The sequence below is a fragment of the Nerophis lumbriciformis genome, linkage group LG11 (assembly GCF_033978685.3).
Source record: "Nerophis lumbriciformis linkage group LG11, RoL_Nlum_v2.1, whole genome shotgun sequence".
Taxonomy (NCBI): domain Eukaryota; kingdom Metazoa; phylum Chordata; class Actinopteri; order Syngnathiformes; family Syngnathidae; genus Nerophis; species Nerophis lumbriciformis.
Genome location: NC_084558.2, coordinates 31,763,808 through 31,835,896, shown reverse-complemented (window position 1 = coordinate 31,835,896; position 72,089 = coordinate 31,763,808). Strand labels below are relative to the sequence as shown.

The 72,089-nt window shown below is 37.7% G+C and overlaps 2 protein-coding genes and 1 long non-coding RNA gene across 4 annotated transcripts in view; 1 reads left to right on the top strand and 2 right to left on the bottom strand.

Moving 5' to 3' along the window:
• tspan13b (tetraspanin 13b) overlaps positions 1-10,547 on the bottom strand; it is a 25,325-nt gene extending 14,778 nt beyond the window's left edge. Inside the window, exons 1-3 of the mRNA XM_061966109.1 lie at positions 10,347-10,547; positions 4,007-4,174; positions 410-490 (exon numbers count right to left, since the gene is read on the bottom strand). Of these exons, the coding sequence (XP_061822093.1) occupies positions 410-490; positions 4,007-4,174; positions 10,347-10,409 (312 nt within the window). The 5' untranslated portion in view covers positions 10,410-10,547. The remainder of the gene's footprint in view (positions 1-409; positions 491-4,006; positions 4,175-10,346) is intronic.
• Positions 10,548-18,241: 7,694 nt separating this feature from the next.
• On the top strand, positions 18,242-55,989 carry LOC133610048 (ankyrin repeat and MYND domain-containing protein 2-like). Of its 2 annotated transcripts, none has more exons than XM_061966111.2 (10): positions 18,242-18,335; positions 19,613-19,677; positions 29,971-30,109; positions 32,807-32,905; positions 32,972-33,132; positions 39,540-39,754; positions 44,632-44,740; positions 44,952-45,080; positions 51,597-51,720; positions 55,697-55,989. In XM_061966111.2, the coding sequence occupies exons 1-10, from the start codon at positions 18,269-18,271 to the stop codon at positions 55,849-55,851; spliced, it is 1,263 nt and encodes a 420-aa protein (XP_061822095.1). In that variant the 5' UTR covers positions 18,242-18,268; the 3' UTR covers positions 55,852-55,989. The 2 variants fall into 2 exon arrangements, with proteins under 2 accessions (XP_061822095.1, XP_061822094.1); XM_061966110.2 differs by having other exon boundaries at positions 44,632-44,767.
• Positions 39,315-41,498, bottom strand: LOC133610050 (uncharacterized). The gene is made up of 3 exons (XR_009815824.1): positions 41,434-41,498; positions 40,627-40,722; positions 39,315-39,713 (listed from the first exon to the last, which is right to left on the bottom strand). It is a non-coding gene; the product is annotated as an uncharacterized lncRNA (long non-coding RNA).
• Positions 55,990-72,089: the final 16,100 nt, after the last annotated feature.

Here is a 72,089-nt window from a genome sequence, read left to right as displayed (position 1 = left end):
GAGATACTTTTTGCAGCAGATTCTTGAAAACACTGTAGTGCTGTCATAGAGATGATCTTTGACAAGCGTTTTTGCAGTGAGTCCTTAAAAACAGCAGAGTGCTCCTGTAACTCTGACAAAATAAATACAAATCAAATGTCCACTGCAGAGGATGCTGGTTTTCCAGAATATACAAAATAAGATTTAATAGTAAAGAGAGAAGTCTGGCCACTCGATCCCCAGCTTTCAGGAAATGCGGCCCCCAAACAATTTAGTTGAATATCCCTGCTACACATCAACAGTGCTGCAGATGAACATTAGACATGCATCAGAAAGATCAAAAAACGCCAGAAAGCATCCTCATAAGGCTTATGACATTATTTGGGGTGCACAATACATTTTGGCAAAATATTCAAACTTTTCATCTCACCTGTTGCTCTTTGTTGATGGCGAGACAGGCACTGGAAACGGAGAACTGCACGATAAACACCATGAACAGGATAATCATGTACTGACAGTCAGAGTCAAGGAACAAGCACGGCCTTCATATTATACAGTTCAACAACATTAAGACAATGTACACGTCAGTGTACGTCCAATATCTCACTATATTGATGAACAAAGGCGTTATAATGCACAATCACATCAGCTGTAGTCACCTTTTTCAGGCTTCTGATTGGTTACAATGAACATGACATAAATGTGTTTTTATGTGGACAAAGATTTAAAAAAAAAAAACTCCACTCATGTGGATGGACATTTTTAAAATAGGGAAATTTGTTAGTTTTTTTTAAATATCTGCGTTTGTGTGATAATGTGAGTTTAATAATTTCCGACTGTCTGTGAGGCCGTGAAGTGTAAGTCCTGGCTGGTGATTAGATGAGCAAGAGAGGAAGGAAAATATCAGTCCCCCCAGGAATTTGCAATGTTGGGATATTGTCAATTCACGCAAATTAGCCCAATCTCCAAAATGTATGCACGATACCAAGAATAAATGTGCATGAAAACACTCCGACAGACATCACACAATGGACAGTTTAGTAAGTACGGATTGTGTTAGTTATATTGTAAAACTTACACACGTTGCTTGGAGTGATTAATAAAGAAGCCTTTTGAGCAGAAACACTACAGAAGAATAGTAGACATATACTAGATATACTTTCAGTTCAAGACACAAAAAAGGAAGCACATTTTCAAGCCGCAGCACCTGCAGTGAGCAACTCGTCCAAAAGATGGCACCATAGCACAAACAACAACACACCTTTTCAGTGTCTATGTCGGTATTGAAAACTATTTGTTTCATACAAAACATTATGGCCGTTAGCAAAGAAAAATCCATAAATTGGCCACACCATTTTACCATTGAGGGTTCAAAGCGTAGGAAAAAGTAGCAACTTACAGTCCAAAAAAACGGGGGTACACCCTGGACAAGTCTCCACAATATATATTACATATATATCGCATAGGTCTACTTTGATGGCAAGCCAAGGCCAACAGTAAAATTACCGCCACATTTCGCTCAGTATAACTCCATGTTGCATCCAAACTGACGCACTGCAATTTCTTCTATGTACGCACATCACAACCTTTCAGTGCAGAGTGCAATTCTATGAGCCAACCCACGTTACGCAAAAACCACGTTACGCATAAATGTCAATACACAAAGTAGAAAATCATTACATGTAATGCATTATATTGTGCCAAGCAAATACCACCCCATATGTGCCTGATGCACATACAGTACCAGAAACTGCAATTAGCCATGCTAATGTTGGAACCCATTTCCTCAGCGTATCAGCATATTGAGAATGAAATAGGCACCGACACTACCTATACCCACATAGGGTTTTATTTGTCGAAAATATATTTTGCCCTGTCAGTTGGATGACACATCAACATACAGGCTAACGGGCATATATTTCCCCCGTTAGCCTATATGACGATGTGTCATTGACCGGGCTAGCATGCTAAGCATTCGTTGCACGAACACACTAGCTTTGTTAGACAAAATCATAGACTGTATTGGACAATATAGTTTATATATACGAAATGTCCATTTCCATTTATTACAAGTAATAAGAAAACATAAATGCCTGACGCAAGTTTGGCGTCAGATAAAAAAATCCTCTCCGCCTTCAATCGTCTCCATCTTTCAAAGGGATCCCCGATACAAATCCTTGTTTTGTTCCTGGCTTTGTCATGAATAAGTTTAGATTTACTAAGGTCTGACATGTTTAGTAACTTTACCAGTGGCAAGAGTTAGACAAAGATGGCGGTGCGTAACTGGCAACCTGGATGTGACACACTCACAGACTTTCTAATTAGTCAAACGGTGGAGGGCGGGCCATCAAAATTAAAACAATAACAATATTTCGGGGCTGTAAATCTAATTTTGAAATGAGAATATCCCGGCTGAACCACCGTTATCAGTTATAGAGGTATTCGAAAAGAACATGATTTATTAATGCCTTTTGACATATCAGGGCCATTTAATGATGACTTGACATGAAATTATTAAATATGGCTCCTTTAAGATGGATAAACTCTCGTAAAACATGCACAAAGAATGTCTGCAACTTGTGGAAAGCTGACAACGGACAATAAGGAATCCTTTGGTGGTGTTTCTTTTTGTAATTATAATGAATGACCACTAATACTAGGTATGATAATTTAAAACAGAACAATATTTAGGCAACGAGATTACAGTATGTGCTTTTACAGCCATCGAGTGTCCACTTTTACAGGGGAACTGCACTTGCCAGTCTTTCACGATCATTATGAGCGACAAGAACACACGGCTTTTTTTTAGGATTTTAAAGATGATAAAAAAATGCTTGAAAGATGTGGTTAATGGGAGTCAAAACTCTCCAGCAACGTTTTACGTTTGTATATACACACTGCACGTCTATACATAATGTAGTAAGAGACACGTTGATAACAATATGTAATATGTTTAATATTTACTGTATTTTGATCATTTTAATAATTTTCAGGACTGATTTCTTCCACACATTGATTTCTGTCTCCATAGCAGCGCACGTCTGACTTCTGGCAACAAAAATGTGTTCCTACTTTCGGAATCAAACACGCGTGTGTTCCAATCATGGCAGACTTGCTAACAGACAACAAAGACGACTATTTTTGGACAAATGAGGATTCACAACCTTGTCTTTTTGAGCTAAATATACTGAGAATGAACAAATGTTATAGAAGCGAGCTGGAAGAAGCGGGTGAGACGCTAGAGCACACCCACATTGATTGCTCCCATTAGCTGCATTGCTAACCACCGAGATCGAGCCAATTTTTATATGTCGTTATCTCTCATAATGATTGTGAACAATAGGCAACATTTCCAAAAAAGTGCAGTTCCCCTTGTATGTATGTACAGTATGTGTATTGTGAAATGAGTAAAACATCAAAACAGTATTTTCTTTCCATTTTGTGTTGAAGTCCTGTGCTTTTTGGGGCTAATGTGACAAGGAACAATACAATTGTTTTTGACAAATTCATAAAATCAAAAGTAGATTCAATGTAATTTGAAAAACATTTAAGGCCTTAAACAATCGCAACCTTTGATGGTTCAGGCATGTCCGGCCGCGACAATCATAGAAAAAGCTAGCAAAAACCTGGAGGGACTGAAAGAATGGGAGACATGTTGAGAAGAAGTTTGCTATTTTGAGGGTGTCGCAACTGACAAAAAAGCCTGTTAGTTTCAATAAAGAGATTCTTAATTGAACAGGGATAGTTGTCTGTAGATAAGAGACATTTCTGAATAAAATGCTGAAGCGTTGGCAGCTCTGCTGTTGGTTTATCCAAACTGCATAGTAGTTTGGAAACAAAGTACACAACTGTAGGGAAGAGCCCAGGAGCTCAAACATTGCATTATTCCTACTGAGTGAGAAAGTAATCATCAAATTAAATCATCAGGCAATCATCCAAGGAACTACAACAACATTGGAAAAGTGTGAGTGACTCCAACCTAGGACCAAAAGTACGACTGGCAAACTGTGAGTCATGTGAAGGATACAAAGAAGAGAAGGACCTGGTGGTGCTTCATTGCACCAATGAGGCCAACCAGAGCCACGAAGAAGAGGAAGACACCCACTCCGATGACGCCACCTACCACTTGGAAACTGGAGACCAGACCGAACCACTTGCCCCACGCTGCAATTCCAATCATCAGCAGGCTCACCATCTGCAAGATAGACCATGTGTTAAAAACACATTATCATCAATCATGCTTATCAATATACCGTATTTTTCGGACTATAAGTCGCAGTTTTTTTCATAGTTTGGCCGGGCTCCAGTGCGATTTATATATGTTTTTTTCCTTCTTTATTATGCATTTTCGGCAGGTGCGACTTATACTCCGGTGCGACTTATACTCCGAAAAATACGGTACTACAAACGTATAATGTCTTAAGTCCCTAAAGCACCCTCGGCCTTACGGTCTTCTGTTTATTGCTACGTTTCTGGTTGTGATGTTTCTCGTTACAATGTTTCTCGTTACAATGTTTCTCGTTACGTTGTTTCTCGTTACGATACGATGCTTCTTGATACAATGTTATTCGTTACGATGTTTCTCGTTACGATGTTTCTCGTTACGATGTTTCTCGTTACGATGTTTCTCGTTACAATGTTTCTCGTTACGGTGTTTCTCGTTACGATACGATGCGTTTTGATACAATGTTCTTCGTTACAATGTTTCTAGTTACGATACGATGCGTCTTGATGCGTCTTGGGGCGGTATAACTCGGTTGGTAGAGCGGCCGTGCTAGCAACTTGAGGGTTGCAGGTTCGATCCCCGCTTCCGCCATCCTAGTCACTGCTGTTGTGTCCTTGGGCAAGACACTTTACCCACCTGCTCCCAGTGCCACCCACACTGGTTTAAATGTAACTTAGATATTGGGTTTCACTATGTAAAGCACTTTGAATCACTAGAGAAAAGCGCTATATAAATATAATTCACTTCACTTCACTTGATACAATGTTCTTCGTTACGATGTTTCTCGTTACGATGTTTCTCGTTACAATGTTTCTCGTTACGATGTTTCTCGTTATGATGTTTCTCGTTACATACGATGCTTCTTGATACAATGTTCTTCGTTACAATGTTTATCGTTATGATGTTTCTCATTACAATGTTTCTCGTTAAAATGTTTCTCGTTACAATGTTCTTTGTTACGATGTTTCTCGTTACAATGTTTCTTGTTATGATGTTTTTCGTTATGATGTTTCTCGTTACAATGTTTTTCGTCACAATGTTTTTCGTCACAATGTTGTTCGTAACAACGCTTCTCGTTACGATATTTCTCGTTACCATGTTTCTCGTAACAATGTGTCTCGTAACAATGTGTCTCGATACAATGATACGACTTACTTTTGACTAAAGATCGACTGATATGTTTTTTTCTGGGCCGATACGATTATTAGTAGTCAGTGAGGCCGATAACCGATATTTGGAGCCGATACTCATTTGCATTAAAATTTAGCTAAACATGAATAGAATACCCCAGTACACAGCTGGACAAGCCTATAAGATGATTTTTTAAAGGTTATTTTTTACCATACATCCCACCAGTATCGATATAATAATTTATGTGGGCGCTAATGTTGTGGTTAATTTAGCAGCAAAAACATCAGGAATTAACACAAACACCTTTATTACGTATGTCTAAGAGAAACATCAACATTTGCATTCCAAAATATGGAAAATCTCCTGACAACTGGTAAAAATATGTGATTTTACCACGTCACAATAACTTGCAAGCTAATCAATTATGCACCGCAGCGCAGCACAGATTAGCAAAAAGGGTATTAGTACCAACTTACTCTCTTCTGATCACTATTTTTGTATTTTCTCATACTAAATACTGGTATCATATGTTTATATATTGTATTTACTGAAGTACTTCAAATACATGTAGAATAATAAAACACAGGCCAAAACCGCTAAAAAGAAGGCCAACACGATAGATTTTAATTTATTTAATTAAGTTAAGTGTTATTGACAGTTTAATTAAACCAACAAGATATTTAAACTAGTTTCTTATTCTCTTTTATTACATACAATTGTTTGGGCAAAACAAAGTCAATAGTACACAATAACTAAACAAAAGCAAAAACTACCAACTACTATGCATTGAAACCCTTTGGTTTTTGACCTCCTGTGTCCAGGGACTTATTCCCTGAAATTGTAAACATTTACAAAAACGACATTTCCTGTTAGTAGCGGCTTACTTTCGCAGTAACGTGGTTCCATCTACACTTCTTATAGCTTCTTATTTATTGTGATATGTCAAGCTAGGTAACATGTTTAGCCTCGTCCTCTGCGACTTGATAATGATAGAAAGTAGGTGATGACTATAATATGACTATAATATGGAAATACACAGTTAGCTGCTGGCCGGGATCGGCTTTTGTGATCGGCAGTGAAAGGTATTATTCAGCAATGGTCGATCCCGTACTTTTCATACTGATCGGTTGTCGAGTGATTGGCACATTCCTTGTGAAACAATCTGCTCCAATGAAATACAAATCATTTAATGTTGTATTTCATCTTCTTACTACTGTATTTTATGTCATTTGTGTGTTGTTTGTACAATGTCTGTGGAAAATTGGGTTTAAGTTACACTGAAAATAGACTTATGAAATAAGAACAGAAGTCATTCGTAAACCGAGGATCAATTTGTGAAGAAAAGGTTATTTTTTGGCAATGTCACAAGTGGTGTCCAGATTTAAAATTGATATTGGATATATTTCCAATATAGGACTGGGAGATTATACAATAGTGATTGATGATTCAGCTCAATCACTTTCAATCACGGTGATCAGCTGTGAGCATAATAATTTGATCAGAAATGGCGGAAATGTCCGTGACAACAGCCAATGATGTTAACAGCGTATGTCGCATTATAGTTTAAAAATGGCTTTTTAAAATAGTATTATTTTGGGTCTTATGTCCCTGCTCAAACACTCAGAAGCGTAAAATAGTTCCCCGTCCTATTTCATATTTATCTGAGAGGAACAAGCGGCTGAAAATGGATGGATGGATGAATGGATGGCTCTATTTGTTTTACTGTTGAGTAAACATTTTAAATAAAAATTATGTTCATCTTATTTAATCTGCTTTGTTTTTGTACAGATGCTTTTAAACAGGCTGGTTAAAAAAAAGTGGCGACATTATTCAAGATCAAATGATGACAAAACTGATCGTGATAGATTTTTTTTATGTCATTTTGCCCAGCCGTAGTCAGATATCAGCAAATATAAAACAAGTATGGATTATATGAGCTTGCATGTAAAATCTCAGCTATATAAGCGCCTTGATGCAAGCAGTCCTGCAGCATGGTTACACTGCAAAAAAGAGCTGACAAAATATAAGACAAAAGACTAGATTTTAGGGGGAAAAAATACTAAAAACTAGTGAAATTATTTGTCCATGCAGCTAGTTAATTTTACTTGATAAGACATCTTGAATAAAGATTTGTACATCTTGAAAATAGCAGAACTTTTAAGCCAGAAATAAGTATTTTATTCTGAAAACAAGCATTTTTAAACCTGCAGTTCTTAAATTAAGCATTTTAGGTTAAATTAAGGTTTTATATCTGGAGAAAACCAAAATATCTTATTTGAATAGTTATTTTCTAAATGTTAACATTTTTTAACTAAAATAGACAAATTATAATTATTTATGCTAAAATTAAGGTGTAAAGTCCATGACTAAAAACAAGTAAATAGCTCTGAAAACTAGGGAAATTTCTAGAAATAAAATGTAAAATCTTGGAAAGTGGCAAATAATTTGCGGCGTATTTGTGCAAAGCTGGACAGTCAGTTAAAATCTAAATGTTTTCCAATGAGTATACGAGGTTGGTCTTTTCTTGTATTTTGGTTAAGTCATTTACAAAAGGTAAATATAGAATAGAATAGAACAGAATGGACTTTATTGTCATTATATTTGCATACAACGTGATTAAGGACTCCAACTTAAACGTGATTAAGGACTCCAACTTAAGGTGCGGTACTGGAAACAAATATGGAATAAAAATAAATCACACAAGTAGTAATAAAGATTAAAAAAATAAGAATTGAAAATGTGGTAATATGGTAGGCTATTGGCTACTAGTACTTGTCTGTAGCTAGCAGCTACACAACAGCTCAGCACACAATAGCACACAAGCTCGACATAAGCCTAGTGGAACAATGTTGCAGTGTAAAACACCACATATGTCAATATACAGTAAACATTTTTCAAATAATTAGGGTTATATATTACTTACAGACTCCAAGGCGAATTAAAAAGTATCCAGTAACACATGTATCCGCAACATCCAACATACTGTGTCATGAACTTAACTTTATGAATTATTGTGGCTATTAAGTGTTGCAGAACAACCAATCACCATTCCACTTAAATTTAAATAAAAACTGCATAAATCAATTTCAGAGAGTTGTTGCCAAATAAGTTTGTGATTTACCATTGTGAACTACCATTTTTCTTTGGTTTGAGTAAGTTTACTTGATCAAGCCTTTTTTAACATTCTACACTACAAAATAATACAATTATGTATTATTTGTGCTGATATTGTATCAGATAAATATCGGTATTGGCCAATAATCGAGGCTCTAATATCGGTATCAAATCGGAATGAAAAAGTTGTATCGGGACACCTCGAAATGTGACTGTTAAGTTTTGCCAGATGCTCATTCGTGTAAATCAGGCGTGTCAAACGTATTTTGAGTGAGGGCCACATTGCAGTTAAGGTTGCCCTCAGTGGGCCGCTTGTAATAGTCAATAATATATGAATATATGTATATATATATATATATATATATATATATATATATATATATATATATATATAAATATAAATATATATAAATACATGTAAACTATATAATAGGGGTGCACAGAAAATCAGTTGACATCCGAATTTGCTATTGTTATTCATCCCGATTCTAAATCGATCCTAATTAAAAAAATCTATTAAGATATATATATATATATATATATATATATATATATATATATATATATATATATATATATATATATATATATATATATATTTCCATAAGAATCCATTTCTAAAAATACCTTTTAGGCCACCTCTAAGCAACCAGGAGGAGCTTTTCTAACCTCTAACCTGTTTTGTAAAAAGTTTCACTATATCAAATAATACATTGCCAGAATCGGTTTGAATCAAGAATCATGTTGAATCGAGAATCGATTCTGAATCGAATTGTCACCCCAGGAATCTAAATCGGATTGAGTCATTGGGTGCCCAAAGATTTACACCCCTTGTATATAATTACCTATTATTTTGATTATTCTATCTTTTTTTTACATATGCTGTAAAAAAACAACTTTAGATTTGTACTGTAAAAAACTGGCAGCTCTGTCGCCAGAATTTACCGTAAAATAAGCTGGTTTTTTTTTTTAACTTTATTTACGCGTTTTGTTTCCAGGGTTTCGCGGGCCACATAAAACCATGTGGCATTTCCAGATTTGGCCCCAGGGCCTTGAGTGTGGCACTTGTCATCATTGTTATGTAAATGTTTCTTCCTCTCAGCTAACGACGTTTTGTATTTGTTGTCTTTTAATTGTGTTGTGGCTTCGATTTGAAAGTACAAATCTGCACTAAGCACCAGGCAGCCTAAACTGACACCATGAATACAGTAAAAGAAGAGCCCACACCACAGACCACAGTTGAATAGGTCTGCTATGCTCATCTTGTGTTTCTGTTAGCATTATATTTTCTACTACACGTTCTAGGTTGGCAAAAGTTTGTTTGAATCAATATAATTTACATTATTTCAACCTATAAGGTTCCACTGTATTTATTTTGTGTGAAACTGAAGGTTCCCTGGCCTGCACTTTGCAGGCTCAATGTCCACAACATTAAGTGAAGTCATAATGGAGCTTTGAACCCAGGAGACAAGTGGCACAGCAGATAACACTTATGCAGCTTATTATCACCTTGCTTGTGCTGCTTGCCTACGCTTATCTCACCTGGAAATTCAAATGTGTCATATATATTGGAAATATTTCAATTTAATATATTCCTACAAGATAACTCCTTAATTGTGGCAGAGGATGAGATTAATTATAAAGATTAGGAGGCAGAGGACATCCTCTCAACTTTTGGTTTAAGTGATGCTGGGAAATGGATTTAGAATGTGAATATTATTTGTAGGAGGGAGGGGGAAACCTGCTTGGTTGTGGTCGCATTATCTGACAATGTGGCACGGTGAATAATTAATTAAATGTATGACGTTTCCGTTTCCATACATCCTTCCAGTGGGAGAAAGAACGGAATAATACAAATGCATGCATCCATATGTTCTAGTGTGTCGCATATACTCACAATGTAAAGGATGTTGAGCGCGCACAGGGAGTGTTTGGAGCAGGTGAATCCGACGCAACCCATTTTGGCCGATAAATAAACAGCAACAAATAATATAAATATGATACAATGTCAGCTCTCGATTACATCCAGATGGGCTAAAATAATCCAGCGGCAATGGACGGTCCAAGCCAGTCCAAGCAACCACGGTTTTTACGCTCCAGCGTCAAAACACATACTGAACCAGAGAGAAACACGGAAGTTGAACCCGGTTTTAAAAAATAAAAGCACGTACAAAATCGCGGTGAAACGCATTTTGGACGAATTGTTGTACATTAGCGAACACCCGTTCATTTTCTAGTCATACTATGTGGTTTATGATGTCAAAGATATTGCATTTTGTCCTCCCCAGGATAATCCAATATATGTTAAAACACGACGTGGGATTAATTTTCTTTTTTGAATGATCATAATTTTCAGCTTTTTTGAACACGATTTTTTAATAATATTTACAATACAACATGTCATACATTACCTAAATATGTTTTTAATTTCATTTTGAGGTTAATCTGTGGTCAACCATTACAACTTGACACAAAGAGGGCGGAGCAGCCGGTCTGCTGATTAGCAAAATGTCCTGTTATTTCCTTCCTCGGGGGAATTAAACGTGTTTCCAAAAGTGTGGGTCTGTGCACTTCGTTCCCGAACGCAGTCATTTTGACAGTAAGTACTGTTCCAAATGTAGACAGTTAGGAAAATTATCCCCTGTTTTGACGTTTGTCATCTGCTACAGCAAATCATTCCAATTACATAGTTATTACCATTCTCACCTTAAAACAAACTAGACACAGCTGGCTGTAAAGATGGACGAGAGAGAATGCAAGCTGTGTCATGTTTGTGTTTGCTATTAACATCGAATAAATAAATACATCTTTAAATAGTTACTTAAATGTGTCAATGATTATAATTTGAAGTAAATACATACATGTGTTATAACATGTGTCATTCTTTAAATCAATTATTTCATGATTTAGTTGTATTTTTTACCATTAAAATCAGTTGTTGTCTTTAAAAAAATAATTTAATTATTTAATTATTTAACGTTTTTATTTTTATTTTATTTTATTCCAATTGACCCTCCATATACGTCAATACGTGCTGTTACCAAACACACATAAAACCTTAGAGTAAAATCTCATTTAAAACATTAGTATGCTCGTACAACACTTAAAACATTTAGCATATCAGTTTGTGCAACTCAATTATGGAATGGATTAACCAAAGAAATCAAACAAAGCAGCAGTATGATTCAGTTTAAGAGATTGTTCAAACTACAAATGTTCACAAAGTACACAGAACAAAAATTATGATGAATATCTTGAACCCTTTCTTTCTTTCTTTTTTTAATAGTAACAAATAATATTTATGTATTTAATATTTGTTTACTTACTATGGTATATTATTTATTTATTATTTATTTGTTCCCGGTTCTGTTACAGAGAACAAGGAAATTGGATAAAATTGCTATGGTATGAAAAGGGGTAGGATTAAATAAGCTCTGCTTCTTCCTACTCCTTTTCGGACGTGCTGTAATGAAACAACTGGAATTGTGTGATGCATTACATTGTGTATCGTATGCATGTTAAAAAAAAACTGAAACTGAACTGAACTGAACTGAACGATCGTGCATCTTCAGAGTCAGCTGTGTCCATAGTTTAAAGGTGCATTATGTCATGTGATTATGTAATGGTAATATAAATGTAATGTTTACTGTAGCAGATAGTTAAATGTGTCATTAATTTGAACTAAATACATACAAATGTTATTAAATGTATCATCCATCCATCCATTTTCTACCGCTTGTCCCTTTTTGGGGTCGCGGGGGGTGCTGGAGCCTATTTCAGCTGCATTCGGGCGGCAGGCGGGGTACACCCTGGACAAGTCGCCACCTCATCACAGGGCCAACACAGACAGACAGACAACATTCACACTCACATTCACACACTAGGGCCAATTTAGTGTTGCCAATCAACCTATCTCCAGGTGCATGTTTTTGGAGGTGGGAGGAAGCCGGAGTACCCGGAGGGAACCCACGCAGTCACGGGGAGAACATGCAAACTCCACACAGAAAGATCTCGAGCCCGGGATTGAACTCAGGACTACTCAGGACCTTCGTATTGTGAGGCACATGCACTAACCCCTGTGTCACAGTGCTTCCCTAAATGTATCATTAATTTGTTTAATGTAAATTTACATGAAATTATTTAATTAATCAATTATTTCATGATTTAATCATTTATTTTGTGATTTATTCAATTATTGATTGAAGCATTTCATGATTTAAAGATGTATTAAATCAGGGGTTCTTAATCTTTTTGACCACGGGCCCCAACTTTTCTACTACAGAGGGACCCATGGCCCACTCAAATATTGACACCGAATTAGTCATCTTACTCTTGATTTTATTTGTATTTAATATTTATATCTAACCAACTTACAGTTTAACAAGATAAACCTAAAAAATAAAAACCGTCAACCTAAAAATAAATGCTTATCAAATGTACTGCAAAGAAAAGGGACTCATTAAAACTGATGAAAAATACATGCACGTTAGTGTTGTCCGGATACCAATATTTTAGTACTGGTACCAAAATGTATTTGTATAATTTTCGGTGCTTTTCTAAATAAGGGGGACCACAAAAAAAGGCATTATTAGCTTTATTTTACCAAAAAAATCCTACGGTACATCGACCATACGTTTCTTACTGCAATCGAAGAACAATTTTGTCCTTAATTAAAATAGTGAACACACAAGACAACTTGTCTTTTAGTAGTAAGTAAGCAAACAAAGTCCTAATTTGTCTGCTCATGTATGCAGTAACATATTGTGTCATATCTCATTCTATTTTGTCACAATTATGAGGGACACGCTGTAAAAATTGATTATTAATCCACTTGTTCATTTACTGTTAATATCGGCTTACTTTCTCTTTTAACATGTTCTATCTACACTTCTGTTAAAATGTAATAATCACTTATTCTTCTGTTGTTTGGATGCTTTACATTTGTTTTGGATGATACCACAAATTTAGGTATCAATCCGATACCAAGTAGTTATCATACATTGGTCATATTCAAAGTCCTCATGTGTCTAGGGACATATTTCCTGAGTTTATACACGTAATATGAATTTTTAAAAAAGGAAAAAAAGATTTTGTGACGATAAAAAATATGGATGTAATTATAGTAGTATCGACTAGATACACTATTGTACTTGGTATCATTACAGTGGATGTCAGGTGTAGATCCACCCATGGCATTTGTTTACATTCAGGGTGCTAGCTTGCTGTTAACGGTTAGCTATCGCATCCTCCTACGATGTGTAGTGAACAGTGTTGGGACTAACGCGTTACTAAGTAACGCGTTACTGTAACGCCGTTAGTTTCGGCGGTAACTAGTAATCTAACGCGTTATTTTTTTATATCTAGTAACTCAGTTACCGTTACTACATGATGCGTTACTGCGTTATTTTACGTTATTTTTTAATGTAGTATCGGCTAGAAACAGAAGAAGTGTCGTCCTTCTGTCTCACAAGGAAAAGAAAAGGCGTGCTTTCCTCGACCGAGGAGCGGAGCGCAGGGGAGACGTTCTTTCAGGGCCTATGTACTTCGGGGCTAACACCCTTCACTTTACCCGGCAGTGGGTCTTTACAGCTCCGGACTCGAGGGTGAATGACGAGGCCGGCGGTTTGTTGCAATTTTGTGACTTTATTGGTGTTTTGCACGCAGCCATCCACCAAGCTAGAGCACCTGCACGCATTCACTGTTGCGCTCCCTCACCTCTCTCGCCCACTCACTCACTGACGTCACTCACCTCACATGCTGTCATTTCTTAAAGGGCCACACACACACACACACACACGCTACTCTCATAACTAAAAAGACATCATGGCGAAGCCAGAAGTCGAGTTACATGGAGACATTGTCACTACTTTTCTTTTGTCGAGCACAAAGAAAATAACATTTTAGTTAAATGTAAGTTGTGTCTTGGATCAAAGATCCCATCTACTTAAAGTTAAAGTGACAATGATTGTCACACACACACTAGGTGTGGTGAAATTATTCTCTGCATTTGACCCATCACCCTTGATCACCCCCTGGGAGGTGAGGGGAGCAGTGAGTAGCAACAGTGACCGCACCCGGGAATACTGCCCAAAACAGCAATTCAAATCTGCTGAAACAGCTACATAAATGTAAATGGGTTATACTTGTATAGCTTTTCTACCTTTTTCAGGAACTCAAAGCGCTTTGACACTATTTCCACATTCACCCATTCACACACACATTCACACACTGATGGCGGGAGCTGCCATGCAAGGCACTAACCAGGACCCATCAGGAGCAAGGTTGAAGTGTCTTGCTCAAGGACACAACGGACGTGACTAGGATGGTAGAAGGTGGGGATTGAACCAGTAACCCTCAGATTGCTGGCACGGCCACTCTCCCAACTTCGCCACGCCACATAAGCAACATGCTTTGACGAAGCTAGTAAAGAGAGCAGGCCCGGCCCTAACCAATCTGGCGCCCTAGGCAAGATTTTAGGTGGCGCGCCCCCACATCGGCAGTGAAGTGTATATACTCACAAGAAACCGAATAGCTTTGTCTTTGACCTTTTTTCTACTTAAAGAAAGCAAATTAACAATCAGAATAGTTAACAAGATTAAAAAAAATATGAATAAATAAATGAATGCAAAAAAAAAAAAAAGAATATATGAAATACAATATTTTTTACATACATATTGCTTAATTAACATTAATGATGTGCACTTTAACAACTAGGCTTACAACTATACCTAATATATAAAGGGGTGGAAAAGTGACTATTACCTGCAGGGCAAACATTAGCTAACCAGAAGGCAATAACAATGTAAACAAAAAACACCTGCTTAAAAGATCTAATACAAATGTCCCTGAGGAATGTAAGGTGGGAGTACTGTAATTACCTAACGTTACATTATTATTTTCCATGACAATTTAGCCCCCTCCACAATATTAACCCGACGTTAAAACAGAACTAGCTATTTATTGATTAGCAATTGCCGAATCATGTAACATTAGCTTAATGCTAAAAAGTCAGGTTACTATCACATTCTGTAACAGACAAATAATTTAATGTAGGCTAACGTTACCTACCTGCTACCTCTGTCTTTTTCTCGTTTCTCCTCCTCTTCTTTTCTCTTTTTTCTTCCCTGGGCACCTGACAGTTATGGCCGTTTTGACATCTTGATTTTTTGATGTGGTGACGTCCAAAAAGAGTCATGAAACGGGAAGGGAGGGGGCACCGTGCGGGGGGGCGGCGTAATGTTGTAACAAATAATATTTATATTATATAGGCTTTACTTTGCATTTTAATTAACGTGGGATTATTTTTTGTATTTAGAAATAATAGTACCAACTTTTTTTTTTTTTCTCCAACATTTGTGGCACTGGCGTGGCGCCCCCTGATGGACGGCGCCCTTAGCATTTGCCTATACGGCCTATGCCACGGGCCGGCCCTGAAAGAGAGACACAGACTCCGATGCCACTTCACCTCCACCTAAGGATTTTAACGGAGGGACTGCTAGCCAGGACAACATTGATAGAGCCATTGCAGCATATGTGCTAGAAGACATGCAGGCTATTTCTACAGTGGAGTCACCCGTTTTCTGGCAGCTAAATAGCATGATACCGGCATCAAACAACAAATGGCACAGAAAACATGTTCCAAGTACCTGGACAGTGAGTACATAAACATGGAAAGCGAGCTAAAGAAAACACTCCAAACTCTGCCTCTGCTCATCATTGAAGGTACATACTGTCAATTCTCTTATATACTATTTCATTCTAGACTTCTAGAGTGTTTGATTATCACATCACTCTAAATGTATAGACTATAAAGTTCACAAACATAAAGAGGGATGCTAGTGGGCCAGGCCAATCTTTCATTTTCTCTAAACTAAAACTGGGGAAATGTGTAGAGTCTTCTGGGCTTCACTACAGTGTTGATCTCCTGAATACATGATTTTATTTCACAATTCCTTGAGAGAAAAAAAATGCCTGATTAGGCTTTGTGTATGTCATGTGTGCCTTCCTTGGGTGAAGCCAGCTTTACAGCTATGTTGTTATTATGCGGTTTGTTACTTATGTATGTTATGTTGCAGCTATTTAAAATAGTTTTGTCAATTTGTTGTGGCCTGAAATAAATTGGCCCTTTGAAACATATCTTTATCTTTGTGTGTTGTATGTAGACCACATTGCTTAGCAGAGTTCAGTGATGCAAATGCATGTCAAGTTGATCAACACATTGTATTATTCTCCAGTGCCATAACAGTACTGAAACGAAGGCTAAAAAGGCATTAATGGGAGCCTTAAAAAAAAGGAGAAAAAAATAAGTAACTAAATAGTTACTTTTCACAGTAACGCATTACTTTTTGGTGTAAGTAACTGAGTTAGTAACTGAGTTACTTTTGAAATAAAGTAACTAGTAACTGTAACTAGTTACTGGTTTTCAGTAACTAACCCAACACTGGTAGTGAAGCATGTTTAGCTATTCCTCGTCCTGCAGGGATGATATTTGTAAGAAACGTACTTTATTCGTCGCCATGGAGGCAAGGATTAGTGATTTAGAAGTAGCTAAAACCCTGCCGACTGCGAATGGACGTTCGCCGCTAGCTGGCTAGCCATGTCTTAAAGCACCTCTTACTGAGGGCGTTTCAGTGTTATAGCTTCACCTTTATTGTTAGTTTTTAAGCCAAAATGCGTCTATTCTCCCTTTTCTGTCTGTCTGTTTTTTGTTTTTACATTAGAAATACTGGCAGCTAAGTTGCCAGAATAAAAAAAAACTTGTACTATTTTTCCATTATCTATATAACTAATATAATGTTGTAAAAAACAATTTAATAAATTTAATAGTAAAATTCTGGCAACTAAGCTGCCAGCTTTTTCCGTAAACCCCCCCCCGCTCCCCACACCCCAAAAAACAATGGTACACCACTATATTTTACAGTAAAATGTTGTAAATGTAAAGTTTTTACTGTAAAATCGACAGTCTACTGAAATACATTATACATACATACATACATACATATATATATATATATATATATATATATATATATATATATATATATATATATATATATATATATATATATATATATATATATATATATATATATATACATAGTTAATAATGAAATCCAGAGGCAAATTCATACATTATTCACTGTTACAAACGGCCCTCTGGTGGCAGCCATAACTGCGATGTGGCCCTCAATGAAAACCAGAAATTCATGGTGTAAAATATCTCTGCATACATTATTTTGGTGACATTGTGACAAGCAGACCAGCCAGTAAGCCACGTCAGAAAATGTATGTATAACACTGTTTAATGCACACATTTTAATATTATGTTTTTATCATTAATATTATTATTTTTAATTATGGCAAGTCCATCTTGACAGCACCACCATGTTACATTTTTAAATAGTCAAAAAAATGAGACTAAAATATTTGTGATGTATTTTATTGTGATTGTAATCCTAATCCATAAATTAAAGGCAAACACAAAATCAAAAGAAAATATCAGGTGTGTGTCAGTCCTGTACATGTACAGTATTTATTTGCAGTATCGCCCGCCCCTCCAATGCAGTATACCATGTGTGTTATAAAATACCCCTTGGGTTGTAATTTAAATGATTTGTCTTTCTTTTATAGTATGACATCATTGTGTATATGTATGCGCTATCAGATAAATCCGCCTGCCCTGTTGTTTGCTAGTGGTACGTTCCAAGACCCGCTCATCCGTCTCAAGTGTTTCCTGTAATTCATCACTCCTCTTGAGGACAGTTCTGCTGAGACTTTGTTCACTGACCGGCCAAAGAACCAGATCTGATCCGATTTACAATGGCTGCGCCTCACAAGGGAGAACTTACAGCATCTGAGAGGAAAATTTTACAAGTTATTGAAGCTGGTAAGTAGTCTTTCCTATTTGCTCGTCATATTTGTTGTATCTCGACCATATTTGTTATCACAGTGTTCATACAAACATGGACACCATTAGTCACAACTGTTAATAAAATGCTTCATACAAAGTGTTCTTTCTCATATTATTTCCTATTTCCTCAACCACAGCTCATTCATTTCCCCTTCTTTTGCATTTCATACTTGTTAATGACACCCATGTTTTTATTTATTTATAACTTTTGAGGCAAAAAATGTAAGTCAAGACTTTAGTTATGGGGTAAAATAAATAATGATGTTATTTCTAAATATGAGTACAGTATTTATGTTCATTTGTTCCAGACAATAGGTAAAGTTTGGTATATAAATCATATATTTTCCTAGTTTCAGCATAATTTTTTTTAAACTTTTTGAACAAGTTTTTTTAACATTCTTAGAGCCCTCTAGAAATAAGAATAACACCCTTATTGTCTCCTTTACATTTGTTTTACCCAATATAGAAAACAGAAAACCAGACACGCGTACTCTTATATGGAGAAGACTGAAAATACTACAAATTGTTCTATGACAAGCCACAATATAATACAGAACCTTAGATGTATCCTTTTGAGTTCCTTTTGCCATTTTCATGCTTGAAAATGTTTGATTTAAAGCAAAAATAAGTAATATATGCATATTTTACTCTCAAAACACAAAACAGCAAGGAACAGTTCTATGATTCTTTTTTAAATAAATATTGGGGAAGGGTGACTGTAATGTTTATTTTTTCTGATAATGACAATTTTTATCCTTAAATATTGTGCACCCTTTATACAAATCTAAAATGTTTAAATGGTTAAGTCCTCCCTCGTTCATAATGTGCAAAAAAAACCCTGTTTGGGCCCTCATTGGCTTCAAGAAAAAATATTTGGGGTTAAAGGTCTTCTACATACCCGTGTACTAACTATTATAGAAATATTAAAAAACATGTTATACTATTTACCTTTGGCCTAAACTTTACATGGTTGAATATATTGTAGGCCAACATAAGCATTCTAATATGCTATGCTAACTTGTTGTTGTTGTTGTTGCTCTTTACAGTGTAGCTATAAACTGTCATCAGAATTAAATTTTTTTCAATATGCCACTAGCAAATAAAAATTGGCCTTTAAACAGCCGTGACATATTTTGTATGCCCATTCCCGCTGTTCTGTATTGGATTCTAATATTATATTTCCCATTAGTATGCATTATAATATTAGCAACATGTTATTGTGTTTATATCATAAAGATATTTTTGCTGTGCAGGTGATGTGCAGGAGGCGGCCCAACTGCTTGCGAATGATGATGTACGAGTCAACTGCTTGGATGAGGTACTGAAATACTGCAGATGGTCCTACTTAATGTATTATTTGTTTTTTAAACAGGCTAAAGCCAATGCAACATATATACTATATGATGTTATGTATAGGATGTTGAATATATATAAATACATTTAAAAACTTGTCCAGGATGTACCCCGCCTTCCGCCCGATTGTAGCTGAGATAGGCTCCAGCGCCCCCCGCGACCCCAAAGGGAATAAGCGGTAGAAAATGGATGGATGGATGGATACAGACAAATGTATTATTGTTAGTGTCATTAGTATCAACAGTTAAACTTCTCTTTGTAATAGTACAACTTTTTTTCATTTTAGTTGGTTCTAATAAAAAGTAAAGCATATTGGTTTAACTGTATTTGTAGACAAAAAGTCTACAAATGCCCCCCAGGCCTCATTTTGGACACACTTTAGTTATGCCAAATAAAATGAGGAAAAAAGTAAACTGTTGACTTCATGTTTTCATATTAATTTTGTATTAGAAAATAAACAATGATGAGCGGTATAGCTCGGTTGGTAGAGTGGCCGTGCCAGCAACTTGAGGGTTGCAGGTTCGATCCCCGCTTCCGCCATCCGAGTCACTGCCGTTGTGTCCTTGGGCAAGACACTTTACCCACCTGCTCCCAGTGCCACCCACACTGGTTTAAATGTAACTTAGATATTGGGTTTCACTATGTAAAGCGCTTTGAGTCACTTGAGAAAAAGCGCTATATAAATGTAATTCACTTCACATGATAATAAAAGTAATAATTTTAACAGGAAATGCACTGATGTGGACAATAAGCAAAAATAAATGTGATGATTTGTATATAAAAATACACGACTTTAACATCAGAAAACCATAATATGTGGTAAACAATGTTATTTTTATTTTTAAGTTAAGTTAAAGTACCAATGATTGTCACACACACACTAGGTATGGTGAAATTTGTCCTCTGCATTTGACCCATCCCCTTGATCACCCCCTGGGAGGTGAGGGGAGCAGTGGGGAGCAGTGGGGAGCAGCGGTGCCGCGTCCGGGAATCATTTTTGGTGATTTAACCCCCAATTCCAACCCTTGATGCTGAGTGCCAAGTAGGGAGGTAATGGGTCCCATTTTTTTAATAGTCTTTGGTATGACTCGGCCGGGGTTTGAACCCACAACCTACCGACCTCAGGGCGGGCACTCTAACCACTAGGCCACTGAGTAGGTTGATGTCAAGATTTCAAGAAGATGACTTTAGCCTGTTTACAAGATTGATTTCAATTTCAATTCTTTATTTCAAATAGGGACAACTTACAATAATCAACATATGAATAATATGTAAATATGTCAGGTTTTAGCCAACCTGTAGTCCCCAGGCATGTTGGTGTGTACAAATACAATCAAATGACAATAACATTAACCATAAAAACTCATTAACATTCAGGTAATTAAAGAGTTTAAAAACCAGGTAACTAATTTAAGAATAAAAATAAAACAAAATTAAATGAAACAAAATATGAATCTATATGTATTGCATTGCACACAGCCCAAATGAAATGTCAGTATGTAAAAATATAGGTGTAAAAATAAATATTCTTATGTTATTAAAGTGGTACCTCAAGTTACGAGCTAATTGTTATGCTACGAGCAAAAATTAGGGGTTGGAAGCCTCCCCACCAATAGTTGGCGTAGCGAAGGTCCAGACCCCGTAAGATCCGACCAAAACATCCGGTCTTACTTCAATCAATCAATCAATCAAACAATATCAATATTCTTTATCTAACTAAGTAAAATCTCTTTTTCAAGAGTGACATGGCCAACAAAGTTACAGCAATACATATAATAACAACAATAATAGCAGAAGTCACACACCACAATTAAAAAATAAACCCAAGTATTTACATAAAAACTTGTGATATGTCATAAAATATCAAATGTTTCATTAAAAACATTTAAAAACAAATAGCATGCCTAATAAAACCGTTTTTCGAGCCTTTAAAATGGCCTTGAATTCCCCCAAAGAGATCAGCTCAGGCAACCAGGGTTCCCACATCTGCGATCCCTTCCAAGGTTTCTCGTTGTTCCCATTGGGTTTAGTTTTTTCTTGCCCTGATGTGGTATCTGAGCAGAAGATGTCATTGTGGCTTGTGCAGCCCTTTGAGACACTTGTGATTAAGGGCTATATAAATAACCGTTACTTGATCGATTGATACATTCTATTGTATTGTTTTTCATGCAATATTTCTCACCTAAAAGTGTGTTTTTTAAAAGCATGTTACTTGTTAAAATTGTGCTGTTTCGGGGGAACCAAGCACCGATTAAATAGAGTTCTGCTAACCAATTGGGCTCGTAACCCGAGGTACCACTGTATATTCTAATTTTATTATTAATATTTATTGAACACTTTAAGTTAAATTTGTTTAAAACAATTATTTCATCAAGCTCTGCTGCTGTGTTATTTGTAGCCTATCATATTTATTTATTATATAACTGACAGTCAGTGATGGGCAAACTACTTGGAAAATGTAGAAAGCTAAGCTAAAAGTTACTATCAATTAAACTTAGCTAAGCTACAGGGAAAGCTATCCCCTGAGAATTGTAGCAAGCTACACTACAAGCTACATGGCAAAAGTACAAACGTAGCTTGCTACATCAAAGCTATGTTTAACGGCGTTTATATCTATGTGCCGGCATGTATAATATCAATGTTAATGTAACTAGAGTGTACCCAATAAGGGTCCATTACTATTAACTATCTGTCATTTAGCTGGGGACAACCTACAACTACCTCTAGGGGTCCCCACATGCCACTGTATTTATTTATTTAGTTTGCCTTTTCTTTGGCCCACCCCTATAATGTTATTAATTTGTTCTGCCTACAATAAAAAAAAATAGCATTGATTGATATCTTGACAAAAAAAAAACAATAACTTGTGTGTTGTTTGGAAACAGTTGGTAATGGTTATGTGCAGTAAAACTTTTTATGAACTCAACTCACCTTAATTTGTGTTCCTAAATTTGTGTTGGACGTCTTAGAGAACAGTTGGGATTTTGGTTTACAGAGTAAACTAAGGTTTTGGGCATTGTTTTCTCTGAACGCATACATTTGTCTAAATATGGCCAAGGACACACATTATTGTGGGTTTCCTGGATGTCGTCTCCATCACTAAAAGAAAAATCTAATCTGCTGGAGAGAATCCCTCTGCCATTTTCAAGTATGTTTCCTTTTTTGAGTTGTCAGCTTGTATCGTCCCTCTGTCTCCGACTCCCTTGTCGTCATGTGACATGAGTGCGTGACTGTTATGATTTGGCTTACTAGTTTCGATGACCCACCTTATCTTGCCTCTGATTGACCAGTCCGTAATGTTTCACCATAACCTTAGCCAATTGTGACTCATCATACAAACAACAACCAATCATCATGGATTTTCTCCGCATGTATGGATGTTCTCTTTCATCCAGATCATTGTATTTTCTCCAATTTTTGGGGGGCCTGGATTCGCAGTCCATTTTCTTCTTTGTAGTTTGTAGCTTTGATGTAAGCTACCTAGCTATGGGTCAAAACGTAGCTAAGCTACAGGATAAGCTACACGTTTGAAATGTAGTTAAGCTAAATGTAGCTTGTTACTGCCCATCACTGCTAATAGATATCTAACTTTAACTAAGTAACTGCTAAGACACACAGACAAACTCCCATATCAGCCAATATTGATGATATTGGTGATATTTAATCTGCTTGGTGTGAGTTTAAGCATAAAAGTAAAGACTCCTCGTCTCCATAGGAGTTACGTCAGGCAAGCATGTGTTGTCCATTGTGATAAAGACATATGGAGATGACTCCTGAGAGGCAGATGCCGCCCTCAGAGGTTTTTTGATAATAGACTGGCGCCACTATAAGTAGCTCACAGGCTCCTTCAAACCGTCACAATCAGATGACACAGGTAGCACGAAAAGTTGTGTCGTATAAGCAGTCTTTCATAAAGCAGGGGTGGGCAATACTGCACATTTTAATACAGAGTAAAGACAACATCGGCGATACTGATAAAGACATTTTTCAAGATCGCTGATGTATTTTGTGTGTGTGTTTTTTTTGTTTTTTTTTAATGTTGTTGATAGTGATTATAAGCAGAATATAAAACACACAGCAAAGAGTTTAGGCTTTTTAAAGCAACAATTTAGGAGTAATTTAACAATATAAAAATACAGCAATAAAATACAATGTAACATATCAAAATAACACAACAAGTATTAATTTTCATTTAATTGAATTGTTAAGAAAAATAAAGTCAGTTGTGTAAAAAATGCAAACAAATGCAAAAACTACTATTTTCTCTTTTGGCAAACACGAAACCCTCCTGAGTTTCTCAACAATATCAACAATGTATATATATTAGGGGTGTGGGAAAAAATCTATTAAAATTCGAATCGCGATTCTCACGTTGTGCGATTCAGATTGAAAATTTAAAAAAATAAAAATAAAAAAATAATCGATTTTTTAAAAATCGATTATTTATCTATTTTTTTTTATTTTAATTTTTTGTAATTTTTTTTTTTTAATTAATCAATCCAACAAAACAATACACAGCAATACCATAACAATGCAATCCAATTCCAAAACCAAACCCGACCCAGCAACACTCAGAACTGCAATAAACAGAGCAATTGACAGGAGACACAAACACGACACAGAACAAACCAAAAGTAGTGAAACAAAAATGAATATTATCAACAACAGTATCAATATTAGTTACAATTCCAACATGGCAGTGATTAAAAATCCCTCATTGACATTATCATTAGACATTTATAAAAAAAAAAAGAACAATAGTGTCACAGTGGCTTACACTTGCATCGCATCTCATAAGCTTGACAACACACTGTGTCCAATATTTTCACAAAGATAAAATAAGTCATATTTTTGGTTCATTTAATAGTGAAAACAAATTTACATTATTGAAATCAGTTGATAAAACATTGTCCTTTACAATTATAAAAACTTTTTACAAAAATCTACTACTCTGCTTGCATGTCAGCAGACTGGGGTAGATCCTGCTGAAATCCTATGTATTGAATGAATAGAAAATCCTTTTGAATCGAGAAAATATCGTTTTTGAATAGAGAATCGCGTTGAATCGAAAAAAATCGATTTTGAATCGAATCGTGACCCCAAGAATTTATATTGAATCGAATCGTGGGACACCCAAAGATTCGCAGCCCTAATATATATATATATATATATATATATATATATATATATAACAATATCAACAATTTAATAATATATATATATATAAATACCAACAACATGTAGACATAACAATATCAACAGCACAACAATAAATAAGTACAACAATATCAATAATATAACACTATATGAGTATAACAATATCAAAAATACAACAATGTCAACAATATATAACTTTAGCAATATCAACAATATATAAACATAACAAAATCAAAAACATAACAGTATCAACATTATATAAATATAACAATTCCAAAATATGGTTTATGGTTTGAGTTTATTTCAAATATGCATACAATTACAACATGATACATCACAATTTCCAGTTTCTCTTTAGAATGTATTGTTTTTATTGCAAGCATTTTTTTTATTCCTTTTGTCATTCAATTCAATGTTTGTCGTAAAGCATTAAGAACGTGTTTACAAAATGATCATATGCTTCATCAACATAATTGTCATTGTACACATTGTCCCTCATTTTTGAAAGCAATCATACTCCTCTCTGTGCATAGCCTTTGAAATGTCTTTTGGTCATCCATGTTCCTCTTGTTGTAGTTTCCATCATATATTGTGAAAACTGGCAGATGATCACTAATGTTGGGTATAAGTACACCACTTGAAGTATTATTATCAAAATACTGATGCTGTTATATAAATATATAACAATATCACAATATAACAAAATCAACAATACAACAATTTCGCCCATTCCTCTTTGCCCATTCCTTTTTGCAGAACCGCTCAAGCTCCATCAAATTGGATGGAAGCATTGTTTTTTATCAAGGATGTCTCTGTACATTGCTGCATTCATCTTTCCCTCTATCCTGACTCGTCTCTCAGTTTCTGCCGCTGAAAAACATCCCTACTGTCATGACCTGTTCCCTGGGTCATGGCTTAGTTTATGTTTTTGTATTATTCTTCCTATGTTAAAATCTAGTTTGTTCCCAGTGCCACTTGGTCTCTTTTGTTTACGTTCTGTTGCCAGGGTTGCTTAGAGTACGCACCGGCATTTACTTTGTCATTGGTGTTTTCAGCTGTGGGGTAGTAATCACAGCCCTTACTTAAACCTGCATTGCGATCTACTCAGTCTGGGTCTCTTGTTCGCCACTGGCGACTGTTGAGGTTTATGTTCCAGGCTATGCTCATTTAACTTGTGTACTACACTTTACCTGCCCTCCCACTAGAGATGCGCGGTTTGCGGGCACAACCGCGGAGTCCGCGGATTATCCGCGGATCGGGCGGATGAAATTTAAAAAAATAAGATTTTATCCGCGCGCGGGATGGGTCGGGCGGATTAATTAGATTTTTTTATTTATTTATTTATTTATTTTTTTTTTTTTTTGCGGGTGGCAGTTAAACCAATTCGGAAATATATATACATAGTTAAATGTTGTTACCCACATACGAAAAACGAGCAGGCACCTGCTGCATATGCCACAACAGAAGAAAAAAAAAGAAAAGAGATGGACACTTTTACGGAGCGGAGAAGGGACGCCTCGCCGGGGTCCGGGACCAAGGCCCCTTCCCCCGAGAGGGCCCCACCGGGAGCCGTAGCTGAGGCGATCCGCGAGAAGGGCCCGACGCACGTCCAGGGTCACTACCGCGCCCACCGCACCGACACCCCGCCTCGTCCGCCTTCGCCGCGGCCGGCGTCACGCGCAGCAGGTAAGCAGCTTACCTGCCCGCCACCCCCGTGGCTGGGGGCTCGTAACATGGGTCACTCCGCACGCTCCGCCCGCGCAGCTTACCTGCCCGCCACCCCTGTTGCCGGGGGCGCGTAACAGGGGTCACTCCGCGCGCAGTGCGCTCACGAAAGGGGTGGGCCTCACCCTGGTTGATATAGAGAGCAGGACGGTGGCCATGGAAGTCGGAACCCGCTAAGGAGTGTGTAACAACCCACCTGCCGAATCAACTAGCCCTGAAAATGGATGGCGCTGGAGCGTGGGCCCATACCTGGCCGTCGCCGGCAGCGAGACGCGCTTGGAGGTGCGCTCAGCGCGGCTCCCATATGATTGCGCACTGGTGTGCGTCTGGGTCGTGACAGCGTGGCACACGAAAGTCTGTGCTGCATTGGATCAGTCTCCTTTCTTTAACAGGCAAAAGCTTTATAACCTCACCATACCTGCCAACTTTTGAAATCAGAAAAACCTAGTAGCCAGGGTCCAAGGGCCGCAGGCCCCGGTAGGTCCAGGACAAAGTCCTGGTGGAGGGTTCAGGGCTTCGCCCCCCGACGCAAAATGATTATTAGCATTCAGACAGGTTAAAATGTTGCTAAAACCATCACTTTTCTATCAGTCACAGTGACTTTTCAAAACAAAAATATTACAGCAAAAATCATATGGGTTGATTGGCATGTTTATTCTGTAAGCTAACTTCAATAGTTTGAAATTATTTTGACAGTTAATGCCAGTTATCCTGTCAACCTTTCACAAGACTTCAATTTGTTAATTGAAAGTATAAACAGTATAAACACTTTTTACAGTAAACAAATGGTAAAACAGTACTAAACAATTCCATAAAAAAAAAAATTGGTGTCATTATTAACTTTCTGTCCAAGCTTGTATAATCTACTGCCTTGTTCAATTGTAAAAAATATTCTGTGCCTAAAATTCACATTTCTATCACAATTATCAGACTGTAAACATGGTAAGCTAACTTCATTAAAATTAATAGTCCTGTCAATAGCATGGAATTACAATTCAAATGTAGTTTTTTTGTAAGCCTTTCAAAAGAATTCAAAATATGAAAAATTAATGAAAATTAATTTAAGCCAACAGACACTTGAAAAGTGGCACATCACATCTCTAATGTAATCATTTTAACTTTTCAACAGAAATAGCACTGCAAAAATATTAAGGACATACTTCTGTATTTTGGTAGTTATGCTGTCAACATTTAACAAGATTTCTTCAACTTGGACTTGAAAGCATAAATAGTATAAACACTTTTAACAGTATGTCGTGCTGTGAAATACAGCCGACAGGATTGCGCACCAAACACGAAGCAAGGCCAAAGCGCATGCAGGTGCAGGAGAAGAAAGGACTTCTTTCATTTAAGGTTTGTGATAAACCATCAAACTCATTCGTTAAAAGGACTCTATAGTAATATAAAGCGAATTTTTCTGGACATTATCATGCAAGAAAAGTTTATTTTTGGGACCGCGATCACCGCGTAATGATTTTTAAAGGTTGCATTACAAACATTTAACTGTCCCATGTGATCAGCCAGTGCGATTGGAAATCCATGCTCAATTATTGCCTCCGTAAATAAAACTTCGGGCGGGTGCGGGCGGATGGCGGGCGGATGGCGGGCGGATGGCGGGCGGATGGCGGGCGGGTGCAGTTCTGATCAAACGTTACATCGGGTGGATGGCGGATGGTTGACGACTTTCTGACGCGGTTGCGGATGAAATAAATTGCCTATCCGCGCATCTCTACCTCCCACCAAAAATCGCTGTGTTTTGCCTTGGTTATCATTCTTACCCCCAAGCTGCTTCCTGCCGTTTATCCTGCATCTTGGGCACATGACCTTCGCAGAAATGCGACCCACAGCATGATACTTCCCCCCACCATGATGCTCCCTCCCACCATGCTTCACTGTCGGGAAGGTATTGGACTGGGGATTTTTTAGTTTTCATGCATTTGCAAATTTAAAAAAAACACTTTTCACTTTGTCATTATGGGGTATTGTCTGTAAAATTTTGAGGACAAAAATAAATGTATTTCATTTTGGCTGTAACATAACAACATTTGGAAAAAGTGAAGCCCTGTAAATACTTTCCGAATCACTGTACATACACAAAATTAGCACAGCAACATAGTATGAAATGTAATAAAACAACAGAAGAATCTAAATACAAATTATGGACAAAAGGAGGCAATTATAATTCTCATTAGGTTTGTGGACAAAGCCACTAACAAAATGTTAAAGCAACCCCTATTTACTGTTTCAATGTGGTTATGTTGACCAGTCTGAGGGGCATCAACATAAGCGGGTTCCACTGTAATACAACACTGATATATTACAGGAGGAAGTTACTCACAAAACTCTATTATTATTATTAATAATAATAATGTCAACAATTTTTTTCATTAATTTTTTCATTTATTTATTTATTTCAGGCAATGACATAAAAAAGTACAAAGTTGACAACACATAATAATATAAACTAATATAGTGCAAAAGGTAATGTATAGCAGTGGTCCCCAACCACCGGCTCGGTACCGGTCCATGGACCGATTGGTACCGGGCTGCACAAGAAATAAAATAAAAATATATTTTTTGTATTTTTATTTTTTAATTTTTTTATTAAATCAACATAAAAAACACAATATATACATTATATATCAATATAGATCAATACAGTCTGCAGGGATACAGTCCGTAAGCACACATGATTGTATTTCTTTATGACAAAAAAATTAAATTAAATAAAATAAAATTCCATCATTTACTGTAATATGATCAGAGGATGAATTGTGTTGTGGTAAGTATTCCCCCATACTTCAACACAGTATGTAAGGTATGGCAGTACCAAGGTGCAGTATAGAGTACGGAGTGCATTTTCATTGAGGTATAGTTTTGCTTTGTTTATAATTGAGAAGCTTTTGGAGATTTTTGTTTTAATGTGTCTGACATGAGGTTTCCATGATAGTTTACTATCAATTATTACTCCCAAAAATGGTATTCTCATTTACGATTTCAATTTGGGTACCATCAATACTTATTTTCTGTTCAGACGTTATGTTGCGATTTCCAAACATCACTATCTTAGTTTTATTTATATTCAAAGATAATTTATTTGTGTCCATCCATTTTCTTACTATGTTTAGTTCTGTGTTTACTGTATTTATGAGCTCATTATAGTCATCACTACTGTAGAATATATTTGTGTCGTCTGCAAATAGTATAAATTTCAGTACTTTGGATGCATTAAACATATCATTAATATATACATTAAATAGTTTTGGCCCCAACACGGACCCTTGGGGGACTATGTGCTATACATGTGTAGTACTACAGAATATCTCATTAAAAAAAACAAAAAAAACTTTGTTGTTTCTGCTTTGTGTCCTAAAAGTACGGAATGACTCCACTGATGCATGCAGCCTACAAAGGCAAAGCCGATATGTGTCGTCTACTGCTGCAGCATGGTGCTGATGTCAACTGCAATCAACACGAGTATGGATACACCGCTCTCATGTTTGCTGGATTGTCAGGTAAAAAAAAAAAGAAAAAAGGTGTTTTATTGTGCCAATGCTTAAATGTGCCAGCAACCATACCAGTACACTTTTTAACCTAAAATACCTACTTGTACTGTAGGGGTGTGAATCTTTGGACACCTAACGATTCGAACCGATTCCGATTCCTAGGGTGACGATTCAATTTGGAATCGATTTTTAATTCAGCAAGACTCTTGATTCAAACCGATTCCCAAAAAGTATTATTTGGTGTAATAGTTATAATGAACATTTTTCAAAACAGGTTACAGGTTAGAAAAGCTCCTTCTGGTTGCTTGGAGGCCTAAAAACGGAATTTAAAAAATGGATTCTTATAAAAAATTTAAAAAATCATAAAGAAATGTTATACATTTTTTTTATCGATTTTTGAAAATTATGTATCGATTTAGAATCTGAATGAATAAGAATTGTGATTTGGATGTGAATCCATTTTTTGTGCACCCCTACTGTACTTTACTGTACTGTAGTTTTGATGATCAAATATGGAGGTGAAAAAATTGCTAATGCTAATCAGTGGCATACCCAATTTGAATTAGCATCAAGACTTTTCAGATCTGTGTTTAAAACATTGTATTCTTGTTTTACACGACGTAGAAATGTCATATCTTGAGTTTGGTGTGTTCCAATTTAGGTTTTACATAGTCGAAACTGATTCGTAAGATTTTTTAGTATGCTTGCATGTATGCTACATGGATGCTAGCAAGAGCACAGCTAATGGGGATAATAACAAATAAACAGATCCTATTTCTGACTTTTTCCTCCTCAAAAAGGCTACAATAAACACAAATGTGGAAGACATTTTAAAAGTGAAAGTCGTAAAAAGATTTCCGTAGGTCAGTGGCTCTCAATTATTTTCAGTCATAACCCCCTCAATCCCCCACCTAATATTTTCATTTATTTGTACGAAGTACTGTATGAGTTACTTTATGGCAGGAGCAGTCTGTCACCATTTTAATCACCTGATTATCAAAATATAATGAAATATATCTATTTTATAACAATCATTCAAAACACTATAGCAGTGGTTCTTAAACTTTTTTCTCCAAGTACCGGTATATTTATATATATATTTGAACAGTAACACTGAGTTTAAATCTTTGATCAAGTGATTATTTGTCATACCATTAAATAGAGCCCATGTACCACGCGTACCACAGTTTGAGAATCCTGCACTATAGGACTATATAATTATGAAATATAACATAGATAGGCATAATGGCTAACAAAGAGCACAATAAACGATGCACAGATACAAAAAACAACATAACACGCTAATTAATAGACGTAATACAAGAAAAAGCAAACAAACAAATTAAATCCAAGCTAAATAAACTCAGTCGAAATTTTTTTTAAGATGAGTTAATCCTTGTTTTATTTTAAAATACCTGTTTTACAAGCGCTCTAGAAGCCACTATGGCGCCCTCACAAACGATCCGAAATCACAATAATCTTTAACTTTGACAACCATATTGCTACAACAATAAACATTTAAAAAAGTATTATCCAGCCACATCGACAAGGAGCTCTTCTTCTTCTGTCGTGTGTCTTTAGATTGTCAGCTCTGTTGAGGCGAGCCAGGTCAATGTGTCATCGTCCAGGTCAATCAGACCTTGTTCGTCATTCGGTGGCCGGTGTTTGGGGCAACTAGTTACTATATGCTCTACTGTCTGGACTGGGTCCCCACAATCGCAGGAGGCACCTTCCGCAAGCACTAAAAAAAAATAAAAAAAGACAAGGAGCTGAATGAAAGGAGCAGACAGAGCGTTAGAGAAATTTACTAACTCAATTCTTCATTAAATCACTTGCCACGAACATAATTGAGCTCACTTATTATGTCTTACCTTTACTTTAGTATGTAAAGCTGGGTGGTGGTCCCTAAAATGTTGGACGTATAGATATTGTAGCCACAACTTTCTTTTGGCAGGTTTAGCAAATGGGTGAGCCATCGTCTTAAATGACTCCTTGGTCATGCAAGTACCCAAAAACGACCTCATCTTTTTTCGGATGTTTTTACGTCCTGCTGCCATTTTTCGGCTTATTTAGCGTATTAGCATTTCTCTCGATGGTAAAACGTTGTTTTCATTTTGTGCAGGTTGTGCTGAAAACAACATACCAGCATAATGTCCAATTATAGCGAGTAAGGAGAACTGAAGATTTGCGATTAGATTTCGTTACGTTTTTAATCGTTGAATCCGTAGTTACCGCTGATGTGCATTTCTGGTCTTGTCAGCCTCGTCCGGACAGAAGGGTGACACAGCAGTGTGGCTGGATCAAAAGAGACTTCGGAGATTCTTTACTGAACCAAAAGTTGCTTTATTACAAGCGAGCATCATTATACAGGACTGCAGTTCCTGGAGGAGGTCAGGTCAAGAAAATGAGGCACTCCTAACTTGGAGAAGCCAAACCATAATTTTTTATATTTCTCCTTCCTGTCTCTGTGTGTGTGTGCTAAGTCAGGAGAGCGCATCTGACCATAAAAGGAGAAGTTTGTGTGTAAGTGTCTGAAAAACAACTGCTCTAAGTCACATCTTAAATATTGGTGTTGGGCGAAACATGTAGTCTCTTCTCAAGGATAGGGCTATCACTTTTGCATTTTACAGTAACATGTCTCAGCGTTCATGTTTATCTAAAGGGAATTGCAAATTCCTGTTAATAAATTATAGTTTCACCCCGTAGGCAAGACGGACATCACTTCCATGATGCTGGACGCCGGCGCAGAGGCAGACCTTGTGAACTCAGTGGGTCGCACTGCAGCTCAGATGGCGGCTTTTGTGGGTGAGACGGACGCAGACAAGTCTGCAGTGTTAACGAGATGGCAAATCTGCGTACGCTCTTTTCCAGGCCAGCACGACTGCGTGACGGTGATCAACAACTTCTTTTCACTGGCAAGACTGGAGTACTACACCAGACCTCAGGGGCTGGAGCCAGAGCCAAGGCTGCCTCCGTGGCTAGCAGCACCCCTGCACAAAATCATTATGACGACCAACCTCAACCCAGTCAAGGTGAAGCCTGCTAAGTTACTCTGTAGAAATTAACCTTTGAACCGCTTGTTGACTGACTTCTATTCTAGTGACAAATCTGCCTTTATTTGCATGCCTTAATGCGGCTACTGGACTGTTTCTGGAAACTGTAGTTTGTTGAAATTTGTCACGGAAAACATTAGTTTGTGGAAATTCAACTGATACAGTGGTACCTACACTTTTCATACAATTCAGTCTTTGACAAACACTTTCATCAAAAGTTTCCCCCCGGTTTTAGTCTACCGTCTCACATTGTGCTTAACAAACGACTCAGTTTGCCCGTTTAGGCCCTATCCTTCCGCGGATTCACGTGCCCAACAAATAATCCCAGGTGTGTTATTAATACACTGTGTGAGTTCAACTGTGCTAGTAAAGTGAAATGTGTCTTTATAACACAGCGTTTCTGTTAGTCTGCTCCCAACTCCCAAGTCACCCTCCCGCAATTCTGTTGCCACTCTATTACATCATCACCAGTTGAAGCTGGAGTTCTTTGCTAACCAACACAGATACACAACAAGTCTCCATGCTTTTTGTTGTTGAGTACGACTGCAAAATAATCCACCATGGGGCCAAAGAAAGTTGCGAGTGCCAGCACTATGGTAGATTTTTTTAATTTTCCTGAGGGAACTCTCCTGAAGGAATCAATAAAGTACTATCTATCTATCGATAAGGTGAGAAACACTATTGAATACAAGAAAGAACTCGAAGCAAAGTTCAAAGGGGACGTACGTATGGTTCTCCCTCTCCGCTCATCGCTGTCTTTGTCAGAGTCTTCAACAAAGGTGTTTAATATTCATTTATCCATTTAATTCCTCATTTGTATGTATTTCACATTGTTTTTTGCATGTAAAGCTATCATTATGCCCTATAAAATGTATTTTCTTTTCATATTTGTGGGTGTATAGAATGGATCAATTGGATTTAGATGATTTTCTATGGGGAAATTTGCTTCCGTTGTTGTACGATTCAGTCTTTGTTAGACCTTTAGGAACAGATTACAAAGGAACAACTGATTTACACAACAACACTGTTGGCTGGGACAGACTTTTCCGAAAGTAAGCAATCAAAACGTAATGACAAATAATACATGAATAAAATGTTTGTAATGATGCATTTGACACAGGTTCATCAAAAAGTGCATATCAACATACAAACCCCAAAACCAGTGTTTTGATTGATTGATTGAAACTTTTATTAGTAGATTGCACAGTACAGTACACCTTCTGTACAATTGACCACTAAATGGTAACACCCGAATAAGTTTTTCAACTTGTTTAAGTCGGGGTCCACCTAAATTGATTCATGATACAGATATATACTATTTTCATAATACAGTCATCACACAAGATAATCATCACTGTATAAAAATTTAATTATTTACATTATTGAAGCTGGCATGTTATGAAAATCGTAAATAAAGACAGAATACAATCATTTGCAAATCCTTTTCAACCTATATTCCATTGAATAGACTGCAAAGACAAGCTATTTAATGTTTGAACTGAAAAACGTTGTTATTTTTTGGAATTTGCAACATCTGCAACATGTTTCTAAAAAGCTGGGACAAGTGGCAAAAAAGACTGAGAAAGTTGAGGACTGCTCATCAAACATTTATTTGGAAAATCCCACAGGTGAACAGGCTAATTGGGAACAGGTGGGTGCCATTATTGGGTATAAAAGCAGCTTCCATGAAATGCTCAGTCATTCACAAACAAGAATGGGGCAAGGGTCACCCCTTTGTTAACAAATGCGTGAGCAAGTTGTCGAACAGTTTAAAAACAACATTTCTCAATGAGTTATTGCAAGGAATTTAGGGATTACCCCGTCCAAGGTCTGTAATATATTCAAAAGGTTCAAAGAATCTGGAGAAATCACTACACGTAACATTGAATGCCCGTGACCTTGGATCCCTCAGGCGGTACTGCATCAAAAACCGATATCAGTATGTAAAGGATATCACCACATGGGCTCAGGAACACTTCGGAAAACCACTGTCTATAACTACAGTTTGTCGCTACATATGTAAGTGCAAGTTAAAACTCTACTATGCAAAGCAAAAGCCATTTATCAACAACACCCAGAAACTACGCCGGCTTCGCTGGGCCCGAGGTCATCTAAGATGGACGGATGCAAAGTGCAAAAGTGTTCTTTGGTCTGATGAGTCCGCAGAGCATGAGTTAGTAGCAATACTCTTTTACTTTCGAAAAATAAATGTATAAACATTTTCAATTTGGTCTGAAAATTGGGTGTTTCTTCAATGCCAATGAAATGTTTCTGGACGATGTAATCTTTTTGAACTGCAATGCACTTATTGCATGAAACTCTTTGGTTTGGCGTTTGGATTCTGCAGTGAAATAAAAAAGTAAGTCAGTTAGTCCAAGCCGGATTAAAAAAACATATGTCTATTTTGCTTTCCCGGATCGAAAAAGAGATGGTTTTGAGTTCTTCTCGTGAGCTGGCACCACTCACTTTCACAGTGAAGCAATGCATTGTGGGTTTGCTGTTGCCTGGTTACATAGGGTCTTGCATTCACAGTTTTTGCTCTGTTAGGACTTATCTGAGGGCCCCGCAAATGTTAAATGTTTTTTGCTGGGTGATTTCACTACAAAATACAGCATGACGATACTTTAGATACAACTGTTTTGACCAAATAAATGATGTGCATTCAATTTAAACATTAAACAAATGCTCCTGTATGACATTCTGAAAATGAAATTGCATTTGTGTCAAGTGTGTTAAAGCTGATTTTAATCAAAATGCTAGTGTCATTATTCTGATTACAATTTCTATCGTTTGACAGCACTGTTATACTATAAATAGAAAAACCTAAAAAAAATACTTTTCATGCCTTATTTTTCTGTGTAATCTAAGTCATACGTGTCAGTGTCAGTAGCTATCAGACACTATCTGACTATTGGACACAAAATGTCAGCTTGTTGTGGACTACGTGGCTCAGTTGGTAGAGCGGCCGTGCCAGCAACCTGAGGGTTCCTGGTTCCATCCCTGGCTTCCGTCTTCCCAGTCACGTCCGTTGTGTCAAGCCCTTCACCTTTGCTCCTGATGGGTCGTGGTTAGGGCCTTGCACGCCATCCGTGTGTGAATGGGTGAATGTGGAAATAGTGTCAAAGCACTTTGAGTGCCTTGAAGGTAGAAAAGCACTAATAAAGTATAATCCATTTACCATTTAGCTTTCAAACAAGACCGAGGGGTCTTAAACTCATTGGTGGTAGAGCATACTTGCCAACCCTCCCGGATTTTCCGGGAGACTCCCAAAATTCAGCGCCTCTCCCGAAAACCTCTCGGGACAAATTTTCTCCCGAAAATCTCCCGAAATTCAGGCGGAGCTGGAGGCCACGCCCCCTCCAGCTCCATGCGGACCTGAGTGACGTGTTGACAGCCTGTTGTACATGCATATGTGACCCACCCATAATGTGTCACATTTTTGTGTTGATTTATTTATTTTATTTTGTAGTTTGAATTCGTTTTTGGGGCTGTCATTTCACATTTATCAGTATTCACATTGGTCAGTAGGGGGCAGTAGGGCGTTTCTTCCCAATTGAATGCTATCACCTGCAGACCGGAAGTGTCTTGTCATTCTGATGAGCGCGACCAGTCTGTGAACAACTGAAACGTCCTGTGTGCATTTTCCTCCTGTATAACAGGTTAGTTTTGGTGAATCAACTCACTGAATAATATCCATGTGATCTTTATAAGTTTAAGTACACATTCTGATGGTGGAGCCTAACTCTAAAGTGTTTGTGAGTTGTAGTTTGTATTTGTGAATGAATCCAGTGCACAGCTGCAGTAATCAATACAAAAAGGCGACGTGAGTGCGCAATGTTTATATAGGAACTTCTGATCCTAATTCAGACTCTCAAATTAGAGCTCCCGTTTTCTTATTGATTTTATAATGTATATTTGTATAATGTGTGTGTTCTGAAATATTGACAGGGAATAGAACAAGGATGGACAATTCAACCCTTAACTCAAAAATGAGTAGAGGAGTGTTATGTGTGTGTATATGTGTAAATAAATGAACACTGAAATTCAAGTATTTCTTTTATTTATGTATATATATATATATATATATATATATATATATATATATATATATATATATATATATATATATATATAGCTAGAATTAACTGAAAGTCAAGTATTTCTTATATATATATATATATATATATATATATATCTTAACCACGCCCCCCGCCCCCCACCTCCCGAAATCGGAGGTCTCAAGGTTGGCAAGTATGTGGTAGAGGCAGGAATCGGAATTACGTTTTAACCACATGGCTATATTTGCTAACAACTTCTACTTGCAGTTATAGTGACCCTAAATTACGGTTGGCCTTAAATCATTATAAATGTTGAGTTGCGTTGAGTTGAGTTTGAGTTTATTTCGAACATGCATGCATACTGTGCAATCTACTAATAAAAGTTTCAATCAATCAATTAATACAACATGATACATCACAATTTTCAGTTTCTCTATTCAACATGTTCGAAAAGGAGTAGGAAGAAGCAGAGTTTATTTAATCCTACCCCTTTTCCTTTACATAGCAGTTGCTAAAACTTGTGTTCACTTCCTGTTCTCAATGTATTCACAATATACTCCAAAAGTGATAACAATAAAAATGAATAAATAATAATTGGTGAAGTTAGTTATATTTCATAGGGGGAGATGAGTAATATTATCTTAAAAATGAATGGATGGATGAGATAAATTCAGAATGTTTATCATAGTTCTTCTTCTTTGTACTTTGTAAACATTGAATGTAAAATTCAATGTAAAAAAAATTATATTTTGACACTGTCGAGTTCCTAAGAAGATGCTCAGAGATACTTCAGCTTGCTTACAGGATGTTGCTCTTTGTGTTGCCCAATGTGTTTGTTTTGTTGTACTGTTATATTTGTGGATGTTCATATCTTCTTATCGTAAAGGAAGCATTCATCATAATCTTTAAGCAGGAAAAAAATGAATGAATTAAAGGTGGGAGCAAACAAGCTTTTTTTGTGTGTGTCTTTACCGCCATCTTCGGGTCTAAGTTAAATGTCAAAGTCGACCAACCTCTCAGTTTATGACTCTAGTATCCAGGTGAGAGGCATGATTTCTAATATAGAATTAACTTTTACCAACTTAGAGGCGATGCAGCAGCTCATTGGCTCAGTATGCCAAAGGCTCAGTATGTCAATACTGTAATCATGGCGCCGCCCAAAGCAGTTCCTCGGCATTAGCACTTCTAATAACATCGCTAATACTTGGTTAATATTCAGGTCACAGGATGTAAATGGAGTATTGTTGGCAGTTTCTTTAGAGGGCTTTATGGGCGCAATAGATTACCCCCATTAGCTGCATTGTCAGCTGCCTCGTACTTGCCGTATAATAATAATAATAATAATAATAATAATAATAATAATACATTTTATGTAGTATAACGCTTTACAGGATAAAAAAAATTAAAATATGAAACAGTTTAAAGTAATAATATAAAATACAGGAAATATAAAAGCAGTACATTGTAAAATACATAATAATACAGGACAATTACAAGACAGGACATTACAAGACACAGAACACGAATCACTAATCACTGGTTAAAAGCAGATCTGAATAGGTGTGTTTTGAGAAGGCTTTTGAAGGTGGGAAGGTCTGGGCAGTCACGGATGGGTTTGGGAAGAGTGTTCCAGAGGATGGGAGCAGCGATGGAGAAGGCTCTGTCACCCCAGGTCCGGAGCTTGGTTCTGAGTGGTGGGAAGAGGAGGGTGGCATCAGAGGAGCGGAGGCTGCGTGAAGTGGTATGACGGTGAAGCAGGTTGGTGAGGTAGCAGGGGGCCTGGTTGTGGAGGGCTTTGTGGGTGAGGAGGAGAACTTTAAAGTGGATCCGGTGAGGAACGGGGAGCCAGTGGAGTTTCTGGAGGACTGGGGTGATGTGCTCACGGGAGCGGGTGTGGGTGAGCAGGCGGGCGGCAGAGTTTTGAATGTATTGGAGTTTATTGAGAATTTTGCAAGATGAGCCGTAGAGGATGCTGTTACAGTAGTCAAGTCTGGAGGTGATGAAGGCATGGATTCGGGTTTCAGCAGCAGAGAAGGAGAGGGATGGACGGAGACGGGCAATATTTTTGAGGTGGAAGAAAGCAGTTCTTGTGATGTGGTTGACATGGTGTTGAAAAGAGAGGTTATTGTACATATACAATATATTACACATTAGAATGCATAAAAAAAGAAAAACATGTGTTCTTGTCTTACATTCGGATTGTGAATGATGGACAAAATTCCCCAAAAAGTGCAATTCCCCCTTTAAGTTAAGTAGAGGGACACAAAATAAATGCACACGTATGCAACATGTGTACATGTTTATTTAACCTGCTGTCCAATCTGCCAGTTGGTCATGCTGGTGAGGGAGAATCCCGTTCTGGTGGATGTTGGAGCGCTGGAGAAGTGTTCCCAAGTGATGGACCTGCTGTGTGAGCAGTGTGTGAAGCAGCAGAACATGAACGAAGTCTTGGCCATGAAGATGCATTACATCAGCTGCGTGCTGCAGAAATGTGCGACCTTCCTGCAGAAACAAGATGACAAGTTGGATGCGCTGGTAAAAAGGTGAGTATTAGAAATGTCTTTGATTGATTGATTGAAACTTTTATTAGTAGATTGCACAGTACAGTACATATTCCGTACAATTGACCACTAAATGGTAACACCCTAATAAATTTTTCAACTTGTTTAAGTCGGGGTCCACGTAAATCAATTAATGGTATGATTTAGAGAACCAGTGTGGATACATAACTAATATTTTAACATCCATGGCTTTAATCGAAATAACGGAAGAGATTACCAATACAATATATGGTACACAGTAGGCAGCAGCAGTGTTTATGGATCTAACTAAAGCATTTGACACAATTAATCGCAATATTTTAATAAAAAACGGTATGGCATCAGAAGGTTGGTGTCATGTCTGTGTAATCATGCTTTGTTTTAGTCATGTTTTGTTTTGTTTAGTTATTGGACTCTTTAGTTTCTGGCTTTTCACTCCCTTGTCTTGTTTCCATGGTTACCCATTAGTTTCACCTGCTCCACGTTTGGACTCATTGTGCACTCTTGTCACCATAGCAACCCATTAGTTTTCACCTGTCACGTCACGCACCTGTTTCACGTTTTGAGTCACGCACCTGTTTTTGTTAATCATGTCTGTAGTATTTAAGTTCATTGTTTTCAGTTTGTCTTTCTGGCGACATCCCGGATTCATACCCCTGTCACACTCTTACCTCTGCGCACTTCATAGTCCATGCCAAGTAAGTTTTTATTTTTTGTTTATTAATGCCACAGTTAGTGTTTTTGTTTAATTGTTCACAGTTTCTGCCTATGTGCAAGTTTTGTTTTCAATAGCCTAGTTTTGTACCTCCGCCATTGTGCGCGCTTTTCGTTTGTTCCTTTTTGATATATAGTGTTAAAATAAATCATGTATTCACCTTCACGCCATGTCTGGTCCAAATCACTTGCACCTCGGGAGAACAAACCACGCCACAGTCTCAGTCGTGACAGTTGGTCTTAAACTGGATAAGAAGCTACTTAACCAACAGAAAGCAACACATGAAGTTAGGCGAACACACGTCTACAACGCTAAATGTATCCTGTGGTGTATCTCTATATAAACAACATTTAAACATTTACAAAAGACTTAAATTAGTAATATTTGCATACGTTACAACTGGGGTTTGTTCAGTAGATAACACACAGAAGCTAATACAAATTATAACAGAAGAAATAAACAATTTAAAAAGATGATTTGACAAAAACAGACTATCCTTGAACCTCAGTAAAACTAATATAATGATATTTGATAAGAATAGAAGAGAAAGTCAAACACAAATACAAAAAGACATTGAAACAGCAAATACAACAAAATAATTGGGTGTAATAATTTTGATAAAATGTCCTGGACATCTCATATAAAAATAGCCAACATAAGGTGGCAAGAAACACATCAACAATGAATCAAGCTAAATATGTATTGGACACAAATCACTCCATGTCATGACAAGGGGGTTTTTGCAGCTTACTGCGAGGATTGTTCTCCCAGGACGCAAACTGACTTTTCCGGACAACGGTAGCAGGTAGGAACATATATTTATTCTCCAAAACTCAAAAGGGTACAAAAAAAAACAGAAAACAACCCGAAGGCGAGCGTGCATAACGCATGCGAAAGCTAAGGCAAAAAATACTAAGGACATGAAACATGAAAGTCGCTAACTGTGGCATAAACAAACAAAACTTACTTGAAGGTGCGAGCAGCATGAACAAAGTAACATGCATGACATAAGCATGAAAAGAGCATGAAAACAGCAATGTCGCCAGGCCGACTAACTGGCAACGACAGGCTTAAATAATAGTCTCTCTTGATTAGAGACAGGTGTGACCCGAACGCAAGAGACAGGTGAAAATCATAAGTCGTCATGGAAACTAAAACAAACAAAGGAGCGCAAACAGGAACTAAAAGAGTCCAAAAACTAACAAAAAATAACAAAACATAATCCAGACCACAGATTAATAATTACAAAAGTAGGCTTCAGTCACTAACGATGTTACAAAAGAGATCAGTTAGAATAATACATAATGATGGATGTAAAGAACATTCAAACCCTTTATTCATCAAATCAAAAATACAGAAATTCAACAATAAAGGGAATTTGCAAACAGCCAAAATTATGCACGCTATAACCTGCTACCCAAGAATGTACAACAATTCTTAGACTTAGACTTAGACTTAGTTCCACACAGTAGCTCAGTTACAAAGGATGGAAAGGGTAAGGATGGAAAGGATAATGCAGGTATAAAGTAGACTAAAAATGTACCATAGTAGCAATATAAAATATAACATATAGGTAATATTTACTTATTATATATACAGTATATAATATACACTGATATATTATATTATCATATTATATTATATTTGTATATAATATATACAAAAGATAAAAAAATACCAATTACCATGTACAATATTACAGTATATGTAACAGCTGCAGCAAAAAAAGGGCAGAATAAAATAGAGATCTTCTCAACACGCACCTACGCTGCGCTAAAGGCAGTGCCGGCCCAAGCCTCCATGGGGCCCTAAGCAAAATTTGATTTTGGGGCCCTCTATTTCTGCCAATAATATTGATTGTTGATCATTCACACACCTATACTATAAACTCATTGCGGCTCTGGCAGTGTTGTTTACATTATCCTATTGTTAGCCTGGCATGTCTTTACAAATGACATGTCATTTATAAAGATATGGGGGTGGCCCAGTTAAGAACATAAATAATACCAATGAATGAACGAATGATGTCCAGAGTGCCACATATGGTTCCTAATCTTAAAATGTAGAAAACATTCAGCTACAAGAGTGGCCTGGGGTTGAACAGTCAAAGTGATAAAGCTTTGTATTTACAGTAAAAGTGTCATCTTGTCTCATCAGTCTTGTACATATTAGTCTTTAATTACTAGTTTATATTTTTAGTTAATTGTTCATATTTAATGTTTACTTTGTACAAAGAGAGCGCAGTCTACTGAAGTTAAATTCCATGTGTGTTAAACATAACTGGACAATAAAGCTGATTCTGATTCACTTTATTATTTTTGGTAACAAAAACCTGAAACAGCAATGTGCAAAAATGTTGACCTAAAATTGTGTTTTTGTACAATAATATATCTTTGATCATTTAGAAATCATCAGTCAGACTCTACATGCAAAAAATAAAAAATAAGAATTTTTTGTTAATTGCTTTTGGGGGCCCCCTGGTGGCCGCGGGGCCCTAAGCAAGCGCTTAGTACGCTTATGCCTTGGGCCGGCTCTGGCTAAAGGAAATGTCAAAAAAACAGTCAGATAGGTCAGTCAAACTTTAATAATATATTACAAACCAGCGTTTTAACAACTCTGTTCACCCCCAAAATGTAATGTGCAAATGTGCAATCACAAAAATAGTAACACTCAAAATAGTGCAGAGCAATAGCAACAATAACAACTCAACGTTGCTCTAACGTTAATGTCACACAACACACAAAATAAACATTTAAAGCTCACTTTCTGAAGTTATTCCTGATCCATAAATCCCTCGAATTCTTCTTCGGTGTCTGAATTAAAAAGTTGGGCGAATACGGCATCCAAAATGGCCGGCTCCGTCTCGTCGAAGTCATCAGAGTAAGTGTCGCTGTTGTTGTCCAGCAGTTCCATGAATCCTGCCTTCCGGAAAGCTCGGACCACAGTTGAGACCGATATATCCGCTCAGGCATTTACAATCCACTGGCAGATGTTGGCGTATGTCGTCCGGCGCTGTCTCCCTGTCTTAGTGGCGCAGGTCATCTTGTTGCTTCCTCCACCTACGCACCATTGATTCATTTATGTTCAATTCTCTTGCTGCTGCTCTATTTCCGTGTTCTACTGCGTGACTTATTGCTTTGAGTTTGAATTCTGCGTTGTACGCGTGTCTCTTAATAGGAGCCATTTTGTGGTCTTTACTGATGTAAACACACAAATGAAATGAAACGTAATATCCGCGCGCTTCTTCTTCTACGGGGGCGGGTGGTTGCTTACAGTAGAAGAAGAAGCGCTTCCTCTTCTATGGGGGCGGGTGCTTACCTTGGCGGTTGCTTACCGTAGAAGAAGAAGCGCTTCCTCTTCTACGGGGAAAAAAGATGGCGGCTGTTTACCGTAGTTGCGAGACCTAAACTTTATTAAAATGAATATTAATATTAATCCATATATAAGGCGCACCGGGTTATAAGCCGCACTGTCAGCTTTTGAGAACATTTGTGGTTTTTAGGTGCGGCTTATAGTGCGGAAAATACGGTACTTTTTTTTCTTCTTCTCCCAAAATAGAAAGAAAAAATACATTTAGTAAAAAAAGTTCCAGTACTTCATGGATACATATTATTTCCAGGCTTTCAAGGGCCAAATAAAATGAAGTGGCCCCCGGGCCTCGAGTTTGACACCTGTGATGTAGTTGCAGTACACGACTGCTTTTAAAAAGCCCATAAAAAGTGGTACATGTCTCCTGTTTTTTCAAAACCTAGTAAAATGCCACAGGTAGCAGCATGAACATGAATGTGCAGTAAATGAGAGTGTGTCCGTGGTGATGCCCTGTATCCATCCATCCATCCATTTTCTACCGCTTGTTCCTCTCCGGGTCGCGGGGCGTGCTGGAGCCTATCTCAGCTGCATTCGGGCGGAAGGCGGGGTACACCCTGGACAAGTCGCCACCTCATCACAGGGCCAACACAGATAGACATAATACACACAAAATCCTCATTTAAATAAGGTGGTCTGCATCACTTTTCAATTGCAGAGTAGATCGCACGCAACGCGCCCACCCAATAGTACACGCTATTTAATAAATTGCACGCACTGTTTAGCGCGAGGTATTTGGATCTTGGTAAATCAGGCCCGTGATGTGGTATTTTGATTTTGTCACAATGTTGGGCCGCAGCCTGCTGAGGGGGAGAGATAGCGATGGCTTCCCACAGTACCAGGAGAAGTTCATTCGAGACTGCATCCGCAAGTTCCCGTACTGTGAGACCACACTTCTTCAGCAGCTGGTGAGGAGCATTGCACCGATAGAGATTGTAAGTGAAGAACATGAAAAATAATGTACAGCATGAAATACTGCAAATGACGTATATGTTTTTAAAGAGTTTTAAAGAGAACCGAGGCAAGCTAACCTTAGAAGTAGATTTCGTAAGTGATGTTACAGAACCATTAATATTGAATGTTTCATTGAGTTTAGGTGTGTATTTGCTTTGTTTCCAGGGCAACGACCCAACAGCGTTCTCAGTGTTAACTCAAGCTCTGACCGGGCAGATGGCGTTCATGGACGCTGACTACTGTGCTACATGTGGAGAGCGGGCCGCTGACAAGAGGTGCTCTCTCTGTAAAGCTGTAAGTATTACAACCAGCATCCCCGATATTTACTCATTTCACAGGCTTTTTTGTCTAATCGGTGTGGTCTAAAAGGCCTGATTTTGTGGCAATATTACGCTTGAAAAGTGCTTGTCCAAACTTTTCATCATGTTCCAACACATTGCATTTACACTGTAAAGGCAAATCAGCACGATTTACGGTAAAATACCAGCAGCTGTGGTTGCCAGGAATTCACCCTAAAAAATACAGTCACGATGTATAGGACATTACGGTATGTTGATGTTGAATCTGTTCATTTTACAGTGAATAACTGTTTTTGCTTACGACATATTACGAGGAAAAAAAAATTATATTGTTAACCTGTTTACAAAAATTCCTATAGAATTTACTGTAAAATACTGGCAGATGTTACAAAACAAATTAAAGGCCTACTGAAATGCGATTTTCTATTTTAAACGGGTATAGCAGGTCTATTCTATGTGTCATACTTGATAATTTTGCGATATTGCCATATTTTTGCTGAAAGGATTTAGTAGAGAACATCGACGATAAAGTTTGCAACTTTTGGTCGCTGATAAAAAAGCCTTGCCTGACGAGTAGCGTGACGTCACAGGTTGTGGAGCTCCTCACATCTGCACATTGTTTACAATCATGGCCACCTGCAGCGAGAGCGATTCGGACCGAGAAAGCGACGATTTCCATCATTAATTTGAGCGAGGATGAAAGATTTGTGGATGAGGAAAGTGAGAGTGAAGGACTAGAGGGCAGTGGGAGCGATTCAGATAGGGAAGATGCTGTGAGAGGCGGGTGGGACCTGATATTCAGCTGGGAATGACTAAAACAGTAAATAAACACAAGACATATATATACTCTATTAGCCACAACACAACCAGGCTTATATTTAATATGCCACAAATTAATACCGCATAACAAACACCTCCCCCCTCCCGTCCATATAACCCGCCAATACAACTCAAACACCTGCACAACACACTTAATCCCACAGCTCAAAGTACTGTTCACCTCCCCAAAGTTCATACAGCACATATATTTCCCCAAAGTCCCCAAAATTACGTACGTGACATGCACATAGCGGCACGCACGTACGGGCAAGCGATCAAAGGTTTGGAAGCCGCAGCTGCATGCGTACTCACGGTACCGTGTCTGCGCATCCAACTCAAAGTCCTCCTGGTAAGAGTCTCTGTTGTCCCAGTTCTCCACAGGCCAATGGTGAAGCTTGACTGTCATCTTCCGGGAATGTAAACAATGAAAAAAGCTGTGTTTGTGTTGCTGCAGTCGGCCGCAATACACCGCTTCCCACCTACAGCTTTCTTCTTTGCTGTCTCCATTGTTCATTGAACAAATTGCAAAAGATTCACCAACACAGATGTCCAGAATACTGTGGAATCTTGCGGTGAAAACAGACGACTTAATAGCTGGCCACCATGCTGTCCCAAAATGTCCTCCACAATCCGTGACGTCACGCGCTGACGTCATCATACCGAGACGTTTTCAGCAGGATATTTCGCGCGAAATTTAAAATTGCACTTTAGTAAGCTAACCCCGTCGTATTGGCATGTGTTGCAATGTTAAGATTTCATTATTGATATATAAACTATCAGACTGCGTGGTCGGTAGTAGTGGGTTTCAGTAGGCCTTTAAGGCCAATTTAAGTGTTGCCAATCAGCCTACCCCCAGGTGCATGTTTTTGGTGGTGGGAGGAAGCCGTAGTACCCGGGGAGAACCCACACAGTCACGGGTAGAACATGCACAGAAAGTGCATGTTCTTATGGCCCTTATTACAGAAAGACCCCGAGCCCCGGAATCGAACCGAGGACTTCCTCATTGTGAGGCACGAGCAGCCTTTTCACCAAGACTAGTATCTGCAAAATGCTTGTGTTTCCAGTACATGAGGATTTTAACTTGAAAGTATTTGAACAACCTTCCACTGGACAACTCACAACACGCACTTTAGTAACATGTTCCTTCAAGTGAGCTATTAAACACGAGCCGTAAATGCTTTGTATCTGTTAAATAGCTGCTTGCAACCAGTTCCAACACACTTAAACACACAGCGGGGTTCATTTCGAAGCAGTTTACAATGAAGCAGAGACATAACCCCTCAACGTATGAAACGACTAGCCACAAAAACACAAGAAAACATGTTGTGAGCCAAAAGTTAAGTTAAGGTATGATGTAAATTTAAATGTACAATCTGCAAAAAAATTTATTTAGACAGAATGTGAATTTTTGAGTAATTGTATGCTTGTGACATTACAGTATTTGCTAATTTCATTATTTTCACAGTGAAGTCATGTGTTTTCCTCGTATTACAACTATAGTTGAGGGGGGGGGGGGGGGGGGGGGTTACCCACATATACGGTCCTCTCCAAGGTTTCTCATAGTCATTCACACCGACGTACACACCCCCAATTTCTTGCAATAGCTCATTGAGAAATGTTGTTCTTAAACTGTTCGACAATTTGCTCAAACACAAGTGGTGACCCTCGCCCCATCCTTGTTTGTGAATGACTGAGCATTTCATGGAAGCTGCTTTTATACCCAATCAAGGCACCCACCTGTTCCCAATTAGCCTGTTCACCTGTGGGATATTCCAAATAAGTGTTTGATGAGCATTCCTCAACTTTCTCAGTCTTTTTTGCCACTTGTGCCAGCTTTTTTGAAACATGTTGCAGGCATCAAATTCCAAATGAGCTAATATTTGCAAAAAATAACAAAGTTTTCCAGTTCGAACGTTAAGTATATTGTCTTTGCAGTCTATTCAATTGAATATAGGTTGAAAAGGATTTGCAATGATTTGCATTGTATTCTGTTTGTATTTACGATTTACACAACGTGCCAACTTCACTGGTTTTGGGTTTTGTAAATACATGTAAACTAGGAAGTAAGGAAGTGGGTGTGATGCTAAATGTTTAGTACTACATTACCCAGAAGGCTTTGCGCCAGAGACAGTAGGGGGAAAAGGAACTGAGCTACAGTATGAGTGAGTACAAAAGTTGTGTGGTGGCTAGAGTAACAAAGTGTTGATATATTGTTACATGTAGCTATTCATGCTTTGTCTGCACACAAAAACAAACACAAGTTTTGATTAGACAGTTGATGTGCTGCTACATAGGGACAAATTACATTAGTAAAAATGACAAATATTGACAAAATCTGCAGGGACATTGCAAGGATTTGACAAAGTTGCAAGGTGCACTTCATTCACAGGGATTGGTTGAATTTGCGTGAAGGTTAGTCCATAACCGCGAAATCAAATGTTTTTTAAGAAAACACCTTGCAGCAGCTCACTAACTGGTTGGCACACGCAAACTCAATGATTCCCAGCAACAATGCCTGAAAAAAATACTAAAATTAACGTACCTCAACCGTATTACACACCAGACTGTCCATTCTGAAAGAAAAACTCGAAGACTCAGGTGTCCTTGGTGTTAAATGTTGAATGGGGTTCGCTGAATATGTCCTGCACTTTCCTGCCACTCATCTGTCTGAAATCGTTGTTTAAAAAAAAAACCAAAAAAGTTTGGATGCCAACAAAGATTTACCAAATTTTTTACAATCTGATTTGGAATAGAATGAAACTTTGTCATTGCACTTAAAAGTACATTGAAATGTGTTTTCAGTACAACCTGTCTAAGAACAGACATACAGTATACAGGGGTAGGCAGAACAGGAAGACTGATGGATCACCACCAAGCGGTGCCCTGTAAAGAGGTAGGAAGGAAAAGGTAAACAACCAAAGCTCAAGCGACATAAGGATAAGGAGCACCTATTTAGACATACAGAACTTAAGACTTGCAATGGGGGAGAAGGGAGGTAGGGGGCACCCGACCCGAAGCTGCAGCCACCAGGGGGCTTCTCCTTGTACATCATGCCGTGGGGGGTGTATGTGTGCATATCTGTATTGCAGTAGTCCATGTGTGTGTTCATGAGCCTGTACGTTGCTCTGTTCGGCGTCACAGCCTTTTGCCACATTCCGTAGAGTGACATCACGTCAACACAGCTGGTTGCTATGGAGGCGTTCGAGGTATAAAAAAAAAATCCAGGTGTCCTTGAGGAAAGCGATGTCAGAAGCGTGTCACTGCAGAGTCCACACTGTGAGAGTTATCAGCAGCGACTTTGCCAAGGCCGGTGCGAGGGAGCTGAAATATAGATAGGGAGTGTTTGGTTCTTACGATCAGATGCATTTTAATAAATTATCTACTTTTTACTTTTAATTGTCTGTTCTGGTCCTCAAGATAATTTTGCCTTGCAGAGCGTTAGGCTTCTCCAAGATGTTAGTCAGTTTGAAATTTAGTTCACAATGAGTCTGAGTGCCTAAAGCTCTGCCCATCCAATCAATCATGACAGGCAGCTTCTGGGTACCTTGGACAGTTGCCATCGCCGTTCGAATTTGTCGATACACCAAGGCGACGCACACTCCAAACAGCAGATAACCTGTTGTCATAGTTCCGAATACACTGCAAAAACTGAAATCTAAGATTAAATATCTCAAATAGGGTGACATTTGCTTATTTTCTGTCTGATAAGATAATTCTTCTCACTAAGCAGATTTTATGTTAGAGTGTTTTACTTGTTTTAAAGGTTTTGGTCCTAAATTATCTCAGTAAGATATTACAGCTTGTTGCTGAGATTTTATGACCTGTATTGAGTAAAACATGCTTGAAACTAGAATATCAAGTGTTGCAAAGCTGTGTCATCAACACTCACAAGTATAAAACTACTTTTTTAAAGTAATAATTTCTTATTTCAAGCATGAAAAAAAAATCATGACTTTGACACAATTGTGTCTCATATTAAAACAGATGACAGCCAAATGGACTTTGCTGTTTTATTTTCAATGAAACAATAGAAAATACGTACTCATATAGTAGTACAGTTGTTATTAGTGAGAATATACTTATTTTAAGGTATTTTTGGGTTAATTGAGGTTAGCTAATTTTACTTGTTTTGGAAAGTCTTGACAAGCCAAATTTTCTTGTTCTATTGGCAGATAATTTTGCTTAGTTCAAATAAAACACCCCTAATTTTTGTATTTTTGTTTCTTGTTTTTGAACACTGACTTTTTGCAGTGTAGGTGGCGTTGTTCTCCTGAGTTGTTGGAAAGGAAGCAACTGTATTTTCCTTCCTCTTTTTTTTATCATACTTGTGAACCAATGAAAAGACTATAATAGGCCCTTTTCCACCGCATTTCACAGTCCAGGGTAGTTTATACAATTCAGGCTAACGACGTATGGAGGAGTGGTTTACTATATTTCTATACTGATACCATGTAAATAAACACAGTTCTTTTACTAAGTCATTGAAATACAAAGCGATCTTATACACAACGATATGATTTATAAAATGAAGTGTAATTGTTCATAAAAAGTCAGGCTTTTGACCGCAATGTCCAACAGTCAGAAAGTCGTCTTCTCGGTAAATGATGAATTCATGAGGGTCAGGCGGTTGTTTTTGGTCCATTCCAGCTGTAAATAACAATATATAAAGAAAAAGTGTCAGTGTTTATCTCACCTGGGGCAGAATAGCTCGGTTGGTGGAGTGGCCGTGCCAGCAACTTGAGGGTTCCAGGTTCGATCCCCGCTTCCACCATCCTAGTCACTGCCGTTGTGTCCTTGGGCAAGACACTTTACCCACCTGCTCCCAGTGCCACCCACACTCGTTTAAATGTAACTTAGATATTGGGTTTTCACTATGTAAAGCGCTTTGAGTTACTAGAGAAAAGCGCTATATAAATATAATTCACTTCACCTTGACAACACAAACACATCGGCTTTAACGTTAGCTTGTTAGCATTAGCATTCTGTTCACTTGGGTTGAGGCTAATAACTACACAAATGGAGTGTCACTGACTACTTTTACCACATGAAATAAAGTAAATAGTTAATATTTGATGTTATTTACCTCCGTTCCACTGGCGTGTGCCTCCTTTTTTTCCACATTCATCCAATGAAGTCACACCTGAGGTTGCCGTTTCGAGTCCTTTGATTGATTGATTGATTGATTGATTGATTGAGTGATTGATTTATTGAGTGACACTTTTATTAGTAGTTTGCACAGTACAGTACATATTCCGTACAATTGACCGCTAAATGGTAACACCCGAATAAGTTTTTTCAACTTGTTTAAGTCGGGGTCCAAGTTAATCAATTCATGGCTTCATACTTCTCTGTAAATACATTTCAAAGAATCCATCCACTTCTTGTAGCTTTGCGGCATATGAAGTTTGTAAAAACTCCCCCGAAAAGGTTCAGGGGAAACACAGGGGGAACTTTATCTACTATTAGTGAGGAAGTTCCTGAAAAAGTTCCTGCAGTGGAAAAAGGGCCTAATGTTTAGTTCTACCCTTTAGGCACCGTATCATTGCTTTTATTACCACAAGCTCTATTTATATTTTCACACCATTCACATCTTTTGACTTTAAATAAAGTTAAATAACTAATTCATGGAATTGTTCTTCTTGATGGAAACAGAGCTCTGGAATAAGATGAATGAAGATGTTTTGTCTTGAAGGTGACATACTGCAGTTTGACGTGCCAGAAGCTCCACTGGTTCACTCACAAAAAGATGTGCAGAGCGATACAGGTTCAGAACGCAGACTTAGAAAGAGACGCACCACGACTGAAAGAGCTCAAAGGTAATTTGTCTCTTATTTACTTGATAAGTAATAAATATACTGATATAAATTACAATTTTCACTTCCAAGGGGTCTGTTAATAAACCAAATCGGATGAAAACTACAAAAACAACAACAATTAGTCCCATTTAAAATAATGTAAATCCAATGTATCCGTTTCAAAGAGCCCAAAACGCAAACACATTTATGGAGAATAATGATGGTTTTACGTGCAGAGAACAATGCAATAGAAATGATGAATGAAGGCTATTAATAAACCATGCATGTTTCATAGATTGAAGACTCTTAATGGCAAAAAGACAAAACAGAAAGTACTCACACTTTTACATTTTCCTGGAGAAGGATCGTACATATTCTTCACATACAAATACAAATTCAAACCAAAATAAATAAATAAACAGTATTATTTATACAGTACATATACTGTATATAATATGGACATGTTATTGATAATATATATTCTATATATACAATATATAATACAGCACAATATTTGAAAACATTTTTACAAAAGTGAATTATTGTCCTTTTTTCTTGTTATTTTAATGGGAAACATGTGCTAACACTAATTCAGCACAAAAAATGTAAGTAAACTTCACAAGCACCAATGCCTCATGTGAATCTCACTGCACGTCACTGCTAATAAGGTAACACATTTCATTTCAGTGTATGATGATTGATCTTAAATTGGTTATATTGTACAATTTTTATTTTGACATTGTATGTCCGTCACAATAAGGTCCATTTCCAAATCTGGTTATCATCACGTTTAATTTTTACTGTCACAAATACTCTTTGGTAGTGTCATCACAAGAAAACGCGTGCTGTTGAATAGTTGGATACATTTTTAATCATATTAATCGCATTTATTTCATTTTAGTTAGGAATAAGATACCAAATCGTCACTGTTGTATGTACCTACTAAATTCCGTAGGGGCCACTGAGCACCGATTAACGTAAAATTATATTTCAACACCCTTGTTGGCAAGGTGGACTATCTTTAGATACTGTAATGTTGCCTTATACATGCTACTGATTAGCATTATTGATTTTACATTTGACACTTACACATTCGGTAGTGAAAACTATAACTAAGATGCATGTTACAATCTAAAAGCTGGTGTGTAACAAACACAATGTTTACATTATACACATGTGTAGACAAGACCAGCGCATCCAACTTAATGGCAAAGACTACTTCCTGACTACAACAGCACACCTAGGACAAACTGAAATTAATTCATACTTGCTGTGGTATCTTAGGATAGCCACCCAAAAAAAAAGAAACTTATCTTCAGTTTTGTTGGCTCTTTTTATAGACATGTGGCAACATCCTGACACTTTCAATGTTCTGCAAAACTGCCGTCTGTGTACTCTGCAGTGCTCTGTCTGGGAATTGCAACTGCATGCAAAGTCTAATATATAAAAGTTGCAAATGAGACTGCGAGGTGTAAGAAAACTGTTATGATCCGTTGCCCGGATCATGTTTTGTTCTGTTAGTTTGACTACCTGAGTTCTGTTTTCAGCACCCCTGGGTTTGTGTTTTGGTTTCCATGGGTGCTAATTAGTTTCACCTGCCTCTGATTAGTGTTCGGGACGCTCACCTGCTCATGGGCACTAATCAGAAAGCTGCATATTCTTGTCTTTCGCCACACACTGTCTGGCTGTCTTATTTGCTTCCATGCAACAGTTACAACTAGGGATGTCCGATAATGGCTTTTTGCCGATATCCGATATTCTGATATTGTCCAACTCTTAATTACCATACCAATATCAACCGATACCGATACATACAGTCGTGGATTAACACATTATTATGCCTAATTTGGACAACCAGGTATGGTGAAGACAAGGTCCAAGTTTAAATCTCAAAAGTTTACATACACTTGTAAAGAACATAATGACATGGCTGTTTTGAGTTTCCAATACTTTCTACAACTCTTATTTTTTTGTGATAGAGTGATTGGAGCACATACTTGTTGGTCACAAAAAACATTCATGAAGTTTGGTTCTTGGCCGTGCGTTTCCCACCTAGGCCTTCAGTGACTTCAATGATTACCTCTCAAAATACCATAATTGATGTCACCACATGACCATTGCTGGAGAAATACTATACAGAAACACATTTACACACTACTGCGCATTGTACAAAATAGGTTATTTTCTGGCGCATTTAAAAATCAATAAACCCGCATCAGCAATTAAAACATATTTTAATTAATTCAATGTTTAATTAATTAATATTTAAGGCCTCACCTTTTCTCCTTCAAACATATTGCTGGGTATTGTGGCCAAACAGCTCAATTTTTGTTTCATCTGACCACAGAACTTTCCTCCAGAAGGTCTTATCTTTGTCCATGTAACGTCAGATGAACCAAAAATTTAACTGTTTGGCCACAATACCCAGCAATATGTTTGGAGGAGAAAAGGTGAGGCCTTTAATCCCAGGAACACCACCCCACCGTCAAGCATGGTGGTGGTAGTAATATGCTCTGGGCCTGTTTTGCTGCCAATAAAATGGTGCTTTAAATGGGACAATGAAAAGGGAGGATTACCTTCAAATTCTTCAGGACAACCTAAAATCATCAGCCCGGAGCTTGGGTCTTGGGCGCAGTTGAGTGAAGCTTGCCAGAAGCTTGTGGATGGCTACCAAAAGTGCCTTATTGCAGTGAAACTTGCCAAGGGACATGTAATCAAATATTAACATTGCTGCATGTATACTTTTGACCCAGCAGATTTGGTCACATTTTCAGTAGACCCCTAATAATTTCATAAAAGAACCAAACTTCATGAATGTTTTTTGTGACCAACAAGTATGTGCTCCAATCACTCTATCACAAAAAAATAAGAGTTGTAGAAATTATTGGAAACTCGAGACAGCCATGACATTATGTTCTTTACAAGTGTATGTAAACTTTTGATTGCGACTGTTTATGGACCTGCTACTGCTGTTGTGATTGTAATGTGCTATTTGAAGATGCAAATACTTCAGTAAAAAATAAAATACAATTTTATCAGATTAAAGATGCCGATGGATTAAACCGCAATAGCAAGATCATTTTGGCAGCCTTAAAAAAAATATATATTTTAATAATAAACATTTAGAGGGGGTTCAAATACTGAACTATTGTATTGTCCAAGTAAAGACAGTACAATATCTTTTAGGGGTGTGGGAAAACATCGATTCGAATTCAAACCGCGATTCTCACGTTGTGCGATTCAGAATCGATTCTCATTTTTAAAAAAACGATTTTTTTAAATTTAAAAAAAATATATATTTTTTTTCATTTTATTTTATTTTTTTAAATTAATCAATCCAACAAAGCAATACACAGCAATACCATAACAATGCAATCCAATTCCAAAACCAAACCTGACCCAGCAACACTCAGAACTGCAGGAGACACAAACACGACACAGAACAAACCAAAAGTAGTGAAACAAAAATGAATATTATCAACAACAGTATCAATATTAGTTACAATTTCAACATAGCAGTGATTAAAAATCCCTCATTGACATTATCATTAGACATTTATATAAAAAAAAAAAAAAAAAGAACAATAGTGTCAGTGGCTTACACTTGCATTGCATCTCATAAGCTTGACAACACACTGTGTCCAATATTTTCACAAAGATAAAATAAGTCATATTTTTGGTTCATTTAATAGTTAAAACAAATTTACATTATTGCAATCAGTTGATAAAACATTGTCCTTTACAATTATAAAAGCTTTTTACAAAAATCTATTACTCTGCTTGCATGTCAGCAGACTGGGGTAGATCCTGCTGAAATCCTATGTATTGAATGAATAGAGAATTGTTTTGAATCGGGAAAATATCGTTTTTGAATCAAGAATCGCGTTGAATCGAAAAAAATCGATTTTAAATCGAATCGGGACCCGAAGAATCGATATTGAATTGAATCGTGGGACACCCAAAGATTCGCAGCCCTAATATCTTTATACTTTTTTAGATGATGAGAGCGACCTGGTGATGGAAACAGCTAACTTCCTGCAGGAGTTGTGTCTGCGGGCAGAGGAGAAGGTGGCTGCCGCGGGAGGATGCCCTGGAGAGCTGCTGGTCTGCCCATCTGCACCCTCGGAGGAACCATCCAGCTCTCAAAAATAAAGCGAGACAACAAGGCACGCCCACAATACTCTTCTTGTGACTTTTTACCCATGTCATGGCAGGAGGGTATAAGTGTGTGCGCACCACAGACCACGACAAGATATTGTATTGTTTGTGCGCTAGCGTACTTACACTTTTGAGTGCAAAGTAGAAGTACACTGCAGTACACTGTCAGTACTTGAACGTTGCCCGCAAAACGCTCAAAAGTGTGCATCGTCTCAATAGTTGCCATCTTGGTTACGTAACCAAAGGGGAGGGATTAACTTGAGTGGTTGCAAGTCACCTTTCAAAGGGGGAGGAAAAGTAATCATTGTGACGTTCACAACAGTAATTGCTTTAGGAAAGAAATATACTGTCAAAACTTGTTTATTCAAGGTTAAAATAGAATACTTCAATATGTATACTGTACACGGTGTACTTAGTTGCTAGGAGTGAATTTTGACGGTATTGTGTTTTCCCAAAAGAATTAGTGCCTAAGTCAGGCGTGTCAAACTCATTTTAGCTCAGGGGCCACATAGAGGAAAATATATTTCCAAGTGGGCCGGACTGGTAAAATCATGTCATGATAATGTAAAAATAAAGACAACTTCAGATTGTTTTCTTTGTTTAAAAATAAAACACGCACAATCTGAAAACATACAAATCATAATGCTGTTGTTTTTTTACACTTACATGTTGTTGTTCATAGTAGTCTATCTTTATTTGTCGTGATTTATAATTTCTGAATAAATGATGCGGTAATATACATCAGTGAATTGATTAACGTGGACCCCGACTTAAACAAGTTGAAAAACTTATTCGGGTGTTACCATTTAGTGGTCAATTGTATGGATTATGTACTGTACTGTGCAATCTACTAATAAAAGTTTCAATCAATCAATCAATCAGTAAAATAGGTGTGAGTCTGGCAGTGTTTTAAAATGCTTTCATTGGTGTAAAATGTGAATCTATCAGAAGATGTAATAAATAGTAATATCAAAATCGGATTACAGGATGTTATTAATGTAGTTCAACTGATGTACTAACATCATGTGGTTGGTTTATTCCAGAGGTGTGGACTCGAGTCACATGACTTGGACTCGAATCAGACTCGAGTCATGAATTTGATGACTTTAGACTCGACTTGACAAAATGTAAAAAGACTTGCAACTCGACTTAGACTTTAACATCAATGACTTGTGACTTCACTTGGACTTGAGCCTTTTGAATTGACATGACTTGCTACTTTCCCCAAAACCCAAAGATGAAAAAGTTATCCGGGAGTGCTCCGTATTTTTCATTGTGTACTTGTCTATCAGTGTTGCGTGTGTCAGCTGGTGTGCTCTCAGTACAACAGCCAATCAAATTAGATACTTTGTTTTCATCACACAGCATTCATCCAATCAAATTGCAGGACAACCAACGAAGAAGACATGTCCAAACCACACGCCAGTGAACAACAAATGATACCTAAAATAATTTTGTTTGGGTATAAAAATTACGAGGTGGTCAACACAAAACGGTTTGCAGTATGCAACACATGCGGTTCGAAAATTACTGATGGAGAGGCAACAACTTCCAACTTCGTCCGGCATTTGAAGTTGCACAAAGAACGGTAAGTTTTGAATGTAAGATAACGTTTATTGGCTAAGTAACGTGACTTTTATTTGCTGTGTAGTTAAATCAGTGAGGCTGTAAACTCACTGCTAACGTTATAACGTTATTGCAAACACTGTTGCAGTTCACTACCTTATTCATACTTTTTGTTCAGTGATTTTTTTCAAGCAGGGTTACGTTAGTCAATATATCACACGTAACGTTAGACGGCGGTCAGCAGCACCGCGTATTTTAGCCACCTAAAAAAAGACAAAAATAGTAAAATAAAGGTCAGTTAAAATGTATACTATATTATGAATATGTGTACTGTTTTAGCTAGCTTTCTGACATACTGTTGGTTGTTTACCTCAGTGGTCCCCAACCACCGGGCCGCGGCCCAGTACTGGTCCGTGGATCGATTGGTATCGGGCCGCACAAGAAATAATTTTTTCTTTTTTTAATTAAATCAACATAAAAAACACAAGATACACTTACAAGTAGTGCACCAACCCAAAACAACTCTCTCCCCCCTTTTGTTCTGGGCATTGAACATGAAGACTCTTCCTTCACTGTTCCGAGTGGCCATGAGAGTCTTGGCAGTGCCTGCCTCCAGTGCTCCAGTGGAGCGAGTTTTCAGCCATGGTGGCATCATACTACGCCCCCATCGTGCACAAATGACTGACAGACTCTTGGCTAATTTGGTCTTTTGCAAATGCAATGCAGCATAGGGCCCTGCCATATAAAAAGTACAACTTTTTTGTTATGTTCACGTATATGTCATGTTTTTTCAATGTTAACACTTTTGTACAAATAAGTACATTTGCACTTTATTTTTCAATGTGTTTGTTCTGTAAAGGAATGAGTTAATGTTTAAAATGACTGGTTAATAGTGTTATTATAAAGTGCAATGTCAGCACAATTTTCTTTCCTGCAATTTAAAATGCACTTGTTTTAATAAATAAATACAGCGTTTGAAAAGCATACACAATCTGTGTTAATATATTAGTCTGTGGTTAAAAGGACTTGAAAGGACTCGAAACTCAAAATGCAGGACTTAGGACTTGACTTGAGACTTTCCAGTCTTGACTTTGGACTTGACTCGGGGCTTGCCTGTCTTGACTCGGGACTTGACTCGGACTCGAGGGCAAAGACTTGAGACTTACTTGTGACTTGCAAAACAATGACTTGGTCCCACCTCTGGTTTATTCTGTGCACATGTAGCATCATCTACAACAAAACCTGTGAATTTGGACTAATTTCATGAATCACACATGAAGTTAGAATGGGATACATGTTATTTCAGCATATTTATGTGCACCCAGATAATGTGTCCCCAGTCCTCTATCTCAGTGTTTTTCAACCTTTTTTGAGCCAAGGCTCATTTTTTGCATTGAAAAAATCCGGAGGCACACCACCAGCAGAAATCATTAAAAAACAAAACTCAGTTGACAGTAAAAAGTCGTCGCAATTGTTGGATATGACTTTAAACCATAACCAAGCATGCATGACTATAGCTCTTGTCTCAAAGTAGGTGTACTGTCACCACCTGTCACATCACACCCTGACTTATTTGGAGTTTTTTGCTGTTTTCCTGTGTGTGTGTTTTAGTTCTTGTCTTGCGCTCCTATTTTTGTGGCTTTTTCTCTTTTTTTGGTATTTTCCTGTAGCAGTTTCATGTCTTCCTTTGAGCGATATTTCCCGCATCTACTTTGATTTAGCAATCAAGAATATTTCAGTTGTTTTTATCCTTCTTTGTGGGGACATTGTTGATTGTCGTGTCATGTTCGGATGTACATTTGCTCCACAGTAAGTCTTTGCTGTCGTCCAGCATTCTGTTTTTGTTTACTTTGTAGCCAGTTCAGTTTTAGTTTCGTTCTGCATAGCCTTCCCTAAGCTTCAATGCCTTTTCTTAGGGCCACTCTCCTTTTGTTTTATTTTTGGTTTAAGCATTAGATACCTTTTTACCTTCACACTGCCTCCCGCTGTTTCCGACATCTACAAAGCAATTAGCTACTGGCTGCCACCTACTGTTATGGAAGAGTATTACACGGTTACTCTGCCGAGCTCTAGACAGCACCGGCACCGACACTCAACAACAACACATCATTTGCGGATTATAATTACTGGTTTGCAAAAAATATTTTTAACCCAAATAGGTGAAATTAGATAATCTCCCACGGCACACCAGACTGTATCTTAGGGCACACTAGTGTGCCGTAGCACAGTGGTTAAAAAAGACTGCTCTATCTTAACTGGGCACATAGCGCCGCCCCCTCAAAAGTCAGGGGATACAAAGAATTGCTATTGCGACATCCACTGGACACATTCGGAAGAGCAGTTTCTTTTATTGAAAAATTTCAGCTAATTTTTATACTTAACAAAATCATCTTGCGTGCCGGATAAAACCTGTTCGCGGGCCTGATTTGGCCCGCGGGCTGTACGTTTGACACCCCTGGCCTAAATGATGATGATATTTACACTATTTTTCTTTTTCTTCTTTTCTACTTTTTAATGTTGATCCACTCAAGTTAGTCCCTGTCCTTTTCCAGTAGTGTCCATCTGCACACTCACCGTTTGGGGGTGTACCAGGTGTATTGCATTTTTTACTTCACAGTGGGAACGCAAGTATGCACTCCAAATGCAAAGTTTAAGTACGCAAGTGCGCAAACTAAAACAGCCCTTTTTCCTTTCACTCTCCTCTCCAGCAACAACAACAAAACTTTCTGGTTGTACACCAATCACACTGACGCCAAGGTGCATTCACGGACACCGAGATTTAAAAAATCTAGACAACAACCCCCTCTGTAGTTCTTGGCTGACTTACTCTGTACTTTTTTATTGAGTACAACTGACTGCAAAATAATCCACCATGGGGCCAAAGAAAGTTGCAAGCGCCAGCACTTTTATAAAGAAGGTGAGAAACACTATTGAATTCAAAAAGTCATCCAAAGTACCGTATTTTTCCGGACCATAGGGCGCACCGGATTATAATGCGCACTGTCAATGAATGCTCTATTTTTGATTTTATTTTTCATATATAAGGCGCGCCGGATTATAGGGCGCATTAAAGGAGTAATTTTTTTTTTTTAATTTCTAAATTGAAAACACTTCCTTGTGGTCTACATAACATGTAATTGTGTTTCTTTGGTCAAAATGTTGTATAGATTATGTTTTACACATCATCTTCAAGCCACTTTCTGACAGTCGCTTCCGGATGCGCCGTTTTGTGGGCGGTCTTATTTACATGGCTCACCTTTGGCAGTGTCTTCTCTCTGTCATCGTTGTTGTAGCAGTGCAGCGTGCAAGGACGGGAGTGGAAGAAGTGTCAAAAGATGGAGCTAACTGTTTTAATGACGTTTAGACTTTACTTAAATCAATAATGGAGCAGCAACTCCTCATCCGTGGCTCACTTGTGCAATAACAACGCAGAAAATGTGTCCGTGAAAAACCGTCCGACCGGAACTCTCTAATAACTAAAGTTCCTTGGGTGAATAATTTAAACTCATAACACCGGTATGTTTTAGCGCTTTCATGGCGAGTTTACTGACAGAGTAAGTAAGAACTTTACACTACTTTATATTAGAAATGGCAACAGCGGAGCATGAATGTCCCATAACAAGAAGATAGAGAAAAAAAAACTACGGTGATTGATTGATTGATTGATTGAGACTTTTATTAGTAGGTTGCACAGTGAAGTACATATTCCGTACAATTGACCACTAAATGGTAACACCCGAATAAGTTTTTCAACTTGTTTAAGTCGGGGTCCATGATACAGATATATACTATCATATACGTATACTATCATCATAATACAGTCATCACACAAGATAATCATCAGGGTGTATACATTGAATTATTTACATTATTTACAATTCGGGGTGTGGAGGGTTAGGTTTGGTTGTCATAATCAGTCATCAACAATTGAGAACAGAGAAATGGATATTGAAACAGTGTAGGTCTGACTTGGTAGGATATGTACAGCAAGTAGTGGACATAGAGAGAGAGAGAGAGATCAGAAGGTATAAGAAAAATATCTGCATTTGATTGTTTACATTTGATTATTAACAACAATCCGGGGAGGGTGTTAGTTTAGGGTTGAAGTTGCCTGGAGGTGTACTTTTTTTGCAGTTTTGAAGGAGGATAGAGATGCCCTTTCTTTTATACCTGTTGGGAGCGCATTCCACATAGATGTGGCATAGAAAGAGAATGAGTTAAGACCTTTGTTAGATCGGAATCTGGGTTTAACGTGGTTAGTGGAGCTCCCACTGGTGTTGTGGTTATGGCGGTCATTTACGTTAAGGAAGTAGTTTGACATGTACTTCGGTATCAGAGAGGTGTAGCGTATTTTATAGACTAGGCTCAGTGCAAGTTGTTTTACTCTGTCCTCCACCCTGAGCCAGCCCACTTTGGAGAAGTGGGTAGGAGTGAGGTGGGATCTGGGTTGGAGGTCTAGAAGTAATCTGACTAGCTTGTTCTGGGATGTTTGGAGTCTAGATTTGAGGGTTTTGGAGGTGCTAGGGTACCAGGAGGTGCATGCGTAATCGAAAAAGGGTTGAACGAGAGTTCCCGCCAGAATCTTCATGGTGCTTTTGTTGACCAGAGAGGAGATTCTATAAAGAAATCTCGTTCGTTGGTTGACCTTTTTGATTACCTTGGTTGCCATTTTATCCCAGGAAAGATTAGCCTCTAGAATGGAACCTAGGTAGGTGACCTCATCCTTCCTGGTGATAACAATGTCACCCACTTTTATACTACTACAAAGGCGGACGAGCGCAATTTTTCAGAATTTATGCAGATCCCAAATACAAATCAGCAGGTACCAGAAGGTAAGAAAAGTTGCTTTTGCATAATATTGCGAAACAAAACGCCAGATGATATGTCTTACCTTATACACACACAGCCGAAGAGCCTTGTCGAAACCGGTCTGTGTTTGGTAGCGCCTGTGCAGTTTATATCAAAATCATAAGAAGGGCACGAGTGTTACTGGCCTTGCTTTTTCTTTAAGTACACATTTTGCCATGCACCTCTTTATTTTTGATTTATTAGGTTTTTTTTGGAGAGTGCGTGTTTTTTCTGTATTTATTTTTTATTACGTATACACACACCATAATAATACTCGTATGTTGAGGCACAGTACAATCCATGAAGCGGTGCGGCTTCATAGCTTACCAAAGTCGTACTAAAACATCTTGATAGATTTTTGAGCGCCGTATGTAATGTTGTATATTTTCAATGGAGCATATAAAATGTTGGTGCTGTTTACTTGAGTCATATTGCAGTCTACACGTGTCTCTAATGTTTGACTGCCATCTACTGGTCACACTTATCATTACACCATGTACCAAATAAAATTGCTTCGAGGTTGGTAAGAAAAAACTGAATTATTCCGTACATTAAGCGTACCGAGTTATAAGGCGCACTGTCGAGTTTTGAGGCGGGGAAAAGGATTTTCAGTGCGCCTTATAGTCTGGAAAATACGGTACACTTTACTTCTCCACTCATCGTTGTCTTTGCCAGAACATGTCTTCAATAAAGGTGAAAAGGGGTGTTAAATGTTCATTTCTACATTTTCCTCCATTACATTTGTTTTGTGCTCATATTTTTGGGTATTTCTTCAGGAAAAATTACCATTTGATTCCGTTTTCATCTGACCATTTGAAGCATATTGCTAATGGAAACAAAGGTGTATGTGTGATTATGTACAGGGTTTTTCAAAAAAAATAAACCAATTTTAGTACCCAATATTTTAATAAGGAAAAGCAATCAAAGTATTCTAATCACAATCAACTTTTACTTTCTGTCTTACAAGTGTTCAATGTGGACACCACCTGCAGCCAGTGCGATATTAACGCCATAAGAGAAGTCCTTAATATCATTCTTTTTGAATAACCCTTTATAATGTATGCGTATATATTTATATTAGGAATGCGCTGATCGATTGGCCACCAATCAGTATCGGCCGATTTTCATGCTGATAACAAAAGCTGATCCCCTTTGGCTGATACTTTGTTGTCCCCTGGCAGCTAACAGTGTATTTCCATACACAGTGTGGAGCCACTCCCTAAACTGCATTTCATAGTATCTTAAGTAATATTATCAAGTAAAATTATCACTGGAGGATGAGGTTAAACATGTTGCACACTGAGAAAGAGCAAACATGAGCAGATCTGCTAATCACTAAGTTAGCCACTAAACCAGCCTAAAACAACACCAGACATAAGTGGTTAGTAAAGTTTAAGAAGCACACAAGCACACACGTAAGGGGAGGTGGTGTCAATACCAACGGTAGTATCGGCATATTATCGATACTGGATCGATATTTGTATTTTCACAAAATACTTTTTTTGTGGTTTTTGTTATTGTTTACAAACTCAGGGAATGATTCTCTGGACACAGTAGGACTTGAAAAGGACAAAAACCAAAGGACTTAAAAAAAAGTAGTGGACAGTTGTTTTTGCTTTGGTTTTGTTATTGTGTACCGTTGACTTTCTTTTGCTCAAACAATTGTAAATAAGTAAGTCAATATTATTTATAAAGTGCTTTTCACAGATAAAAATCACAAAGTGCTGTACAAACAGGTGAATTAAAACAACAATTAAATTAAAACAACACGGACAACATCATAAAAAGGATAAACGGTAAAAAAAAAAAAAGATTTAAAAAAACATCTCCGAATCTGTAATAAAAGAATAAGAAACTAGTTTAAATAGTGTGTTGATATTGTTACACTGTCAATAGCACTCACCATAAATACAAACCCCGTTTCCATATGAGTTGGGAAATTGTGTTAGATGTAAATATAAACGGAATACAATGATTTGCAAATCCTTTTCAACCCATATTCAATTGAATGCACTACAAAGACAACATATTTGATGTTCAAACTCATAAACTTTATTTATTTTTTTGCAAATAATAATTAACTTAGAATTTCATGGCTGCAACACGTGCCAAAGTAGTTGGGAAAGGGCATGTTCACCACTGTGTTACATGGCCTTTCCTTTTAACAACACTCAGTAAACTTTTGGGAACTGAGGAGACACATTTTTTAAGCTTCTCAGGTGGAATTCTTTCCCATTCTTGCTTGATGTACAGCTTAAGTTGTTCAACAGTCCGGGGGTCTCCGTTGTGGTATTTTAGGCTTCATAATGCGCCACACATTTTCAATGGGAGACAGGTCTGGACTACAGGCAGGCCAGTTTAGTACCCGCACTCTTTTACTATGAAGCCACGTTGATGTAACACGTGGCTTGGCATTGTCTTGCTGAAAAAAACGGCGGCGTCCATGGTAACGTTGCTTGGATGGCAACATATGTTGCTCCAAAACCTGTATGTACCTTTCAGCATTAATGGCGCCTTCACAGATGTGTAAGTTGCCCATGTCTTGGGCACTAATACACCCCCATACCATCACAGATGCTGGCTTTTCAACTTTGCACCTATAACAATCCGGATGGGTCTTTTCCTCTTTGGTCCGGAGGACACGACGTCCACAGTTTCCAAAAACAATTTGAAATGTGGACTCGTCAGACCACAGAACCCTTTTCCACTTTGTATCAGTCCATCTTAGATGAGCTCAGGCCCAGCGAAGCCGACGGCGTTTCTGGGTGTTGTTGATAAACGGTTTTCGCCTTGCATAGGAAAGTTTTAACTTGCACTTACAGATGTAGCGACCAACTGTAGTTACTGACAGTGGGTTTCTGAAGTGTTCCTGAGCCCATGTGGTGATATCCTTTACACACTGATGTCGCTTGTTGATGCAGTACAGCCTGAGGGATCAAAGGTCACGGGCTTAGCTGCTTACGTGCAGTGATTTCTCCAAATTCTCTGAACCCTTTGATGATATTACGGACAGTAGATGGTGAAATCCCTAAATTCCTTGCAATAGCTGGTTGAGAAAGGTTTTTCTTAAACTGTTCAATAATTTGATCACACATTTGTTGACAAAGTGGTGACCCTCGCCCCATCCTTGTTTGTGAATGACTGAACATTTCATGGAAATTTATAATGCTTTTATACCCAATCATGGCACCCACCTGTTCCCAATTTGCCTGTTCACCTGTGAGATGTTCCAAATAAGTGTTTGATGAGCATTCCTCTATTTATCAGTATTTATTGCCACTTTTCCCAACTTCTTTGTCACGTGTTGCTGGCATCAAATTCTAAAGTTAATGATTATTTGCAAAACAAAAAATGTTTAACAGTTTGAACATCAAATATGTTGTCTTTGTAGCATATTCAACTGAATATGGGTTGAAAATGATTTGCAGATCATTGAATTCCGTTTATATTTACATTTAACACAATTTCCCAACTTATATGGAAACGGGGTTTGTACATTTTAAAATATTACAGTTATTACAGGTGATATTGGTCAATCTCACTCACGGATGGTCAGAATCAGCAGCATAAAAACCTCATCGGAACAACCCAGATAATTATGTACTGTGAGAGGTTTTTCAAATTTCAGCACACAAAATTATTAATTTTTTAAGTGTTTCCGCTTGGGGCTGATAGAGATTGTGTTGAAGAACATTGTCAGTGCTTTGGTCTAATCTGCTACTAGATAATATAGTTTATTATTGATAACACTACTGCTATGGTGTGGTGTTGACTAATAGATGATGTGCTTATAATGCAAAGTTTACATTTCAGCTCTGTGATGGGATAAAAACCCTGTTATAAAATCAATATTTGCAAATAATCTAACGCTTTTATACAGTCTACACCAGTGGTACAAGTACTACAAGTACCACCTCACAAAAAATGTGTCTCTCCAAGTACCACCATAATGACCAACCAGAAAATACAGAAGCGTAGTAGGCCTAAGTATTCATTTAAAAACAAGGCAGAGGTTTTATTTAACAAGTGCATTTCATATTTTTGGCCACTGTAACATTACAAACAAGTATGAACAGTAAGACTGTTTGAAGATAGGAAAATAAAACACTGTACTTTAATCAACTGATTCTTTGGCATACCACTGGATGAAGCCTGTCTACCGCTAGTCTTACACATACCACAGTTTGAGAATCACCGGTCTACACAATCCCCCATGTTTATATGTATACATTCTACATATTGTGTAGATACGTTGACATTATCTGGAGGTCAAGCTATTATAAACCAAGCAAATTAACATCTTGTAGTTAATAACTCTTTTTGGTGTATTTTATTGTGTCAAGTAGATGTTCGTTGTATGTTATGAAATATGTATGTTATGAATATACAGTATATAGTGCTAGTCTTCTGAGTTGAACAACAAATGTTTACTGTATGACTAAGGGCAGATATAAGTTTAACTTATTTCTGCTCCTTTTCGTTCATTATTTATTTTAAATGTTATGTTGATTGTTTTCTGTTTGACCTTAAATGAATGAAATAAAAAGAACAAGCAAACAATACTTGTGTTGTGGGAAATGGCTTTGCCTTAAGTGTTGGAGACGTATTCTCTATTAAGAATTACACCTAATTTAGTAAGATTATTGACAACTGATTACAATAAAATAATTAGAATGCTGCATGAGAGTGACAGATTTGCATGACGGGAACAGGAAAGTGTTCTCTGTGCTGACTTGTGACATGCTTTTTTATTGTTGTGCATTCAGCTAAGATAAATGGAATTGAAATGTGGAATTAGTGGTGACGTTTCTGTCCAAACCGGGGGTCAGCAACCCGCGGCTCTCGATCCGCATGTGGTTCTTTAGTGCCGCCCTAGTGGCTTCCTGGAGCATTTTTTAAAAAGGATTGAAAATGGAAAAAGATGAGGGGAAAAAATGTTTTTTTGTTTTAGTATGTTTTTTGTTTGAGGACAAACACGACACAAACCTTCCCAATTGTTAGAAAGCCCACTGTGTAATATGTTTGAGTGTATGCTTCACTGATGAGACTATTTGGTGAACATCGTTTTGTCCTACTAATTTCGGCGGTTCTTGAACTCACCATAGTGTGGACTGTGACGCAACAGTTTGTTTACATGTAAAATCTTCCACTCCTTCTTTGTCTCATTTTGTCCACCAAACGTTTTGTACTGTGTGTGAATCCACAAAGGGGCGCTTTGTTGATGTTATTGACCTGTTGGAGTGATAATCAGGCATATTTGGTCACTGCATGACTGCAAGCTAATCAATGCTAACTTGCTATTTAGGCTAGCTTTAAGTACATATTGCATCATTATGCCTCATTTGTAGATATATTTGAGCTTATTTAATATCCTTTACTTGTATCCTCTGTGTATATAATTTAGTATTGGCTGCATTTCAGATAGTTGTCTGTGTGCCATTTTGTTCCATACCACAACACAGACCACAGCATTTATTACAATCTTACCCAGCTTGCCAAAGATTGTAATAAATCTATTAAAAGAAGACCGCCTGCCGTTTTGTTTAACTTGGACATACACATCTATACCTTTGGCCATTAAAAGCCAGTCATTTCCAGGAGTTATCTCACCTTCTGAGTAGCTTCTGATTTATGGTTTCTAATGTTGTAAAAATGTGTAGAATAAATATTACATTTCAACATTTCTGTCAAGGAAGATTTGCTCCGGCCTGCGACACACAGTCATTTTGATAGTAGGCTATTATAGCTAGTATAGACACTTACATCATGTGTTGCCTTCATTATAAGACTTATATACGGCTTTTCATTTTTTGCGGCTCCAGTCAGATTTGTTTTTTGTATTTTTGGTCAAATATATAATTATGGTTCTTTCAACGTTTTGGGTTGCCGACCCCTGGTCCAAACTAACAAACTTTGCTGACACAACACAACTGCAGTCTGGTTATTTTCACTTGACTGGATAACAACATCCAGTATCTAAAAAACAACAATCTTTTGTTAAAGTCAGGAAGCCCAGGGAGTCTCTTCATTGTTTTTGACTCAAAATCCTGTATTTTTACTTGGAGGTTGATTTCATGCTTCATTTGTTCACTTGTGTTGACGTGTTGCATTTAGCCGCTTCATAACATTTGCAACGCCTACACCACTTTTTATATGTTTTTTTATTTTTATTTTTTACAAAGGTTTTCCCCTTTTTTATTGAGTACGACTGCAAAAAAAAGTCACCATGGGGCCAAATAAAATTGTGAGTGGCAGCACTTTGATAAAGAACAAGTGTCTTCAATAAAGGTAAAAGTAATGTTAAATGTTCATCGTTTATAAGTATTTCACATTATTTTCTGTATTTAAAACTATAATTATTCTCCATAAAATGTGTTTTGCTTTCATAATTTTGAGTGTCTGTAAAAGATTAATTGTGTTTACATTATTAATTATGGGAAATATGCTTCATTTTTCAAACAATTCTGTTTTTGCCCTTTTGGAATGAAACATTAATGAAAACCGGAGTACTACTTTACTGCCTTTTGCCGTACTTAAGAAAAATGTAAGTAAAAGTACTGAAGAGACACAGCCTTTTGACCAACTCCAAAATATTGAAAAAATAAACAACACATTTATACAGCTGAAAACACATAATTTTAAACTACATGTCCTAGCCGATCGATATTGTTGGACGATATTGGCATAAAAATTAGATATCAGGTCACAGCAGTACAGTTCTTTCTGCCGGAAATTATATGATGTATTAATCCAAAACAAGCATATAATCAAATTTAAGTTTGAGGGGAAAAAAAGTACATTTGTTCGACAAAGACAAAATAAATAAAAAATAAATTATACCTTACCACGGTGGTTGTGGTGAAGGCAATTGAGTCAGCCACCGATATGATACCGATAATGCAGCCAATAGTATTGGACGATACCGATACGATGTTAACAGGTATCATACATAGTTTTATTATTTTGTAGCGTGCAATGTTTGATAAAGTGAAAGGACTCAAACAGAGAACAATGATCAGAGAACAATGGTAGGTGTCCAAAACACTATATTAACAGTCTCAAATTTACTTATGCTGTCTTTAGGTTTAGGAGGACTGGTAATAGTTTTTTGACTGACACTTAGGTGCCACAATAATTCATTAAGTTAAGCTTATGACGCAGTAAATAGAATAATGCAGACACGCTTGTTACTGAATATTTTCTAATACGCTTCTGCCTTGGAGATTTTGTATGTGTAAGTAAAACGCAGCTATGCTTATTTGATGCTTATTTATATTGACCAATGTAGTAATTTATACTGAAATATTGTTCCGTTAAGGACACATTAGCTGTTGTATAGCTGCTAGCTCCTGGTAGTTTTTTGCCAAGCCAGGGGGGTCAGAAACCCACGGCTTGAGAGCCGCATGCGGATCTTTAGCGCCGCCCTAGTGGCACCCTGAACCTCTTTCAGAGATGTGTGAAAATGGAAAAAGATGAAGAACTATTTTTTGTTTTTGTTTTAACATATTTTCTGTAGGAGAACAAACATGACACAAACCTTCATAATTGTTAAAAAAAAACAAAAAACTTTGTTTATGTTATACATGCTTCACTGATAGGAGTATTTGGCAAGCGCCGTTTTGTCCTACTAATTTCAGCGATCCTTGAACTCATCATAGTTTGTTTGCGTATACAACTTTCTCCAATGCTGCCACAGAAAGACATGTTTTATGCCACTCCTTCTTTGTCTCATTTTGTCCACCAAATTTTTTATGCTGTGCGTGAATGCACAAAGGTGAACTTTGTTGATTTTATTGATTTACTGGAGTGCTTAACAGGCATATTTAGTCAATCCATGACCGCAAGATAATCAATGCTAACATGCTATTTAGGCTGGCTGTATGTACATATCTCATCATTATGTCTCGTTTGTAGGTATATTTGAGCTCATTTAATTTATTTTACTTCTGTCCTCTCTGTATTTGATTTATATTTGCATGTCTCATGACACATTATCTGTATGTAATATTGGCTGCATTTCTGATAGTTGTTTGTGTGCCATGTTGTTCCAGACCACAGCAAACGTTACTCTGCTTACAAAGATTGTAATAAATCCATTAGAAGAAGACAGCCTGGCCGTTTCCTTAAACTTGGACACACACATCTATTACACATCGAGAGGAGCCAGATGAGGTGGTTCGGGCATCTGGTCAGGATGCCACCCGAACGCCTCCCTAGGGAGGTGTTTAGGGCACGTCCGACCGGTAGGAGGCCACGGGAAAGAACCAGAACACGTTGGGAAGACTATGTCTCCCGGCTGGCCTGGGAACGCCTCGGGATCCCCCGGGAAGAGCTGGACGAAGTGGCTGGGGAGAGGGAAGTCTGGGCTTCCCTGCTTAGCCTGCTGCCCCCGCGACCCGACCTCAGATAAGCGGAAGAAGATGGATGGATGGATGGACACACATCTATACCTTTGGCCATTCTGAGCCAGTAATTTCCAGACGTTATCTCATTCTGTGAGAAGCCTCCGTTTTACTATTGATTTCCAATGTTGCAAAAATATGTATAATAAAAATTAAAATACAACATTTCTGTCAACGAAGATTTGCGTCAGCCTTTGATAGTAGGATAATATAGCTAATATAGACATTTACATAATGTGTTGCCTTCATTATAACACTTTTAATTTGTTGCGGCTCCAGAAATATTTTTTTGGGTTGTATTTTCGGTCTATTATGGCTCTTTCAACATTTTGGGTTGCCGCCCCCTGGTTGATAGTGTATTCAGACACCTGGACTATTCTAAGACATCCCTACTCAAAGGTTTCTCCTGATGTTCAATCCTCTGAAATTATGTGATAAATGAAAAAAAAACAAAGTGCATAAGCAATCATCTAAGGATGAAGGATTACAAGAGAAGCTGCATTTATTTACAGACTATGACCTATGATCCTTCAGCAATGCCTTGTCTTCCCGACGACATTGTTCCCGTCTCATGCTTCCATGGGAGCGTGCTGACCCTTGCCACTCGGGGGAGCTTCACATCGCTCATAGGCACAAACATTGTCACAGTGCCTGTCATCGAGTCATAACTCACGCCCAATTTTCTCATCCCCCCCGCTATTGTTCCCCTTTCGTGTATCACACTTCCTCGTGACTGCTTGAAGCGCAAGAGCTCAATTTCAAATTTCCGATTTGTGAAATGTGAAAATCAGCGAATGTTCCGTGGGATCGAATGACACCGAGTCCTCGGGTCCTTTTTCCCCTTTTTTCTTAGCAGACTCCCATTATCTACCTTTTCCTTGTGATGACGGAATGTGACAAACGGAGCATTTTTGGGGGTAATTGGAGATCATTTTAAGGGTGAAACGGAGAAAACACTCCCTTACCTCTGTGTAACAGCGACGGCATCAGCTCCACAGATTTGGAGTGGATTGATTTTCAGAGGTATCAAAGGGAAGACGAGGCGACTTGGCGTAAAGTGAGCGTCAGAGAGGCCTGGGAAAGCTGAGTAAGGGGACACCTTGGGTCACCTTTGGGCAACGTTTCGGTGGGATGAAGGTGGAGAGACGCATTGTCTGCCTTCTGTATGATATAGTATAGACACACATAACAGCATCATGAGCTACAGCTAAAAGGGTAAATCTGAAAATCATTCGATGATCTTGAACATTTTAAGTAAAAAGTATTGGTATCAATATTAACAAGCCGCTGGTTGTCAGCTAGCAATTCGGGTGCTGGCTGTCAGATAACCTTTAAGACGCTGGTTTTCAGTTAACTATTAGGACGCTAGTTGTCATCTAACCATCAGGGGCGCTTGTTGTTAGTTAACGATTAGGG

Excerpts from the sequence above, each read along its gene's own strand:
- LOC133610048 (XM_061966110.2), top strand. The coding sequence starts at position 18,269 with ATGGCTGCGCCTCACAAGGGAGAACTTACAGCATCTGAGAGGAAAATT. Across the intron at positions 33,133-39,539 it reads CCAACCTCAACCCAGTCAAG|TTGGTCATGCTGGTGAGGGA; the intron begins GTGAAGCCTGCT and ends CCAATCTGCCAG. Across the intron at positions 39,755-44,631 it reads TTGGATGCGCTGGTAAAAAG|CCTGCTGAGGGGGAGAGATA; the intron begins GTGAGTATTAGA and ends GTTGGGCCGCAG.